Consider the following 69,813-nt stretch of genomic DNA (forward strand, 5'->3'; position numbering starts at 1 on the left):
TCAGGTAAGTCACAAATCACAACCACACGCTTTGCTGTGGGGGAATTTGGGAAGGAGGCATACTGTCTTTCTCTGGAGGAGGGTCAGTAGCCTCCCACCTTGTGAACAGATCCAGTCACCTTCCCTGAGGCCCACATTTCCCACTCCCACTCTGTGGACATGTTGTGAAGTGGCAAAAGGCCCAAGATGTCTTCTGTAATCTTGCACACTCTTGTAATCTTAGTAGTTTGGAGGTGGAGGCTGGAGGATTGTGAGTTTGAAGCCAATCTGGACTACATAGTGAGACCCGGTCTCAAACAAACAAACAAACAAAGATTTCTTAGGCAGTGTGGTGGCACATGACTTTAATCCCAGCACTGAGAAAGCAGAGACAGGCAGATCTCTGTGAAGTCAAGGCCAGCCTGGCCTACATAGAGAGTTCCAAGGCAGCTGGAACTAAAGGGAAATCCTGCCTCGGAAAAAAAAAAAAAAAAAAAAAAAAAAAAATGCCTTGAATCTGGAGAGATGGCTCAGCAGTTAAGAGCACTTGCTGCTTTATCATGGATTGGAGTTCGAATCCCAGCACCCATGTCTGTCTGGTGGCTCACAAATACCTGTAGTTGACCTCTGAGGGTACTTACATAAACATGTGCATACACTCACACAGACAGCCACGTAAATAATAAAAATTAAAATCTGGGGCTGGAGAGATAGCTCAGTGGTTAAGAGCCCTGGCTGCTCTTGCAGAGAGTCCACATGGTAGTTAACAACTGTCTGTAACTCCAGTTCCAGGGTACCCAAAGCTCTCTTCTGGCCTCCTTGGACATTGTACTAACAGGTGTGCTTACACACAAACAGGTAAAACACACATACACATAAGTTCTGAAAAAAAAATCGGGACTGGAGAGATGGCTCAGTGGCTCTTGCAGAGGACCTAGGTTTGATTCCCAGCACCCACATGGCAGCTAACAACCATCTGTAACTCCAGTTCTATGTAATCCAACACCCTCTTCTGACCTCTGTGGGCATTTCACGACATGGGTACACCTACCTACCTCCAGGCAATACACTCATACACAGGAAATAAAATATTTTTAAAAATCTAAAATAAAAATCTTCTCTTTTTGGACAGAGTCTCCCTAGTCCCAGCCTGTCTGGAAGTCACTATGTGGACCAGGACGGCCTTGATCTCATAGAGATCCATGTGCCTCTACCTCCCAAAGGCTGGGATTAAAGGTGCACACCACCACACCTGGCATTAAAATAAAAATCTTACAAAATAAGATGACTGTCTTATCACCCACATTCTACTGGAGACCCAGGACTCTGTAGTCCAGTGGGAGCCCTGAAACTACCTGAGAATGGAGAACAAGGGCAATGTCCTTGCCAGGGCCTGTGGGAGCATACTACCACGAGTCAGTCACCCACTGCCATCTGCCTCCTGAGGTTGACCCTCAGTGATGGGCCAGGGAACAAATGGTACTTTGAGGGCACCAGGGCCTGGCCAGCTTGAGGGTACTGGGAGGTCTCTATGATGACCAGTGACCTCCCAGCTGTATGGAGGGAGGCTTCAGGCAGGAGAAGAGCCTGAAGATGCTGCAGTCACCATCAACACAAGGGTATTGGGGAGTCCCTGATTTCTTCCTCCTATGCACAGCACTATGCCCAGTGAGCTACAGAGACAGCTGTGGGACCTAGGATTCCTTGACCTCTGTCCTGACCCAAAAGGCAAGAGAATTCAGACCTAGTGCCCACCCTGGTACTGAGGGGTCTGGAGGAAACTGTGGAGTAGCTCAGGGAGGAAGATGCAACTTGGCACCTGGGGGCAGTGTCAGGTGGACTCCATTGCTCCCTTATTCAGTGGCCCAGAGTTAGAAAGTTCTAGTGCCACTGGTGACAGACAGACCTTTGAATATTATCCCTCAAAAAGTGGGAGGGTCCTGGGCATGGTGGTGCACACCTTTAATCTTTAATCTCAGCACTTGGGAGGCAGAAGCAGGTGGATCTCTGTTAGTTCCAGGCCAGCCTAACCTATATAGTGGTTTCAGGCCAGTCGGGCTACATAGTGAGACCCTATCTCAAAAAGAAAATTCAAAAATAGATAGAAAATAAAAGGGAATCCTAATCTAAATCCCTTTTCTCTTCTCCTCAACCCCTTAAAAAAAAAAAAAAGTATGTATGTGTGTATCTGTGTGAGGGTTTGTGCACATGAGTGCAGATGCTTGAGGAGACCACAAGAGGGTGTCAGATCCTCTAGATCCAAAATTACAGGCAATTGTGAGCTGCCCAATGTGGGTGCTGGGAACCGAACTCTAGACCTCCAGAAGAACAGTATGAGATCTTAACCACTGAGCCATTTCTCCACCCACCCCCACCCACCCCCTTTATTTAAGTTGTTGGGATTTTTAAAAACTATTCTTTTATTTTATGTATTGCCTGCAGAGATCAGAAGAGGGCATTGGATCCCCTGGAACTGGAGTTAGGATAGTTTTTAACCACCATGTGGGTGCTAGGAATCAAACTTGGGTCCTCTGCAAGAGCCACCAATGCTCTTAACTGCTGAGCCATCTCTCCAGGCCCCTAACACCCTCCCTTTTAAAGATATTGACTCCTATAGCCCAGGCTGGCCTTGTACTCACTATGTGGCTGAGGAGAACCTTAAACTTTTTCTTTTTTAAAAAATGTAATTAGTATATTTGTATTTTATGTGTATGAGTATTTTATCTGCATATATGTAGGTGTACCGTGTGCATCCCTGGCACCCACCCACAGAGGGCAGAAAAGGGCATTGAAATTCCTGGAACTGAAGATACAGATGTTGTGAGCTGCCAACCTGGGTGCTAGGAACTGGACCTGGGTCCTCTTCAAGAACAGCAAGTGCTCTTAACCACTGGACCATCTCTCCACCCTCCACTTTGCTTTGTTGTTCTTTGTTTTGTTTTTTAATCAAGGTTTTTTTGTTTTGTTTTGTTTTGTTTTTTTGAGACAGGGTCTCCTTGTAGCCTCAGCTGGCCTGGAACTCACTATGTAGACCAGGCTGGCCTTGAACTCATGGGTGGTCCTCCTGCCCCTGCTGAAGGCTAGGATTACAGGCATGTGCTAACATACCCAGCTTAATATAATGTTAGGGATTGAACCTGGGGCATACCAACAACCATCCCCATAATTCTTGTGTTCTTGAGTGAAGACATAGAATATGGTGGTAGTTACTGTTTGTGACCCCTGAGACTAGTTCATACAAGGCCTTATAGTGAGTTCAGGATGTAGTCAGTGGTAGAATGCTTGCCTAGCCTGCCCAAGGCCCTGGGGTCCATCCTCAGTAAATAAATATATAACTACCCCTGTGACTTTCTCCTTGTCTTCTTTGGACCATTCACTTGAGGGAGCCAGCTACTCTGCTGTGTGGACAAGCAGACCTATAGAGGAGCCTATGTGGAAAAGAGCTAAGCCTCCTGACAATTAAGCGCTAGTGCCATGTAGGCCCTGAGACCTCATGCCATATGACAGCATTACCTCAAAATGGAGCCCCAGCCCTAGCCAAGCCTTCGGAAGCTCCTCTGGCTTCTCTAAAGCCTCAGGAGACACTCCTGAGCCTTATCCGGTCCCACTGAGCTGCTGCAAAGGCTTTGACCCACCTCTGTTAGTCTCACTGAGGTGAGAAATGCTTGCTGCTTGTTTGTTTGAGACAGAGTCTCATGTAGGTCAGGTTGGCCTTGAACTCCTGATCCTTCTGCCTCTACCTCCCTAGTGCTAGAATTACATGTATGCACCACTACACCTGGCTTTTAGTTTATTTTATTCCATTTTAATTGTGTGTGTGTGTGTACATGTCTGTGTGAGTTTATGTGCATGTACGGGGGTTGGGGGAAGGCACTCTTGTGCATTTGGAGGCCGGAAGGAGGCACTGAACCCTTGGGACTAGAGTTACAGGTGTTTGTAGACACTGGGCTTGTATATGGGTACTTGGATCTGAACTCTGATCTTCATCATTTTACAGCAAGCCCTCTTAACTACTGAGCCATCTCTCCATCCCTTGATTTTTTATTTTATTCTATTTTTTTTGAGACAGGGTCTCCCTGTAGCCCTAGATGGCCTGGAACTTGCTATGTAGACCAGACTGGACTCAATCACACAGAGATCTGCCTGGCACTCCCTCCTGAGTGCTGGAACTAAAGGCGAGGGTAGGCCACCACTGGGCCTGGCCCCTTGATTTGTTTTTTAAGTCACTAAGTCTTGGGTGACTTATTATGTAGCAACAGATAACTGCAGCAGGTGGGGGAGGGACAGGGAAACAGAGGCTGTTTCAGTCTAGGGGGTTCCCGTATCCTGGCCTTGAGAGTTATCCTGCTGTTTCCCTTTATCTCTCTTCTCTTCCTCCCCCCTTTGCCCTGTGGAGACCAGTCTCCCCACCCCCTGTCCCCCACTCACCGAGGACCCCTTGGCAGATGTCTGTGGGAGAGAGACCATTCATGATGAATTGGGGGTTGCTTGAGATCTCCTGTGGTGAAGGAATAGGAGTGTCAGGGGTGAAGGGCTTCTCTCTGAGTTCTGTGGTAGCAGTAGGGGGAGGTTCAGGGAGGGCCAGCTGAATACAGCTTGTGTTGTGATAACCAGGCTTGGGTGATGGATGGCCCAAGGGTAAGCTGGGAGGTTTGGTTGAAGCATTTTCAGCTCTGATGGTGTTGGGACCTAGTGCCAGGATCCTCATTCCCAGTGCCAGGGTCCTCACCCCCCCTTCCAGTGCCTACCTTGGGCCTCTGCCAGCTGAAGTTCTGTACCTGTTTGGAGTTAGGGCCCAGATCCTTGAAACCTAGAGACCTGGGTTCTGCGGGGAACAAGGGGTCCTCAAACAGCACCCCCTTCCTCAGACATACTGCTTGAAGTTCCTCGAAGTTCTGGTTCTTGTAGTGTTGGGCATTGTTGTGTTGGCCCATGCCCTCGGCCTTCAGTCGACTATTGTTTATGCAAGTCGCCATTCCCTTTCCAATATGCATGGGGCCTGTTCAATAATAACAATGACAAACAACCCAATTAAAAATGGTTGAAGGAGCCAAGTGTGGTGGCATACACCTTTAAAAAAATATTTTATTATTTTTATTTTATGTGTATGGGTGTTTTGCCTGCATATATGTCAGTGAGCAACATGCATTGCCCCACAGGGGCCGGAAGATGGTGCTGGACCTCCTGGAACTCTCTCTCTCTCTCTCTCTCTCTCTCTCTCTCTCTCTCTCTCACACACACACACACACACACACACACACACACACACACACCACACTTGTTTTATTTGAGTCTATGTCTATTTGAGTGTATGTGTACATGAGGAGGCATTCCTGTGTGTGTGCAGGCCTGAAGAGGGTGTAGGATCCCAGGAGGTGGAGTTATAGGCGTTTTGGGAGTTCTTGGCTTTTAATGTGGGTGCTGGGATCTGAGTCTGGCCCTCATGATTCTGCAGCAAGTGCTCTTAACTGCTGAGCCATCTCTCCAACCCCAAACAAAGTGCAAATATCAGATTTGAAGAATCTTGGTTACATGAGACCCTGCCTCAACAAACAAACAAAAAATGGTATTGATAGTTTTCAGAAGTTGTACATAGAGATGAAAATCAAGGCCCCCATGTGATGCCTCTCCACACTCACTAAGATGGCTTGAATAACAAGGCAGATGATAATAAATACTGGCAAAGAGGTGAAGGAATTGGAGCTCTCCTGTACCACTAGCAAGAACAAATGATGAGGTCAATTTGGAAACAGTCTGGCAGTTTCTCAAATAATGAAATACAAGGGCTGGAGAAATGGCTCAGTGGCTAAGAGCACTGGCTGCTCTTGCAGAGGATCCAGGTTTGGTTCCCAGCACCCACATGGCAGCTAACAACCGCCTGTATGCCAGTTCCAGGGGATCTGACACCCTTTTCTGGCCTCCTTGGGCATTGCATGACATGAGTACACTTACACACATGCAGGCAATAAAGAAGTCCATATTGTGAATTCTATTTATACAGAATGTTAAAATGGGCAAATCTATTTAGAGACAGTAGTTATAGAGGACAGAAGCTCCAAGTCTCCAATCAGAAAGAGATGATAAGAAGAGGAAAATACTACTTACCCTGACTTGACCAGTGCACATGGTATGCAGGTGTTGGACTAGATCACTGATCCCCAGTAATATACACAATTAACATATAGCAATACAAATAATAGAAAAAAATTAAAATGACAGAAATAAAAAAGTGGCTTAGTGTTTGCTTGTGGCATGAGATTATGGAGGTTTGGAAGCTGACTGCTAATGGACAATCGCTTCTTTGGGGAAATGATAAAAATGACCTAAAATGACGGTGCTGATGGATGTGTGGTAAAGACAGTCATCCCAATGGTAGATCATAGGTACTCCCTTCACCCACTAGTCCTATCCCCCTACAGTGCTGGGGAACCCAGGGCATGGCACATGCTAGGCAAGAGCTCCATTGAGCTATGCCACCTCAGTTCCCCTTTAGATGACTGTCTTCTTGTTAACAGGATAGCCGAAACGAGGCTGCCACCTTCTGGCCCAGTGCCTTGTGCACAGGCTGCCTTTGTCCCTCAGTGACAATGTGTTGTTCCCACAGTTTGTGCCTCTGTCTGGAATCATCTTTGATTCCATGCACATACTGTTCCACTGGGGAGATTCCTGCTCTATGTCATCTCCTCTGGAAAACCTCCATTATTAACACAAGCAGTTTGGGGCTGCTCTACTCTCCAAACTTCCTGCTTCCTTTCCTTTTCCTCCTCCTCTTTTTTTTCAATCTTATTATTTTAAGTGCATGAGTGTATTGCCTATATGTACGTGAGTGCACCTGTGTCGTGCAATGCACATGGAGGTCAGGAGAGGGTGTTGGATCCCCTGGAACTGGAGTTACAGATGGTTGTTAGCTGCAATGTGGGTGGATGGTGGGCATAGAACCTGGTCCTCCTCAAGAGAAGCCAGTGCTCTTAACTGCTGAGCCATCTCTCCAGCCCCACTGCCTCCTCTTTTCTTTTTTCTTTTTCTTTTTGACAAGGTAGCCCAATCTGGTGTCAAACTCCTGATCCTCCTGCCTCCACTCCCCAAATGTTAGGATTGCAGATGTGTGTCATCAACACCTGGCTCACAACTTCTGTTAGGACACCTAGCACTCCCTATTCTCAAGGGTGGAGGTCAGTCGCTGTTTTATACTACTGGATTTCCTCTGTCTTAGACATAGCCTGCTCCCCAAAAAGAGGCTTAAAAGTGGAGCTGGAGAGATGATTAGACTGGAGAGATGGCTTAACAGAGCACTTACTGCTCTAGCAGAGGACCTGTGCTCAGTTCCCAGCACCCGCTTTGAGCAGTTCAACCACCTATATCTCCAGTTCCAAGCTCTGGGAATACCCTGCATGCATGTGGTATATATACATACATGCAGGGAAACACATACACATACATAAATAAAATAGTTCTTTAAAAATAATTTTTAAAAATCATTGAGTTATTAAAAATTTTGTGTGTATGAGTATTTTGCCTGTACGTATGTAAGCATACCACATGTGTGCAATGCCCACGGAGGCATGAAGAGGTCATTGAATCCCCTGGAACTAGAGTTAAGGATAGTTGTTAGCTGTCATGTGGGTGCTGGGAACCAAACCTGGGTCCTCTGCAAGAACAGCCAGTGCTTTTAACTGCTGAACCATCTCTCCAGCACATACACACATATTTCTTTTTTGTCTTTTTGAGATAGGGTCTCCCTGTAGCCCCAGCTGACCTGGAACTCACTATGTAGACCAGGCTGGGCTTGAACTCAGAGATCCGCCTGCCTCTGCCTCCTGAGTGCTGGGATCAAAGGTATGCGTCATCATGCCTGGCAATAAAAAAAATTTTTTTAAAGTGTTTTCAGGGGCTGGAGAGATGGCTCAGCGGTTAAGAACACTGGTTGTTCTTGCAGAAGCCCCGGGTTTAAATCCCAGCACCCACATGGCAGCTAACAACTGTCTGTAACTCCAGTGCCAGGGGATCCAACAGCCTCTTCTGACCTCCTCAGGCATTGCAGTGTTGGGGAACTCTGCTGTTAAGGTTGGCTCCTTTCTCAGCAGAGGCTTCCTGCCTGATTTACCTGGAAAGTGCCGCCAAGCACAGATGCTTCGCCTCATTTAAAACGTGACCTTTGGCATAGTTACCTGGAGTAAAAACTACCCCCAGGTTTTTTCTGTATGATAATCAAGCATTGCCTGGTAGTTGGACGATAGGAGCCCACTGCCACATGTAAATAAAGCACACTATGAGCACCTATCAGCTGAGGCTTTGGCTACTGCCTCCACACTATATTTTCCCCAGTTCTCCCACTGCATAATCGGAGCTGTTTCACTGAGTCTGGAGCTGTTTGCATCATTGAACCTGCCTCCCCAGAAGGGCTTTCTTCTGTCAGTGCTCACTGGCCGTCCCTGACTCCGTTCGTCACTTCTGCTCCCTTTGTCCTCATGGACCGGTGGCCAACGACCCACGAGGAAAGGGAGAGACCCCACGTTGCATGACATGGGTATGCTTACCTACATGCAGGCAATACACACATACACATAAAATAAAAAATAAATAAAATTAAAGTGTTTTCAATGAATGAATGGGCAGGCAGATGGCTCTAGAACCTTTCCTTTCTTTCTTTCTTTTTTTTTTTTTTCCCAGTGCTGTGGATGAAACCCCGGGGCTTATGTATGCACATGCACCCTCCATCCGTCCATCCATTACTAGGTAGAAACACTGGGATGGTCTGTGCTTCTTTGTCTCTGCCTGCCACGATGTCTGAGCCTCTGAGGGTTGTGCCCCACTCATCACAGCCATCCTTTATGGAACATGCAAGCTGAGCTGGCACTGGGGTTCCAGGTGAATGCCCCAGGACATGCACACCTGAGGTCTTGGTTCTGGAAAGATGAGAGTTGGGAAACTAGAAAGGGTGGATGAAAGGCTGGAGAGATGACTCAAAGGGTAAAAGCACGTGCTGCCAAGCCTGATGACCTGAATTCGATTCCTGGAACCCAGCTGGTGAAAGGAGAAACCAACTCCCACAAGCTGGCCTCTGTCTTCCACATGTACACTGTGGCATGGGTTTGCCCACACTCATACATGCAGAAACACACACATAAGATAAGTAAATAAAATTATTTTTTATTAGCTATAAACTACTTAAAAAGATTTTTGTTACATTTATTTATTTATTTATTTAGAGAGAGAGAGAGTGTGTGTATGACACTGCGTGTATATGGAGAGCAGAGGACTACTTAAGGGAGTTGGTTCTCTCCCACCATCTGGGTTCTGGGGCTTGAACTCAGGTTCTCAGACTTGGTGGTAAGCACCTTTACCCACTAAGCCATCTTGCAAGCCCCCTAAGTAAAGTATGTTGTTATTTACAAAAGAAGAGGTGTGCCGAGTGTGGTGACACACACCCTTTAATCCCAGTACTCAGGAGGCAAAGGAGGCTAATCTCTGTGAGTTCAAGCCAGGCTGGTTTATGTAGTGAGTTCCAGGCCAATAAGAGCTTCATAGTGAGACCTTGTCTCAAAAACAAAAAACATCCCCCCTCAAACAATGATAACAATAAAAGAGGTGAATGGAGCTAGAACTGGGAGTCCTCCACTCCTCCTTCTCTTCCATTTCCTTCGAACACTTAGAAATGGTAAAGGAAGCTCCTCTGACTTTGGGGAAATGTGCGTGTGCTTGAATGCACATGTGTTTATGTGTTCACACACGTACTTTCATGCATGTATGTTTGATGCAATGAGTGGGAGGAAAAATGGTTGTTTGTTAAGAGATTGGGGTGGGGTAGAGCCGGGAGGCATGAGCAATAGCCCCCCCGTTTAGAGAAACGGTGCTCACAGGGGAAGGGGGTGGGCATCCCTGGAAAGTGAAAGCTCAACTCCTTCATCCCCTAATCCTTACCTGGGACACCCTGCTCACAGGCATTAGGACAGAGGTTCTCAGCAGGAGTAACCATATTCCCTGGGAATACTTGGCCATGTCTAGAGACATTTCTGGTTGTCACAACTGGAAGGTGGTTGCTGTTGCCATCGAGCAGTCGTCTAGAGTCCACAGATGCTGCTAAATGTCCTACAAATCTTGGGACAGCATCACCTATGCACCTGCAAATAGTTACCCAGCTTGGAATGCTAGCAGCTCTACAGGGGTTGTGAAATCTGGGCAAGGAAAAGGTCCCTGGCCTTCCACACAGGGAAGTAAGCTACTTGGTACCCTTCCACGTTGTGCCACCCTAGGAAGATCCTGGCATGGCTTCCCTGGGGCTGCTTAGGGGGTCTAGGAGTATCACAAAAGATGATGGCACTCAAGATTATTAGAGATCACCAGAGAGAGAGAGCATCACAGTGAGGGGGTCAGTCTCACCCCTCTCATCTTCCTGGAGCCTCTGTCCCTGGCCATCACCCAACCTAGGGAATCATTTCTCATTAGCCTGACTACAAACCCTGCTTAGAACCTCCATCCAAGTCCACGGCATCTGATCTAGTTACTTGGTACTGGCAACAGGGAGATTTATACCCTACTTCACCCCCACAGCCACAGTTATCATGATAAGCATCTCTAGAGACAGCAACGACCCCAAATCCTGTCCTGTGACATGGCATTGCGGGGGGGGCACTGTCCTCTAAGCCTAACAGCCATCGCCATTTTCATCAGAGCAGTCGTGACTACTTGCAAGAGACCTTCAAGACTGTGCCTGTTGACAGTCCCTCATAGAAGGAGGGGATAGGGAGGGTTATTAGACTCTTGCCCATGATCTCAGCCAATCCTTCTGCATCTCCTAGCTAGCTGTACATAATTCTTCCCCAGCTACATGTGGTCTTGGAAGACGTTAGAATGTATGGAGTGTGGAAGGTTAGCTGAAGGAGAGGACTCATCTTTGCAGCGATGGCAAAGCCGTCATCCATGCTGGAGTGAGAGTTTTCAGTGATGCAAAACTATTTTGGGTCGCCCATGCTCCTGTGGGTAACCCCTCACCCATGCTCTGTAAGTAAGCCCAATGTATTCTTTGGTTTGCCGAATTGGACTTTGATGGGTGTGCTGGATAATTTTAGCTGTCAACTTGACACACTGGGTAGAGGGAATCTCACTGAGGAACTGTCTCCATTAGACCGGCCTGTGGCCATGTCTGTGGGGCATTTTCTTGATTGTTGAATGATGTGGGAGGGCCCAGCCCACTGTGGGTGGGTGGTGCCATTCCTGGGCAGGTGTACTGTATAGGAAAGCAGGCTCAGGGCTGGAGAAATTGCTCAGTGGTTAAGAGCTCTGACTGCTCTTGCAGAGGATCCAGGTTTGATTCCCAGCACCCACATGGCTAACAACTATCTGTAACTCCAGTTCCAGGGGATCCTACACCTTCTTCTGACCTCCACAGGCACTGCACCACATGAGTGCACTTACACACATGCAGGCAGTACACTCATACATGTGTAAAAAAAAAAAAAAATATATATATATATATATGTATACACACACACACACACACACACACACACATATATGTGAAAGCATGCTGAACACGGCCAGGGGAACACTCCAGTAAGGTAAGCAACATTCCTCCATGGCCTGTCTTTCAGCTCCTGTCTCCAGATTCCTGCCCTGAGTTCCTTCCTACCTTGGGTTCTCTTGAGTTCCCTCAGTGATAAACTGTGACCCAGGAGATGTAAGCCAAATAAACCCTTTCCTCCCCAAGTTGATATTGATCAGTGTTTTGTCACAGCAATTGAAGGCAAACTACAACAGTGGAATTGGACTTTGGTCCTTGTTGGTGCTGCATCTGGGGTGAGTAGGCGTTTTTTTTCACATCTCCTCAGGGAAAGATCAAGCAACACGTGGGCTGAGGGGTGAGGAGGCAAGCTGAGCTAGATAAGGCTGGCACGGAAGCTCAGGCAGATGACTAGGGGAACATGTTCAGAGGCATGGCTGCATAGGAAACTTTGTGTGCCAAGGGTATCCACCGTTAGACTAGAAGTTAACCCTGAAGGTGGGGATGCAGCCCCATCACACTAGGGACCTGTAAATGTTTGAAAAATGAAACCTAGGAAAGATGTACTGGCACATGCCTATAACCCAGCGTTTGGGTGGCTAAATAAAAGGATCCTGTTTATTATGTTTAATTAGTTAATTAAATGTAAAAAGTTAATTTAGTGTGTGTGTGTGTATGTTGCTCGTCTGGAGATCAGAAGACAACCTGCAGAAGTCACTTCTCTCTCTCCACCATGTGGGCCCTGGGGATCAAACTCAGGTCCTCAGGCTTGGCAGCAAGTACCTTTACCCACTCAGTCATCTGTCTGCTGGGCAAGGATCCTGTTTTTGAGGTTTGTGTCACACAGTGAAACCCAGTCTCCAAAACGAAAGCAAGAACACTGCCCCCCGAACCCCCTAAATCTATTTTTAAATTTTTTTTATTTAAAAAATATTTTATTTTGGAGGTGCTGGAGAGATGGCTCTGTGGTTAAGAACAGTGGCTGTTCTTGCAGAAGACCCAAGTTTGAATCCCAGCACCCACATGGCAGCTAACAACTATAACTCTAGTTCCAGGGGATCTGACCGCCTCTTCTGTCCTCGGTAGGCATTGCACAACACAGGTACACTTACACACGTGCAGGCAATACACCCATACACATTAAAAAATAAAATATAAAATAAATTTTTTTACTTTTTATTTTATATGTATGGGTGTTTTGCCTGCATGTGTGTAAGTATACCATGAGGCCACAAGAGAGCACTGGGTCCCATGGAACTGGAGTTACGGATGGTTGTGAGCTGATATGTGGGTCCTGGGAACCAAATCTGGGCTCTCTGGAAGAATAGCAAGTACTCTTAACCATTAAGCCATCTCTCCAGCCACCCTAAATCTATTTTATTTATTTTAAATGACTCTATTGAGTTAATAAACCTGTAATTCATTATCTCACACACTTTTTGTGGTAAGAATATTGAAAATCTACTGTTGGTGTTCTTCTTTCAGGCAGGGTCTCATGTGGGCCAAGCTAGCCACAAATTCTCTATGTGGCTGAGGAGACCCTGAGCTCCTGGTCCCCCTGCCTCCTCCTGAGTGCTGAAATTACAGGCACATGTTACCATACCAGGTTTTACATGGTTCTAGGATTTCATGCACTGCAAGTCCTCTACCAATTGAACTAGATCCCTGAGTAGAGCTCTCAGTGATTTAAAAAAAATTTATTTTTAACTTCATGTACATGAGTGTTTTGCCTGCATGTATCTGCACTATATGCATGCCTGGTGCATACGGAGACTGCAAGAGGGTATTGGATCCTGTGGAACTGGAGTTATGGACAATTGTTAGCCACCATATGGGTATTAGGATTTCAACCTGAGTCTTTTGCAGGAACAGCCAGTGCTCTTTACTGCTGATCCATCTATCCATCCCCCTCTCAGCGATTTTTAAAACACATTACAGTGCAATCAGGGAACCAGTGGATTTATGGACAGCATAATTTCCAGAGCTGGGAGGAACCTGAGATGCTGCTCTGGACAACTTTAAGGCTTTGGGATTCCTTTGAGGTCTAAACTTCCAGGGAACAGGTAGCTGGCCTGTCTCAGAAGCTGGGATCTAGGTCTAGGGATCTAGGGATCATTGCCCTTAGAGTGAACCAGTTTCCTCCTCTCCTCCAGGCTGAGGGGAGGGGCAGGCCTGAGCCCCACTTCTCTGCTGGTTGAAGCTGGACCTGCCTCTATGGGAACAGCTCAGCTTTGACACCCCTCGATCTACCCCCACACTTGCCCCAGGTTGTCCTGCTCTTGCTGTCCTCTTAGGACCTGGACCTTCTGTATTGAGGGGGCTGCTTCTGTGGGCTTAGGAGAGGTTTTCTCTCTTCCCTAAGGTATACCTTTCTAATGGCTACTGGGGGAATCTCTCACACAAACCCTTTCCCAGGCAGCTGTGCCTGAGGACTGTTGGGCTCCTTCTTTCTACCCTTCAGGGCAATAAAGGAGGAAGGGCTCCTGCCTATTCTTCCCCTAACTGTCCAAGCGACACAGCCTTTGCCTTTAGAGAGTCCATTCTGATAGAGAGGTCCCAGTCTCTCCCCCTCAAGGGGCAGCCTGAGGTCTGAGGAGAACACAGCCCCATTTTTGGGAGAAAGCTCTAGTCTACTGAAGGGACAGGCCCCGAGCGCCTACCTGGAGTGTACTGCATGCTGCAGGCTATCACATGAGTGCCTAGACAACCAGGTAGCACCTAGCACGGTAATTGACAGTTGAAGTTTCTTGTAGGGGAGAGGGGGTACCCCTCCCCCACCCAGAATGTTCCAATGCAGGGGGAGTCTTAGGCCAAGGGCATGGTTTAACTGCTGCCTTCTCTTTCTCTCCTCCTTTCCATATGCCCCCCATAGACTGGCCCTTCTAATCTGCCAGGCCCAAGGCCCATCCCTGTCAAGACAGGAACCAGCACTCCCACTGGGTCTGCCTGCCTCCATTAGAACAAGTCCTGCCTTTCAGCCTGAAGCTTCTGGAAGGGGTGTTCCTGTCACCTCAATCTGAGCTTTTTATGCTGAAAACATCACTTATAAAAAGACCTCATTTATAAAAGCCAAGTTCTACGTGGCGTTTTCCTATGCCATATCCTCATTCCTTTTTTGAGACAGAGTCTTATATAGTCCAGGCTGGCTTCAAACTTGCCGCATAACTAAGGCTGGCCTCCTGGTCCTGTTTTCAGCTCCTAAGGGCTTGAGATTAGTCAGTTCCTTCCACCACGAGGGCTCTTGGGATGAACTCCGGTCCTCAGGCTTGGAAGGCAAAGTGCCTTTACCCATTGAGCCATCTTGTTGGCCCTTTGACCCCTTCCTCCTCCTCCTCTTTTTGAGACAAGTCTCACTATGTAGACCTGGCTTGCCTGGAACTCTCTATGTAGACCAGGCTGGCCTTGATCTAACAGAGATCCTCCTGCCTCTGCCTCCTGAATGCTAGGATTAAAGGCATATACCACCACACCTAACCCTCTCCTTTCTTATAAGGACACCCACCAGTCCTAGGGCTGGGATTATAGCTCAGCTGACGGTACTTACCTAGCATGCATGAGGCCCTGGGCTCCATCCTCAATATCCCATAAACTGGGTATGATGGTGCACACCTGTAATGCCAGTACTCAGGATGTAGAGGTGGAAGTCAGAAGTTCAAGGTCATCCTCAACTACTATAGCAAGTTACAGACCAGCCTGTGCTACATGAGATCAAGGTTTAAAAAAAAGACACCAGTCATGTTGGGACTGGGGGCCCCCCCATTTCAATGTGATCCTGTCTTAAGGAATCACACCTGCAGTGACCCAATTTCTAAACATGGTCACATTCTGGGACCCATGGGCTAGGACTTAATGTTTTGGGCATGCAAATGCAATCCATACCACCTTCCCTGGCTGGTCTTGGTCTGGCTTGTTAAGTCATTAGTCCTAGTGTGGCGCTTCTCTTGTTGGTCAGAGTGCAAGCTCTAAGCTGGAATCTGCTCTAGAGAAAAGACATAATTGTTGGGGGCTGGAGAGATAGCTCAGTGGTTAAGAGCACTGGCTGCTCTTACAAAGGACCTGAGTTCAGTTCCCAGCATCCACATGGTGGCTAACAACTGTCCGTAACTCCAGTTTGAGGGGATCCAATGGTCTCTTCTGGCCTCTGCAGATATTGCATGCACATAGTGCACTTACATACATGCAGCCAAAACACTCATGCACATATAATAAAAAAACTTTTTAAAAAAAGATATGATTGTGGACAGGAACTGTGGAAGTGATTGGCAGCACTGTGCATCCCTCACCACTGGTCCAGCGCAGAGCAGATGCTCAAGCAGCCTCTTGGCATCAGAGTCTGGTTCTGAGAGTCAACTTGGACAAGGCCTTCCCACCCACTTTCTGTGCCTGTTTCCTCATCCAAAGTAGTTACAGTGTGTTAGTTCTTTCGTCTTTGATATAGTCTTATTATTGTGTGTATGTGTGGTGGCACCGCGGCATGCAGGTAGAGGTCAGAGACATTTTTGTGGAGGTCTCTTCTTCCACCTTTACCTGGGTTCCAGGGGTTGAACTCAGTCATCAGACTTTCACATTAAACATTCTTACCCATTGGGCCATCTCTCTGGTCTGCGTATTCTTATGTGCCAAACACTGGGATAAGAACTTTCCACTTGCCAAATCCTTAAAACAACTTGAGAACATGGCATCATTCATTATTCACCCCACTCCTCTGCCCTCCGCCCCCTCCCCTTTTATTTTTGAGACAGGGTCTCACTGTATAGCCCTGGCTGACCTAGAACTTAATCTGCAGACCAGACTAGTATCAAACTCACAGAGATCCACCTGTCTCTGCCTCCATGGTGCTAGGATTAAGGCATGCGCCACCACACTTGCCCCCTACCCTTTTTGATATAGGGTCTCATGTAGCCCAGGCTGGTATCAAACTTGCTTTGTAGTGAAGGATAACCTTAGCTTTCTTTTAAAAATCTTTTTTAAGCCTGGTCCAGGGCAGCACCCCAAATCAGACATGTGATCAAGGCTTTTCTGTTTTTATTTTAAAGGAAAAAAAAAGTGCAAAACCCAATTTTCCAGTGTTTATTTTTATTTTTAATATGCAAGTGAGTCCCAATGCCCTGAGGCCAGAAGCCTGGAGCTAGAGTTACAGGCAGTTGTGAGCCACCCGATGTGGTTGCTGGGAACCGAACTCAGGTCTTTTAGAAAAGCAGTATATGTTCCTAACCACTGAACCATCTCTCTAGTCCCTTGAAAATCTTTAATATTTATTATTGTACATGAATTTGGGGTGCAAACGTGCCAGGGTGTGTGTGTAAAGGTCAGAGGACAACTTTTGGTTGTCAGTTCTTTTCTACTGAGGGTTCCAGAGATCAGACCCAGGTCTTCAGGGCAAGTGCTTTTACCTGCTCAGCCAGCTCCTTGGCCTTTGGCATTCTGACTTTCTTACCTCTGCCTCCTGAGAGTTGGGATTACAAGTGTGCACCACTACACCATTTATACTGTGATGGGGCTTAAATTTGGGCCTTCGTGTATGCTAACACTCTACCAACTGAGCTACATCCCCAGCCCCTATTCCCCATTTTATAGACAAAGTCCAGGGGTGTGATGTTATTTGTTTAAGGTCACCAAGCAGGTTAAGAGGAGGCTGAGGCAGGATTTGAACCTGAAGCCAAAGCCTTTCCTTATCACCTTCTGGCCCCATCTGTGATTCCATCATTGAGTCTCTAAGGTCTCTTGAAGGACCCAGCACAGAGCTGGGCGCTGGGTCCCTGCTTCATAAATATGTCAAATGATCATGATTCTTCCTTCCTGACCTGAGCTCTGTTTGACATGCCAGGAGCAAGGAGTGGGTGGGCTTGGGCCTTCTCCAAGGCAACCTCCCATCCTGGGGAAGGGCTCCCCTCATCACTCTCTACGTGCTGTTTGACTCTTATCTCATTTCTCATCCCTAAACATTTGACCTTGGCTTAGAACTTCAGGCCCTATCAGGAGACTCCCCAAGACGGGGAGGCATACTCAGCAGATGACCAGAGGTCAGGGCTGGGGGGGTCTGTCCAGGCCACATTTGGCAGACAACAGAACTTTCCAGTCAATGATGGTGGTATGCCTGACCACCTATACAAAGATTTCAGGAGCATCGCAGCCTTCCTGCAAGCAAGTTGCTTGTATCAAACTCTATGGTTTCTGTCCATATAGTAACTGGCATCCTGCTCCACAACCCTTAGTCTGGCAGCTCCTTTGGCGCCAGGACTTTGGGGGGACTCCACCTCAGAGTTCATGCTTCATGAAGGTTGAGATCACCAGGACCAAGGCAACTCCCATCATCACCATGGTAACTGGCCTAATCCTGTACCCATAGTCAGTTGGCATGAACACTGGCCCTTTGGGCTGGATTTTCAGTGCAGATGACATTGCCACAGCTGGGGTGGGACCTGGGCACTGTGTGCTCCTGTCCCTGCCTGGCACTGGGACATTCTTCACCAGGGTTCCTGTGCGTGTGCTTTTGCTGGTCTCAAGAACCTCTGCAAGTCTTCTGGTGCCCGTTTTTTCTTTCCCTCTACATGGTCCTCAACTCACTGTTTCATTTTCTGTTTCAGGATCTGAATCTCCAGACAACAGTCCAAACAGCACACAGAGTAAGGATGCTAAGGGATGCCCCTTCCCAGGGTGGGAGGTTGGTGGGTGGCAGGTGGGACTAGCTTTAGAGGCCACTTGGACATACAACTTAATTTCAGTGAGGAAACAGGTCCATAGATGGGTGGGGATGCACAGCAAGCTGGTGACAGAACCAGGAATGGTATTAGGACTTCTGGCCTCCTGTACACAGTGTACCATGTTGAGTACATGCATGGCTGTGGCTGTGACCAGTGGGCCAGAGGCTTTTAAGAAACCCCTTAGAGAAGGTGAGCTGGGGTTGGGGAGAGAATGAAGCTCTTAAGGGAGGGGCTTGAACACCCTGGGGGACCTATGGCAGAGTGGGACAGGCTACTCTGAGATGCCTGGGAGGACCCTCTTCCTGAGCCCACATGAAGCTGTAGCTTTGCAGTCTTTCTCTCTTCACTTTTGTTCTATTTGTCTCCTTGACAGATTCGGGGAGGGGGTGCTCAGAGTGCAGGGCTGGTATGGGGTGACCTGAGCACAGAGGCTCCTCCTGCCTGAGACCCTGAAGTTCTGATGGCCCCTCTTTAATAAAGCTGGGGCTCACTCGAGGACTAGAGTGTGATTAGCCTGGTCCAGGGCAGCACCCCAAATCAGACATGTGCTCAAAGCTTTTCTTTCTGTTTTTATTTTAAAGGAAAAAAAAAAAAAAAAAAAAAATGCAAAACCCCATTTTCCAGTGTCAGCCATGCCCCCCAGGACACCTCCTGGCTTGGGCCTGACTCTTCCTCCCACTCCACACCCCTCCCCTCTCATGCATCCCAGAGGGCTGCAGTTCCATGTCCCTGGAGGGCGAGATCTAGGGTCAGTGAAGAGGAGAAAAGAACTGGGGAGGCAGCCCCTGATCTGCTTGCTCCCCCAGGTCTCCAGCCATGGCACCAGGTATCCCTCTTGACTCTCATTAACCCTTTCCTGGCCACGCTACTGGGTGGGGGGTGCTGATCTGGGGGCATTACCTCCACACCCCTTTTTGCCCCGGGGCCAGCTCGGGGCTGTCCTCACTGAGGTTGGGGGGTTTCTTTCCTCCCTCCATGGTGGGGGAGGGCAGTGAAATCCCCAGGTTTAAATACCTTAATGAAAGCAGGGGATGGGGGAAGAGGGGGGCTTTAGATCTAATAAATTATTAGCGTTTTTTTGTTTTTTTTTTAGTGTCCATGGGGGCAGGGCAGGTGGGTGGGATGTGGCCTCCAGGGCCCCTCCCTCCCCTTACTGGTGAATCTCATTCTCTATGAGGCTGTCCTCGCAGGACTGGAAGTCTGTGTCTGTGAGACCATCCGGCGGCATCAGCAGCTCCTCATCTTGGGAGGAGGAGGATGGGGGCTCATCGCCCGAGCTCCCAGGAGCCCCATCCCCGTCCCCGTCCCCCTCTGAGTCCTGCAGCACCTGAGCGATGTATTTCTGAAGGGAAAAGGAATGGGCTGTAGGTGAGATGAATAGCTGCTACTTGTGGGTGGGTAGGTGGGGGGCAGGCATCTTAGGTAGGCCCAAAGTGCCTTAGGGGACAAATGGGGTGGGTGGGCAGTCTCCAGTGAAGTCAAGTCTCTCCTCAACTGGTCCCCAATGCTCTGAGATCTTGTACAGACTGATTATTGGAGAAGACTAAAGGCCCACCCAGCTTTGGGATCCAGTCTTCAGAAGTCAAAAGCTCCCTTATCACTCAAGGCTATGGAATGGGCTACTCACCGCAGATTTGGGGACAGCAGCAGCAGTGGGGGGCCGTCCGTTACTTCTGGAGCTTACAGCATCTGTCTCTGTGTGTTCAATCTTGAGGGGTCCACAATGAGTCAGGGAGGGGAGAGATATCCCTGCCTTTAGTGCCACCCATACCCTCTTACCCTCTTACCACCTGCTGATGCTGTGCCCCGCCCCCAGCTTCTGCCCTCAGCCACACCCCACCTCCTCTCCCCCCACACCTTGTAGTTGTGGGCACTGAGGTATTTGAAGTGTCCGAAGCAGACGTGGCAGAGACAGATGACGATGGTGATGACCAGAACAACAAAGGTGAACATGGACGTGGGGGCTAGGAACCCTGGGGTTGGGGAGGACAAAGAATGGGGCTATCATCTGCCTTTTCGACCCCCTTCCCAGGGGCTTACCACTGTAGCTTCTGGTATCTTCTGAACACAGTCCCACACGCCCATCTGATACAGCCCCACCAGGGCCTTTCCCATAACCCTTCTTGTGATTCTCTATTGAGGCCCTCCTGTGGCAGGCTCTGTTTTGATGAATCCCTTCCATCTCTGCCACCCCTTTCCCTGAGTGGGACAGCGGCCCTCACCCGTGCGCATGGTGGAGAAGAAGAGCAGCCAGAAGAGGCAAAGGATGGGTGCGGCCACCACCTGGTTCACGGCCCCCGAGTGGATCTTCTTGTCCAGCTTGGCCGGCAGGTAAGCGTAGTAGAGATTGTACCTGTCTACCAGGTGCTTCAGCAGCATGTACATGAGCCCTGAGGAAAGCCAACGGCCCTGACCTCGGAACCAGCGCCCAAGGCCTTGGTGTATTGGCCATCGGCTCTTCTGGCCTTCTGAAATGGCTAAAGGGCTGGCCCTGCTTCCTGTCCCATCCCTTCCCAGCACCCCAATCCAGCACGAGTTCAAAGCTTTGGCTTTCTCCACTCCAGTCTTTTCATTTTGTGACCCCTCCCTAGTAACTAGCCTCACAAAGCCATTCATTTGAATCAACAAGAATCCTCTTGAAACCTATCTCATTGTTTTCTGCCCTGTCCCTAAACAGTTGAGCACAAATTAAGGGCCAGTTCCTACTTGCTCAAGGAGTTTTAAACAAGGACAAGGAGGTTAGTTTGGGAGTCTGGGGCCTTCAACAGTCACAGAGGGGTTAGGATGCTATTGGGGGTAGGCAAAAGTTTCTGGTGGGGTCATGGTCAATGAGAAACTTTGCTAGGTACCTTCAAAAAGAAAGAGACCTGCCCAAGTCACATGGCTCCTCTACAGCAGGAGAAATCATGAGGCACACGGGTCTAGCCCGTTGGGGAATCCCAGGGGCTTTCCTGAGTTTACAGGACTATGTAGAGTATAGATGTTCATGTAGGAATGTGTGTGTTACACATGTAACATCTCAGTGGGAGGCATGTAGACCTGAGGGAAAGCCTTGGGTAAATATGGCCATGGTGGATGGCTTGGCCCAGGGACCCTGGCAAGCCAGGTGAGCCCAGCCTCAGTAGAATTTCTCTTCCCCTCTTCCCCAAGGCCGTGGCCCAGACTGAGCCAGGAACCAGGCGGGAGGCCGAGGAGCCGGTCTCCCAGCCAGGGCCCTGTCCACTCGGGCTGGCCTGCCTTACTAGTGGAGCTGGTGAGGCTCTGGGTTCCCCCCGAGCAGGGCCCAGGTCCCGGCGCGGCGGTGCCTACCGAAGGGCACGATGATGGGGCAGGTGATACTGTAGGTCATGACCACCGTGAAGACGCACATCATCCAAGCGTAGGCTGCGCCAAACTGGAACTCGTAGGCCTGATGCTGGGGGGGACATGGGCAGGAGGGTGGCTCAGGGTGGAGGGGACAGGTTGCAGGAGGACAGGGCAGGGGAAGGAGGCCAGGAACTCCAGGGCTGGGAATGAAGCTGTAGGGTGCAGGGAACTCATGTGAGGGTGGTGCAGGGGAGGCAAAGCAGATGGGAAAGGCTGTGGCTAAGAGGGAGGCCAGGCAGGGGCCAGTGATGGGGCACGGGAAGGGGCCTTCCAGGGGCAAGGGTGGGCAGGTAGGGGCAAAGTTGGGAGGACCTATCCAGCACTCTCTTGTGGAGTGAGGGCAGAGATCCTAGATCAAGGTAGCCAGATATCTTCCAACTCCCAGCACAGAACACTATCCTATCAGAATTCAGGAACTTCCTGGGGTCATCTATGCCCACCCATAGCTATACATGTGGGCAAACTGAGACCTCAGATAGGAACTAAGCTCCCTAAGTCCCAGCACTCTCATGCCCGCCACCCGAGCCTGGCTGCTGCTGTTTCTGGGTGAGCCACCAGAGGGCACTGTGTGTGCCGCTACTGCACCAGGCCGCCATACCCGCTTCACGTTGCGTCTCTCAGCAGCCGAGCGTGCCAGGCATAGTCGGATCATGTACATGAGCAGGCCCGGGATGCGCAGTAGGTCCATGGCGTTACCGATAAAGGCTGAGGCAATGACGTAGTTCACGAAGAAGGCGCCGTTGTCCGGCAGGAACACACACCTGCGGGCAGCAGGTGCTCCAGCACTACACCCTTGGGGGGTGACCTGGTGGCTGCCTGCCCACTGCCAGCATAACGGTACACATATCCTCACCCTTAGTATGCTTCCTCTACACAGACACCCCCAGCTGGGTCCCCAACATCTGTGTCCCTGTCTCTCTGAAGTGTGAACCTCAGGGTGTCAAGATACCTCCAAAGCAGGCCCAGAGATCCTCAGAGTGTGTCTGAAAATGAGCCCAAATATACATCTAGACTTTGTGCCACATAAACACCCAAGGAGAGAGTGTTCAAGACCTCGTAAGGCCACCAGCATGTGAAGCATATAACTTCTGAGATTTCTACAGAAAACCTTGGTGGGACCCTTAGAGACTCCCAGGATATGAGCCCTAGAACATTCAGAAAGTTCTCTGCCTCAGTGGTACTCCCAGAATAGAGATAGCCTCAGACACCTTCACCGATCACCTTGAAAGACCCTCTCTCAGATATCTTCTGTGGTGGGCAGGAATCTTAAGAGTTCTTAAGTTTAAGTCCAAGATGGACACAGATGACTCCAGCAAACCTCTAGGGCCAGTACCCATGAGAACTATGACATGCATCCCAGATGGGCCCTGGTAGGGACTCCCAGAGAAGAAACTCCACAATCACACCTTGATTGAGTATCCCAAACTGCAGAGATGCTCCTAATACTTGTGCTACACAAACATCTTCAGGTATAAATCCCAAGCCCCCAACTCTGAGTTGTGAGTCTGAGACTTCAATAGACATTCAATGGTACAGGGTCTATTGACCCCCAAGGATACCATGGGAGTACAAGTCACTCCCTCAACCAGTATAACCTAGTTCCCACTAGAGACAGCAGCTCCCTATCCTCTCAGGTGAAGTTCAAGGCTCCCACAGTAGTCCTAGAATAAGAATCCAAGTCCCCCCAAAACCCCCTAAATGTGAGCCCTGAAGTCTTAAATCTACCTTGAGCATGCACTCTGCCATCCAGATACACTCCCACACGTGAGCCCTAACACCTGTGGGTACTGTCTTTTGGAAGACCCAGCAAACTCGTGTCAACTCCCCACCCCTTAGGAATGGAAGCCTGGTGACACCCTCCCATGGAGGTTGGCAGTGTCTCTCAGCCATGTCCACCTGTTACTGGTCTTTCTACCCCAAGTGTCCTGGTCACTCACTCAAACCGAATAGCTGCCTCAGCCAGGAATTTCTTGTCAAAGAGCCAGCGGAAGAAGAGGTCTAGGCTGTAGGGAGGAGAGAAAGAAGGGGGCCGGAATGGTGCAGAACTCCAAGGTAGAGGGTCCCCGGTGAGCCTCTGGGGAAGCCTGGGGATGGCTAGGCTTCTGATCCTGTTCCCCTCTCCCTTTCCTGCACTACCACAGCTCCCAATCGGTCTCTAAAACTTACCTGCTCAGCCCTAGAGAGGGCAGGAGCAGAACCATGAAGATGAGGAAGGTGTAGCACTTGTGCATGGTGGTCCTGTTTTCCCCGGAGCTGGGGGGGCAGGCAGGCAGCAGAGCGCAGGCAGAGAGTCAAGAGAAACACATTAGGACAGTGTTCCAGTAGGATCCCTTGGGTGATGAAGGCTTCCCTGAGGTGAGGGTGCAGAGCCCAGGGCAGGGAGCCTTCTAGGTAAAGGGATGCCCAGAGACATGGCAGGTGGGGCATGGGCAGCTCACCGTGTCCAGTGTGCTTCAAAGAAGGCAGAGTAGTAGACGATGGTGGGAAGCAGGGCCGAGAAGCACCACAGCAACAGTGTGGGGAAGAACTGGGTGATGATGGGGTTCTGTGGGGGACACAGAAGATGTCAGACAGGGACAGTTGGGTGGGTCCAGAAGTTCAAAACACCTGGAGGGCTAGGGTGAGGGTTGGGGTCAGGGTCATGGAACCCCAGGGTGAATGATGCTGATGGTAAACAGTTGCTAACACCTACTATGCGCAAAGTGCTCATGCACTTTCCACACGCTAATCCTCACAACTACAACCACAATGGTTCATCTTCCCCATGAGTCAACTGAGGTGACTGAATGGCTTAGCCAGCTAGTGATTAGTGGGGATTTGGACTGGGGTCTGCATCATGCTTTTGAGTACTGTATTTCAAGGAGGCATGCTATGTGTATGGTAAGAGGGATGGAGGCCAGGCAATCTTGGGTCTTCTCTACATCTGAGCAGCTTTTCATCAATGTTGGGTTTGATGGTGATAAAGGGATCTGATTCTACATGTAAACGCCAGGGATTCAGTCTGACTCTTCCATTTTCAGTCAGAGAGAGGAGGACAAGGGGTATCCAAGGTCATGAGCTTCCCTGGGGGTTTCTCCAGGAGGCATAAACTGAAGGGTGGCCTCTGCCATGGGCAATATGTTGGGGAGTCCAAGGGCAGGACACGGAGGGGGCTGCAACACTTGTCCATGGGAGCATCCTGGAAGGGCCAGGCTAAAATACCCAGAACCAGAGCTATGCTGGGGGCTGGGTCAGGCATGAGCCTCACATTGAGGTATTCCACAGGCTTGGTAACGTTGAACTTGTCCATGGTGGTGATGATGATGGCCGGGGTGGTGAGGAAGAAGAGCAGGATGAAGAGGACCACATTGATGACCAGGCAGCGCAACCACCAGATGAAGCCTCGGATGGAAAGGTGCTCCCTGGGAAGGTGGGGGAGGGGTCACTCTGAGGGACCGGGGACTGATTGGTCCCTGGTGACATTTACCCCTTCCCCATTCTCTTCCCACCCTCTCAGTTCTCAGTCCCTGAAAAGCACCCCCACCTCCTATGACTCACCAGTAGATGTTCTGGGGGTCAGGAGCATAGGACACGGTCCAGTTGGAGATATGTAGGGCCTCACTGCAGGAGGACGGACGTGGCTCTCCGCGGCAGGTGCAGCCCTGGCACTTGCAGACGTTGAAGTCCTTCAGGATGCTGGAGGGATGGACATTTGTTATTGCAGCCCCAGCTGGGGTGCCACTAGCCACATCAGTGAGCTGTGCCAGGGAGAGGGCGGGGTGGCAGGCAGGGCTCACATGGCTGTGATGGTCTCATTGTGGAAAGTGACAAAGGCCATGCCAAGAGGCTTCTCGTTCACCTTCTCCTTCTCCCGCCTGTAGTCCTCCTTCAGCTTCTGCTCCAGCTTGGTGTAGTACTCGATGGCCTCCACCTGCCAGTGGGAAGGCCAGGGGCTCTTGTCAGAGCAGACAGGTGCATGCAGCGCCAGCCAGCACTGCCCAGTGCTCCCCAGGCTTTCTCGTATGTGTGGACTCAACTTATCCTCACCATAACCTTGCAAGTTGGGCACAATGAGCCTCGTGAGGAAACTGAGGCATAAGGTAGTTAAGGAACTTGCTAAAGGTCACAGTAGAAGTTCAATCCCTCCCTCTCTTCCTCTCTCTCTTTCCTTCTTCTGTCCCTTCCTTTTTTTTGTGGTGGGGGTGGAGACAGCATCTCCCTGTGGCCTGAGTTGGCCTGGAACTCACTATGTAGACTTGGCTGGCCCCGACCTCACAGAGATCTACCTGCCTCTGTCTCCTGAGTGCTGGGACTAATGGTGTGCCCCACCACACCTGCTCCCTTCCATTTTTTTGAGACCCGAGTTTCTGTTATGTAGCCAAGATTGGCCTAAACTTGAGATCCTCCTGCCTCAGCCTCCCAAGCAGTGGGATAAGAGATATATACAGCTCCACCCAGCTTCTCAACTGACCTTTTTAAAAATTAAAAAAAAAAAACAAGATCTCATGTATCCCAGGCTGGCTTCAAACAAGCAATGTAACTAAGGATGACCCTGAACGTCTGTTCTTCCTGGCTCCTCCTCATGAATGTTGGGATGACAGGTGTGTACCACTACACCCAATTTATGTGGTGATGGGGTTCAAACCCAGGGCCTTATGTGTTCTAGGCAAACAATCTATCCACTGAGCTACATCCCCAGACCTTCACTGATCTCTTCTAATTTATAGTCTGAACCCTTGTCACTGTGTATACGGAACTGGGGCCTTAAGGATAGGTGAGATGGCTCAGTGGGTAAGAGGTGCTTGCTGCCAGGACTGATGAGAGAAAGGGAGCACAGACTCTCACAAGTTGTCCTCTGACCTCCACATGTGTGCTATGCTATGGACCCTCTTCCCCAAATAGAGAGGGAAGGGAGGGGTGAGCACAAAAGAACTGGGGTTTCATGCACTCCAGGGGTAGGTAGAGACCTGCTGGGGATGGGGCCCAGTCTTACCTTCTCTGGGAGTCTGTTTACCTTTGGGTCTTAATATCCTGGGGGGTGGGACAGGTTCTACCCTGTGGGCATCCATGTCTGCTGAGACCTGCCCAGCCCTCCCCAGTCCTGTCAGAGGTCCTGGACACTCAGCATCCAGCCCACACAGTACCTGCTCACAGCCTCGAACCACGCAGCAGCACAAGTGACCGCAGGGCTTGGGGTTGATCATGGTAGGCACATTCTCTTTGCTCTGCAGGTTCGTGAAGTAGAGTTTTCCCCGCTCAGCTTTCTTCCTGTGGGACCCAGGGGCCAGTCACCCACTGTTCAGTGAGGCTGTGGCTGTGGTTGGCTGGGAGGTGGGGTAGGAAGCCAAGCTTAGGGGTCACTAAGAGGCCCATAGCTTCTTTAGCTGTGGGTCATGATATGGGGTCACAGAACTGAATGTGAGGATTGGGGAAAGTCTGGAAATAGCAAAAGGTTTCTGAATGTACGACAACCAGAAATTAATTCAAAATCAGACACATCATGAATCTCAGGTGTTTCTGGCAGCACGAACATAAATGCATCATGCAACTTTTCTGTAGCTAGGTTCTGAACACACATGCACTTTGCATAGCGGATGTCATCACACCAATTAATGCTGCCTGAAACACCCTGGCTTACATTCAAGACCCTGCTATGAACTGTAGTGTTTTTTTAGAAAGCTTTTTACCCTTAAGGAAACATAATGGTTTAATTTTGGAAAACAAAGACTTTAAAAATATTCCTACAGTCACTCTTTTTATCTTATTGTGTTAGTTCATACACCTCATTAGTATGTTTTCAACTTTGTGTGTTGGATGTGCATGTGTGTATGAATGTGCACGTGTGGGTCCATGTGTGTAGGTCCGTGTGTATGTGTATGTATGTGTGTGCATGTGTGTGTGCATGTATGTATGTGTGTGTGTATGTATGTGTGTGTATGTGTGTATGTGTCTGTGTGTGTGTGTGTGTGTGTGTGTGTGTGTAGGCCAGAGGTTTATATCAGTGTCTTTCTCGATTGCTTTACATCTTATTTTTTGAGAAAGGATCTCTCACTGAATCTGGAGTCCAATTTGGTTATAGCCAACGAATTTCAGGAACTGCCTGTCTCTGGCCCCCCAGTACTGGGGTCATAGATGTATGAAAGCCTATCTTGTACATGGGTGGTGGGGATCTGAACTCTGGCCTTTACTCTTGTGTGGCAAGTGAGTTACCCACTGAGTCATCTCCCTGGCCCTTTCATCTTTAAATAATATATAATACTATATGAAGACTAAGGAATTTCTTTTAAATGTGTGTGCATGCGTGCGTGTATGCGTGTGTGTGTGTGTACATGTATGCATGCATGAGGGAGTCAGAGGATAACCTCAGGTGCCATCCTCAGGAATGCCATCTGCCTCCTTTAAGGGTCTCTCATTGGCCTGGAGCTCACCAATTAGCTTAGACTAGCTGGTCAGTGAACCCCAAGGATCTGCCTGTTTCTGTTTCACCAGCTCTAGGACTACAAGCCATGTCACTACACTTGGTATTTTTACCTGGATTCAGGGGATTGAACTCATGTTTATAGCAAGGCAAGTTCTTTACTGACTGAGCCATCCCTTTAGTCCCAGGAATCGTTTTTAAATAAATTTATGATTTATTCTCGGAAAATGTTTGATTTGTATTCCTATTTATTTACTTTTTAAATTTATTTTTAAAATATTTTATTTATTATTATTTTTTAATGTGTATGCATGTATTGCCTGCATGTAGGTAAGTGTATCTGTGTGTGCAATGCCTGTGGAGGACAAAAGAGACTGTCGGATCCCCTGAAATTGGAGTTACAGACAACTGTTAGCTTCCATGTGGGTGCTGGGATTCGAACCTGGGTCTTCTGCAAGAACGGCCAGTGTTCTTAACCACTAAGCCATCTCTCCAGCCCAGAAGAAGCTTTATAATAGCAATGACCTATTCCAAAAAGAGAAAACATGTATAGGCTCTTTCCTGAACCTGCTGAGTTATAGCCATTGGTGGACAGGGCTCCCTCCAAATCCAATCAGATGGTAAGCCTGGGAGAGGGCCTATAAGGTTCACGTTCAGCTGAGCCTTGGTGGAGGTCAGAAGAGGCTGTTGGATCCCCTGGAACTGGAGTTACAGACAGTTGTTAGCTGCCATGTGGGTGCTGGGATTCGAACCCGGGAGTAGAAAAAGTTGAAGGAAAGCCCAGTCCCTGAGGGCAGTGCTGCTCTGCTCTTTGTTTGTTTAGGATGTATGGCTCAGACGTGTCCCCTTCCAAGGTCTCCCTACCCATTTCTTGAGGGCCAATTCTTTTTAATGTCTAGCGTAAATTTCTCATACTGTAGCTGAAGAGGGTAAGTTCTCAGATCAGTGGAGACTATAGGCGCCTTCCCTCTTATGACACACTCTTTCCAGAGCTGAAGTAACAAGCACTCTGGGGGTTTAGCCAAATTCAAAATGTCCAAGGAAACAGCTGGAAAGGGAGCCAGGTTCCCTGGGTGAGGCCAAGACGCCCTCCATGATAAGCAGAGGGCCCTAGATGTCACCCTCCCCCATCCCACCCTGGTACCTCTCAGCATCAAGGAACATAAGACGAGCCACGTTGTAACAGGGGCGGGCTTCCAGAACTGTGCAGTTGGGATACGCCTCCCTGAAATACAGTCCAGTCATCATCTTCTGCAGGTCCCCAACCCCCCTACCTGCTCTTGCTTTCATCCAGGGCTCTGCCACTTCAAGATATATCCCCAGTTTAAACTTCTTCAGTCTACAGAGTTCCCTAAGAACAAAACTTTGAAGTTCTTCCTTGTGTTATATAAGTGGGGAATGGGTGGAAGTATGCATGGGGACTGTGTGAAGGCAGTGAAGGATGATGACCCAGGATGTTTGGGGATACTACTTTGTAGAGCTGGGGAAGCCAAGGCTGTGGTCTGATTCTTGTCCAGGGCTATGAGCTCAAGGTTCAGAGAAATTGTTTCTAGTCACAGACTGTTCTCTTTGCCCTATTCCCAGAAGACCTGGTCCTGGTCCAACACTTGGCCTTGACTTTGGACTTATTCCAACCATCCTTGGCCCAAGACCAACAAAGAAACTGATCCTGAGTCTGACCTCTATCCCTGACCATGATCCAGGTTCAGGGATGACCCCCCTTTCTGACCCGAGATTGTCTGATAGAGTTGAGCTGCTCTGCTCCACTGGCACATGACTCCTGACAGTGTTCACAGGATTCCTGTTGACCCACCAAGCAGTGGCCTTTGCAGTCTGTACACAAACTTTTCCTTGTCCAATCCTTAATCTAGACTGAGTTTCTAACTTCTTATGTCTTATGAACAACTTAATGAAAGACCACCAAGTATTCAAGATGTGTGAATTCAGAAACTTACATCTAAGAAGGAGTCACTGGAAAAGGAACTTCCCAAGTGGCCAGAGATCTTTCCTTGACTGTTGTTGCTTGAACCACTTTGGAAGGGCAAGCTCTCACCCTCCCAGACTAACGGCAAATCCTCTAAACCCACCCACACAGGCTCCCTGATTTTGCACATAGAATGTTGCTTTGTTCTTCTGGGATAGTTCCCTAATCTACATAGACCCCAGACCCTGTAGTCCTAGCTGGCCTAGAATTCACTATATAGACCAGACTGGCCTCACTCTCACAGAGATCCACTTTCCTTTGCCTCCTGAGTACTGGGACTAAAGGCATGTGCCACCATGTCTGGCTTCTCACCCTGTTTTGTAAGTTGTTCAGGGGGCAGGGCTTGCTTCTACTATGTCTATGCAAGCACACAGAAGGTACCTCATAACTGATGAGTATCCACCCATCAGTGCCCAGTCTTTGACTCTGTAACACAGGGCTCTGTCATGTGACTTGTCTAAATAGAGTACCAGATCCTGCCCAGGTACTACTGCTGATCCAGGACAATGAATGAACTTGGACTCAGGCCAACTGACAGCAGACCTGTACCTCAAGAACAAACCCCACTTCTGACTGCAGCCTGAACCCAGATCCAGACCTCAGACTGAGCTGGACCCAGACCACCAACATCTCTCACCATAGCCATTGGCCAGCTCCTACCTGGCTATAGACTAACTTGGACCAATTTCAGCTCAGACCCTGGACCAGCTCCTCCAGCTGATCTCTATGATGTGACCATCAAGTCTGATGTTTCATTCACCTGCCAGGGTAATCTGTGAGTGTAGTGAGTGGATGGAGGAAAGTGTGACAGAAACCCCAGTCCTGAATGCAGACTATCCCTCTATATGCCCATCGACAGGCCTTAACTCTTGACTCTCTACTGCATGGGCTCTGCCCCAAGCAGCACATCCAACCAGGGGGTCTAGTGAGTCCCCTCATGGCCCAGCACCTCCTTTTCTCTGGTGTCCAGGCACCAGAGCTGGAGAAGCTCAGAGAACATACAGCCAAGATCCTCATGTACCCTCAGAAGTCACTGACAGCCTGGGAGATTTTCCCACCATGTGTGCACCCATTCCAAGTGAGTGCTGCTGATAGTTTTAAGGAAGCTGTCACCTCTGGACCCTGGAGCCAACCACCTATGACCCAGTCCAAACCACATGAACTTGGAGTGGTGGAGGAAACAAATGATGCATGCTGCACTCCTCTGGATTCTAATTTTTCTGTTTATTTATTTGGCAGTGTTGGGAATCAAACTCAAGGATTTGCTCAACACCAGCTCTACCACTGAGCCACACCCCCAGCCCTCTCCTGCTCTTGAAGGACCTGTCTGTCACTCAGCACAATGTCTCCTCCTTGATCTGCTCCCCACTGCTGCAAACCTCTTGAGGAAGTTCTTGGGGCTAAAGGCAAGCCCAGGTCTGCAAGCCTGAGGCTGGGACAGCTTACTCACTCAAAATGTTTCTTGATCTTCTCTGACTCTGCATATTTGGAGATTCCGTTGATGAATAGAGTCCGCTTCACCTGTGTAAGAGAGTGCAGGCTTGTGTTCCTGTAGATGGGCTCCAACAAAGAGCCACAAGATGCAGGGGAGGGGTTGGGCAAGGACTTTATCTTAAAGGAGAGAGGTGGGAATGAGCAGATGGTGGGAGGAGGCCTTAGGGAGTTAGGGAGGAGTGTTTCTAATAGAACCCTAATGGAAGAACCATGAGGTGCCTTGCTCTGTGTGTGAGGGGGGAGTCATGGGTGGGGAGGAGCTGTCTCAGGTCCCTGAGGACCTATTATAGTGGCAAAGAGCAGGTGTTCAGTCCCGGCTGGGTGAGTGGCTGTAAAAAGTGAAGGAATGTTCCTCGTATCCGTATCAAACAGGAAGACATTATTACCACATCACTTCCAACCACAGCTACTTTCCAGAAGTATCATCATCCCAGAGGATGATGATAGAGGTCAATGCAGGCCAGACACAGCATGGGGAGCCCAGGCTGAAAGGATATCATCTAACTTGCAGGATGGAGGCTCCTGAGCTAGCTGGGATTCCAACCCCGGTGACCCTACTCTACAATGGCCATGCGGAAGGCTGAGCAGGAGGCTGGCACAGGTGCTACTTCCTGACCAGGTCGTCCTCCTTGTAGCGCATCTTTGAGGTGTGTCTCCGCATGCTGTAGACAGTGAGCAGCAGGTACAGGAAGGCGAAGGAGGTGTGCAGCCATAGCAGGTTATTCCTGCAGGGAGGGAGCAGAGAGACACCGGGTCCCTGGGGTTACCACACTGCCGCCACCTCCCAGTGCCCAGTGCTTAACTCTGATGCAGACAGGACCCTTCAACCACCCTCAAGTCTTCTAACACTGGCCCCCTCGTGGGGTGGGCCCCATATCCTAGACTGTAGGCCCTAGAACTGTTTCATTCCAATGGACATGCCCCTGAAAAATCATCTCTTCACACCCTACTATTGGCTAGAGAGTCCTCCAACCATCCCAGCCAGCCTTTCCTGGCCCCTCACATCCCCTCCTTTTCCCTTTTGCTCCTCCCTCCCTCCCTCCCTTCCGTTCTTTCTTTCTTTCCTTCTTTTTGTCCCTTGAGACAAGATCTTACTATGAAGTCCTGGCTGTCCTGGAACTTACTATGTAGACCAGGCTGACCTTGAATTCACAGAGATCTGCCTCTTTCCTCCTGGGCACTGGAATTAAAGGCTGGTGCCACCTTACCCAGTTCCCTCTTCTTTATGTGGACATCCCTAAGGAGTCTTCACCAAGGTCTACCTCTGCTGTCTCTAACCATCTCTGCAGCCTTGATGCCCTGCCGCAGATCGCATGCTCTCCCATCCCTCACTTCCACTCCAGATCCCACCCCATCTCCCAGCTCCCCAGCCTCACCCTGATTTCAAGTTGGCAATGGTGGTTCTCCCAAAGCTGTAGGCATTGTTCTCTGGAGGGCGGGAAGGAGGAGAGGACGATGATAGAGGTCAGTGCAGGTGCCCTCTGGCTCCCTCATCTTCCACCCTAGCTGTTCTGGCCCTCACTGACCCAGCAAGTCCCCTGAGAAGTTGACAGGCAGCACGATGCCTACGGAAAGGACACCCACAACAACCAGCAGCCCAATGATGTGTCTCTGGAAGGATAGGTAGTGCACAGCGTCGCCCCCACATTTGTCCCGGATCTCATCATCCCTGCAGGCAATGGGAGGTAGAGAGGAAGCCAGTTAGGCACAGCCAAGGGAGGGCTGGAACCTGCCTGCCCTGACCCACCCCAACCTCCACCCTAGCCACCCCTACTGAAGGGGCAGAAATTGGGTTGAAATGGAACTTCTTGGTCCCCAATTTCCTGGAAGGGGAGGAAAGAGAGAGGGAAAGAGAAGGGGAGGGAGAGGAAGAGGAAAGCACAGAGATGGGAGGGGCTAGAAAAAGAAGAAAAGAAGGAAAACTGCGGAGAGAAGAAGGGGAAAGAAAGGTAGGGAAGGGCAGGAAAGGACAGAAAGAGAGATGGAGGAGGCCAAGAGGGATGCTGAGGAGGGAGCAGGAGTAAGAGGAAGGTTGGGAGGTGGCCAGCAGCAGTTCCTTATGGGGCCTTATGGGTGCTGGGCCTGCGCTCCCACGGTGAAGGGCCACACTTGGGGAGGGGCCCAAGCCTGGGTGCCACAGTGCTGACCTGCTGAGTTTCCTGCCTTTCTCAGCGCTCACTGCCTGTCTGTGGACTCTGGCTGGATCTCCTGAGTTCTGTCTGCTGGATGCTGGCTCTTGCCTGTGGCTGGCTGGTTGCTCCCAGCCCGCCTGCTGCCCCTACCCACTGGTTGCACAGAAGCTGAGGTGGGTGCGGGGTTCTGACCCTTGCTCTCAAGTAGTGGCCCGGGCTGGGAGACTGGACTCATTCAGAGTGTCACAGAGGAGATAGGGGGACAAAGTAAGCATTCAAGGGTCAGCTGGGCCCCCATGGCCTGGCCTCTTGGTGTAGGGTACAGGGTGCTGTGCTGGCTGGGAGCTCTAAGGCCCTCAAAGCTGCTGGCCTTGTTTTGTTGGGAGATGACAGATTCTGAAGTTTCTCTGTTTCTCTTTACAGCATGCAGACCATTCACTTACTTTATCCTGAAGATGGCTGTCAGCCAGGAACAGAAACCCTGGGGGCAACAGATGGAGAACAACTGAAGGTCCCACTCCACCAGCTTGACTTCCCTTCCCTCAAGTCCCATCTATGGGTGTCTCACAATCATATCCAGCGTGTGGCTCACCTGGGCATGGCTTCCACACCTACCACTACCCATGAAGAAAACCCTCATGAACACCGAAGATGTAAGCCTGGTAGAGCGCTTGCTTGCTTTTAGCATAAGTGAGGCCCTGGTTTGAATCCCTAGTACTGAAAAAAAAGTATACAAGTAGGGAGGGATGGGGAGATGGCTCAGTGAGTAAAGTGCTTGCCTTTCAAGCAAGAGGACCTGAGTTCAATCCCCAGAATCCACAGAAAAAAATGCTGGGCATGGTGGTACACTCTTTAATCCCAGTGCTGGGGAGGCACAGAAAGGTGGATCCCTGGGGTTTAGCCTAATTGGGAGTCATTAGTCTCAATCAGAGACCCTTTCTCAGAAAAACAAGTTGGGACTGGAGAGATGGCTCATAAAGGCACCTGCTGCCAAGCCTGATGAATCTCTGCAACCTACATGTGGGAAGGAGAGAACTGACGCTCCCAACTTGTCCTCTGATTTCCATACACATACACACATATACCTGTAGACATATGTGCACACAAAGCACACAAGAAAAACCCCACAAATAACTTGGAAGGTCTGTTCTTAAGGAAGAAAAAGGTCCAAGGCTACATGGGATTATCTGTGGACCCTCATGTTCAGAGTTACAGATAACTGCAAAACCCTGGGGTTGTGTGGCTAGAATGGAGATGGGTGTGGAGGTAGTAGGTACCCCTGACCTCTAGTAATAAGAAGAGTCTGCAGCTGGCAAGATGGCCCAGAAGGTTAAAGTGCTTGCCCACCACGCTTGATGACCTGAGTTGGATCCCTGGGATCTACATGGTAGAAGATCTGACTCCTGTAAATTGTCGTTTGACCTCCACAGGTGTGTAGTAGCACATGCAACCACCCCCATAAATAAATTTCATTTAAAAAATAAGAGTTTTAGCTAGGCACTCAGGAGGCAGCACTCGGGAGGCAGAGGCAGGTGGATCTCTGTTGAATTCAAGGCCAGCCTGGTCTACATAATGAGTTCCAGGACGGCTGGGGCTACAGGGAGACCCTGTCTCAAAAAGACCAAAAAAAAAAAAAAAAGTTTGTAACATGGCTACCAAAAGCAGAGGGGTACACCATGCTCCTGAGTTACTGCCTCCATCTTCTAGCCTACCTCAGAAAGAATAAAACCAGGGCCATATGACCTGCATGTGTGTTGCCCTCTCCTTCTTCAAGACCTCAGGTGGGAGCTTCAGGAAGGGCTAGGCAGAGAGGATCCTCCTGCACCTTCTACCAGGAGAATGCCCAGGCCAGGATGAGGATGGTGTACCTTCTGGCCAAGATGCAGGACTGCTCACCATTGCATCACTGAAGGAATATCTGGGCACCTCTGGCTAGCAGAGGTGAGACCTGTGTCTTGCTGACAGTCTCAAAAGGCTGACAGTCATCTTTGCTGGGGCTGTTGTAGGAGCCCCAGCTTAAGATGGACTGACCAGGGTCATTACCATATCTGAGGATTAGCATTCTGTCCATGACCTTCACCATCAAAATGACAGAGGTCCAGGCAGGCAAGAGCTGTGTGCTGAATCTGCTGTGAACAGGGTCTGGGGCTGCTATGAACTGTCATATCTGAAGGGTCTGCTGCCACTGAATGCCAACCCTCAGCGGGTCAGTTGGTCCCTACAGATAGAGCCACCAGCTTGCAACCTCTGTGTAACACAATGGGGGGTCTTATTTTGTTACATGGGCCTGGAAGGCTCATGGTTTTAGAAACCAAGTGCAGGGGAAAAAGGTGGATTAATTAGCAGTAGAGGTGGGTTCTGAATTCTACTTTGGTGAACAAAGTTTGGAATTGACTATTGTTAAGCCTTATCATTTACAGGCTTCAGTCCTGTGATATGTCAGGACTGTGGGCCTGGTGGTATCCTGTGGATCTTAGACAAGCTGTGTCCCTTGCTGAGCAGACAGACACACCAGGGTCCCTGACCTCATAGTGGTGCATGTGAGGGGAAATTCGAGGGAAGACACTCACGTTGTCCCTTTGGTCAAAGTCGACAGAGCTGGAGACAGAGGTAAGACGCTCATACCGGTCATGACTATCTCCGTGCATAGCTGAAGCCACACTGAGGGAGGGGAGACGAGAGAGCAAGAGGCAGGTGAGATGGTAAGCGTGTGCCCCAGAGGCGCAGGTGTGAGCACCCAGAGCTCCAGGGCTATAGAAGGCACAGAAAGCACAGAGGCTGAAGCAGGAGTGACCGTCCCCTACCCTGCCTCCCTCAGACACGCCTACACCCTTAAAGGGGGCACTGGAGATGGACAATCAGTGGGCCTTATGGGGGAGGATTTCTTTCTTCATCATTGTCCAGATGGACGCTGAATCAAAAATGTTAGAAGGCCCTGCTGCAGTTCCAGAGGTGACCAGCAGAGAGAGCAGGGCAACAGAGCCAATAGTATCCAAAGAGCAAAGGGGAGGTGAAGGAAAGCAAGGGCCAGAGAACCTAAAGTGACAGGACTGGAAGGCAGCCCCCTACCCTCCCTGTTCCCTGAACCAGCAGCTACCACAGCTCCAACTCCAGTCCTATAGACAGAGATCACAATGAGACATAAAGGCCACACTGGGGGCTTCTTTAGGCACTGACCCTCCTAAGCCTCCAGGAGTCAGCAGGGAACCCTGGAATATGAAAAACTAGGTGTTAGGGGAAGGAAAGCTGCTGGTGACACCCAATCTTGTCTCTGCTTGATTGTCCTGGGGACTGTCTAGGGAGTGCTCAGACGACAGTCCCTCACTTCCTGCCAGTGAAGGCTATGAATAAAGGGGTATACAGGGAGAGACTTCTCTTAGGCAGCCTAAGATGAAGAACTGAATGGGGGGAGTGGGGCAGAGACAAGCTGGGGAGCCTCCTGCTCTGCAAAGCACACCGCCTGTGTTAATCTGAACCATGAGCCTACAGAAGAGAAAGCTGCAAAAAAGAAAACCAGCAACTTGGCACCAAGAGAAGAAAAGCGTGAAAGAAGAAAAAGGAAAGCTGGTTTAGTGTGGATGAGGGGGCTGGCGCCCCACATACTATTCCTGTTCCACTCGGTCCCTCTCCTGCCGTCGAAGCCTGGGGACAAAGAACAGACAGGATTAGCAAGAGCAAGTGGGAGTCCCTGGGGACTGGTGAGGGACAAAGGCTCAACTAAAGGTCCTCATATCATCCCATATTGGCCCTGGGACTAGTCCCTCTTCATCTCCTAACAGAGGAGGTGAGAAAGGGGTGGCTTTTTCCCACTCCCAAGCAACATGGAACATGGTGTCTGTGTGCAGCATGGAGGGATAGTTGAAAACTTACCTGTCTGCATCTGTCACCAAGGCCAATCGCCCATAGTCCCAGGCCACTTTCCGGAGAATAGAGAATAAGAACAGCAAGGCCTGAGGAGGAGGGGGAGTAGGTGAGTGGAACCACTGTCTGCCTGCTGGACAGCCAGGGCCAGGAACAAATAAGCCAGAACCTTATCTTACAAAGGGAGGACCCTGGATTGGGCAAATGGTCAGAGGTTGGACAGGGGCTGGAAAGTGAGGCTAAGTCTAGGAAGGGAGGACACAGATCAGAGCTGGAGTTGGAGTGTCTGTGGGGGATGTCCTGGGTCTGGATGTTAAGGGTGGAGGACAGTATGAGGACACTCACAAGAAAGCACATGAAGTCCAGAGCCAGCACAGTGGGGACGCCCCCAAAGGGCAGGCCTTGTAGGACAGTGCTGCGGATACGGGCGCTGTAGCAGTAGTCCTTGGGGTTGCTGTTGTTGAGGGCCGTGGTGCCCAGTGTGGCCAGCAGGAAGGGCAGCATGGCTGCTACTGCCGCATGGTCCTCCTGGGCAGAGGGTAGAGTGGTCAGGTGGGTTCATCCCCTACCCCCTCTGGCCTGACAGGGTGGGCATGGGACTGCCTGGATGAGAGGAAGTTCTTCCCACTAGAGATAAGAGCCTAGGGAGGAGAGGGGTAAGGTTACATGGCTTTACCTTCACTGTGCTCTGGCTATGACCCTACCCTGGGTCTGGGGAGCATAGTCTGACCACAATGGGGGGACTGGTTTACAAAGGTGGAAGTGTTTATGAACTCAATATGTACCTTCACGCCCCAATCAGAGAGACTCTTGTCTCAGGCAGGCAGAGAAGATTGGGGGGGTGGGTCTTAGGCTAAGAGGAAAAGTCTAGAGTCAGCTGCCTCATTCTGGTCTTCTCAGAAGAGGCCCTAGGTTCATTCCCCAGGACCACAATAAACAAATGCAGAATGAAAGGAAAATGACTTCTTGGCCTTTTGGCTGAGATCAAGGGAAGAACGAAAAGAAAACCAGTATGATTTTATGTGCTTAGTGTTTTCGACTGTTAACCTCCATATAACCAGTTTCAAAACAAGCTGCCCCTGCAGAGCCCTGAGTGGGAAGGCAGGTAAAAAAGCTGGACTTCTGGGTCTATGTCACCTGCCTGGCCCCAGCCACTCCTGTTCTCCAACTTCTTCCCCTCTCAACTAGCAGCACAGGGTTAACTAAGGGGGTTTGAAGACTACAATTCCCAGAGTGCAGTGCTCCTGCCTCCGGAGCAGAGCAGGCTGGGAATGCTGTGCCCTCCAGCCAGCTTTTCCATTGGCAAAAGAGAGGAAGAGTAGGCGGAGGCTTCTAAGCCAGCCGAGGCCCCCAGAAACCAGGGTACTACCCTTCCGCCTGGCACCTGCCTGGTATCCACCACAGCCCTCGAGGGTCCGGGGGGATGGCGGAGAGCAGAAGAGGAGGGAAGGGGCAGCCAGTTGGACCCCTGGGCTCTGAAAAAAGCTTGGGGACAGAGCTGAGTTGGGCCTTGGGGAGGCTCCCTGGGCGAAGTGTGGCTGCAATGTTGGCAGCTGCACGCACAGCTCCACCCCATCCTACTGGGGGGCCTCTGGGGGCCCCTATGCTGACAACACTGAAGGTCTGCTTGGGAGCCGGGAGTGTCCCCAGGGAAGAAAGGCAACTAAAGAGAGAGAACAACAAACCTAGACTAGGTGACAGGCAACTTGGAAACAAGTGTCCCTCAGCCCTCTGGGGTGATCCACCAGCCCTGTTCCCCCAGCCCCAATCAAACATCCAACCAACGGGCAGGAGCCAGGAGCTCTCGGAGGGGGGAGGGGAGGGGGAGGGGGAGGAGGAGGAAGAGGGTCTGGGTCGGAAAGACGCAGGGAGTAACTGCCCTGTTATACCTCCTCCTTTTCTGGCCCAAGCTACCTTTAAAAACACACAAGTTTAGTAACTGTAGCAAGCACCATTTTTCAAGTGTCCACTGTTTCAAGAATAATACACACACAATTACTTTCAATCTTCAATCATCCTATGTGTTGAGTGGCATTGCCCTTTGAAAATGTGAGTTCAAGGCTCAGAAAGGGTAACTAACATCTTCAAGGTATGACTCCTAATAGAACAATGGAGATGGGATTCAAAACTGAGGCAACTGCTCCCTAAAACTGGAGTACTTTTCATGACACCATGCTTAATGACCTGGGCCTTAGTCTTCCAATCTATAACAACATGATACTAGTATCTGCCTACTAGCAATGGATCTCAGAAGTAAAAATGTACCTACTGCTAGGTGTGGTGATGTAAGCCTTTAATCCCAACACGTGGGAGACAGAGGCAGGTGGATCTTTGTGAGATCAAGGCCAGCCTGATTTACATAGTGAGTTCCAGGAGCTAGGGCTACAGGGAGACCCTATCTCAAAAAAAAAAAAAAAACAAAAACAAAACAAAAATGTATTCACAGTGGGAAGGAGGGGCTTACCGCCCCCCCCCCAAGTCTATGTAGCCAACTCAAGAGCCTCTACAAAGGTATTGGGGCACATGTGTGTTCAGATGTGTAAACATGTACCTGTATGTGTGTATCTGTACGCATGAGGAGCTAGGTGACTTTGTGGCAGTGTGTGGAAGTGAGTGAAAGAGTGTTTGTGGGTATGTCTGGGAGCCTGGGTGTATAAATAAAATACACAGATGCTCGGCCAGCAGGACAGGTTAAAGGTGGGTATAGGTATCTTGGGGAGAGGGGCTCTGATTAGCCTTGTTTTCTTTTTCTTTGAGACAGGGTCTCGTATATCCCAGACCCCCTTCAAACTTGCTATGTAGCCAAGGATAACCTTAAACTTCTGATCCTCCTGCCTCCACTTCCCTAGTGCTGAGATTACAGGTGTTTATCACCATGCCTTGTTTATGCAGTGCTGAGGATCGAACCCAGGGTTTCGTGCTTGTTAAGCAAGCATTCTACGAACTGAGGTACACCTCCAGCCCTAGCCTCTCTCAGCTCCCAATTCCAATGCACTTCTGGACCCATTCCCACCTCTTGTCTGTTCCTCTGTCCAAACTCTAAATGCCACCTCCCTGTCCCTGTCCCTGTCTTCTTCACTCTGAAGGACAATGGCTCATTCTGAGAATTTCTACATTATGTGGCTCCGTTAGGGTAGGTGAGAGTCCCCCAGGATGCTTGGTACCCAAAATCACCAGGTCCCTCCACTGTCAATCTTTTGACTGTCACAGAGCACCCTGCCCTCCCCAACTGCACAATTCTTCCACCTGCACCCAAGACAAGCAGGGCACACCTAGATCATCCATCTCCAGGGAGGAAATAGTGACCAGGGAGGGGATGTGAGCCACACAAGGTCACAGGATAGGTAAGGGGTGGAGTTGGGTTGGCGGCTCTGCCAGTTGACAGGGTGACTTCAAGCTCTTAACTGTAGGGGTGGGGTTGCTGGGCTGTGTCATCTAGAGCAGCTGCTTTCAAAGCCAGCCTAGGGCTGGAAGCTGGGACGAGGGCAGAGTACTTGGGGTAGTAGTAGTGGCAGGTGGCAGGTGGCAGTCCTTCCACTCCACAAATATGCCCAGCCAGCTGTGTGCCTATTCTCTAGTGGGTAACTTAGGCTGGAGCTGGAATTGTACAGGGATGGGGATTTTAGACTACCTAAGACTGCAGTTTTACTATTAAGGAGTGTGTATACGGGGGGTATGGTGTCTTAGGGTTTTTTTTTGTTTTTTGTTTTTCCTTGTAGAGTGACTGGGGAAGACTTAATTTTGGGCTTGTGATTCTTTTTTTAAAAAATGTTTTATTTATAATTTTTTATGTATGAGTGTATTGCTTGCATGTAGGTAGGTGCACCTGTGTCAGGTAATGCCCACAAGGTCAGAAGAGGGCAATAGATATCTTGGAACTGGAATTGAACCTGGGTCCTCCCAAAGAGGAGTCAGTGCTCCTAACTGCTGAGCTATCTCTCCAGCCCCTGGGCTTGTGATTCTTAAAGCAGGTGAAGAGGAAGCAAATTCAGTACTAAAGATTCTGGTAGCTGGGTGTGGTGGCACACGCCTTTAGTCTCAGCACTTGGGAGGCAGAGGCAGGCAGATCTCACTGGTAAGACTTCTCATAAAGAAAAAACCAGAATATCTCCAAATAATTTACAGCTAATCACAGTGTAAAACAAAAAAAAAAAAAAAAAAAAAAAAAAAGAACCTGGTTCTCAGCCTTCCAATCTGTAACAAAGTGATATTAATTAATGACTTTGCCTGCCCCCTATGGAACTCAGAGCAAGGCAAAAATGTATCCATAAGCAAGAGTCAGTCTTAGTGTCTCTCTCCTGTCTTGTTATGTAGCATAGGCTGCCTTCCACATCAATCCTCCTGCCTCAGCCTTCTGAATTGCTAGGGTTACAAGTATGTGACACCATACCTAGCTCAGTTTATTTTTATTTAAGGCACTGTTCTAAGCACTTTGGTTTTTTTATTTTTTATTTTTATTTTTTGGTCTTTTTGAGACAGGGTCTCCCTGTAGCCCCAGCTGTCCTGGAACTCACTCTGTAGACCAGGCTGGCGTTGAACTCACAGAGATCTGCCTACCTCTCCCAAGTGCTGGGATTAAAGGCGTGTGCCACCACGCCCGGCTGGTTTTTCAGTTTTTTTTTGTTTTTTTTTGTTTTTTTTTGTTTTTTTTTGTTTTTTTTTGTTTTTTTTTTTTGGGACAGGATCTCCCTGTAGCCCCCGCTGTCCTGGAACTCACTATGTAGACCAGGCTGGTGTTGAACTCACAGAGATCTGCCTGCCTCTCCCAAGTGCTGGGATTAAAGGCATGTGCCACCACACCTAGCATATTTTTTACTTTTTTTGAGATACAATTTCCCTGTAATCCCAGCTAGCCTGGTACTTGCTATGTAGACCAGGCTGGCCTCTGCCTCCCAAGTGCTGGGATTAAAGGTATGCATCACCACACCCAGCTTCAAGCACTTTGTAAATCTATTTGCAACCCCTAAAGACCATTGAGGCATACAGAGGGCATATAACTTGCCAAGGGTCAGAGAGCCAGTTTGTGGTAGATCCATAGATGGGCCCTGGCACTTTACTGCCCCTATAAATAGGGGGCCCACTTCCAGCAGGGCACTGAGAGCTAAGGACTGCCAGCACTGGCTCTGCGGGATGCCATGCCCTGGGTCTACAGGCTTGCCTTTCCTCTTGTAGTTTCTGATCCTTGACTCAAGCCTGGGGTTTGTAGATTCAAGTTCTGAAGCAGGGGTAGAGGACCAGGGTTCTACAATGAGACACATTTGGCTTCTATCCTGGGCAAGTACCTAACTGGACTGGGTCTCAGTTCTTTCATCTGTAAAATGGGGGACAACAACCCTGCCACGTGGCTTGCTTGAAGAATTAAATAAGTAGCACTTAATTTAAGTTAAAAACTCTAAAAAATGAAACAAAACAAAACAACAACCAAACAAGACAGCTGTTGAAGCCAGGCATGCTGGTGCACACCTGTAATCCCAACATGTGGAAGGTAGAGGCAGGAAGATGAAGGGTTCAAGGCTAGCCTGAGCTAAATGAGATCCTGTTTCAAACAAAAACAAAACCAGCTCACTATTAATAAGGCGTGGAATACAAGGGGGTTGGTTTAGTGGGAAGAGACCAGTAAAGATCAAAGTACAAGAAAACACAGAATTTTATATGACAGGGATAGAACAGAACTCTTGAATCAGGCAGGACAGCTTCCTCTGTGTTAGGGACTCAGCCATGGAGTCCTAGAACATACCCCTACCTGCAGCAGGTTGAGGTGGGGAATTCTAGGTGATTGGTAGGTTGGGTTGGGTCAGAAGTTCAGAGAAGAGAACTCATTATTGATCAACTGTCAGGCAAGGTGCTAGGCTCTTTACCTATGTTACACTGTGGAATCCCAACGACAAACCTTGCAAAGTGGTAGTAACTCATCCCACTTTTTAATGGAAACAATGTTCAAATGGGTTAAGTAACTTGTCAAGGTCACACTGCTCAAGAATAGCAGAGCTAGGATTTGAACCCAGGTTTCTGTCACTCTTGTTGTACTTGCAAGGAACTTGTATGATGCCCAAATCAGGGTTCTCAACTACCACTCACTCATCTTTTGCTCCAGAATGTCCTTATCTGCCTACCCACTCACCCACAGACCAAAACTGCACTGGGTGAACTAACAGAAGGCTCCAGCATGTGCCACCTGGGGCATGCCAGGGCCTGGACCCTCTGGTGCCCTGGAGGACAATAGTGCCCCTAGCATCCCCCCCACCCCCACGTGAAGCTCAGCGCGGCGGCCACTCCCCCTCCTCCCTTCTGGGTACCTGTAAGGCAGAAAGGAGTGCGGGGCTTCTCTTCAGGAGGTGTTGGGCAGTTTCCTTCGACCCCTTACTACAGGAGACCCGCACGAGGCCACTAGGTCAGGAAGTGATACTGGGTAGGGAGCTCCAAGTTCCCCTAAGCAGTGGACATCTCGGGCTTGCCCAAGGCCGCCAGACCTCTCTAACCAGGGGACCCAGGCAGGTGGCAGCACAGAGCCCAAGGGCAGCCAGCCCCTCTGACCTCTCCTCTCCACTTCCCAAGCGTCCTTCTGTTTTTTAGGGAACACAACGACAAGCTTTGGGACAGTCCGCGCCAGGCGGTCAAGACAGCCAGGAGGGACAAAGCGCGCCCCCTCCCCCTCAAAAGGGCCTTTGCCCACTCCGGATTCGCGTTTCAATCTTCTCCCCACCGCACCCTCCAACGCAGGCCCGTGCGGCTCATGAATGAACTGCACTGTGTGGGGCGTAAGGAGAGGACACATTCCCGGGGCCAGTCCTCTCCAGCCCGCCGACCAGTCCCCACAAGAGCCGGGGAGGCGGCCGGTCTCGTGCCAGCACCCTGGAGCCCTGCCCTTGCTGGCGCTTGAACCCCTTCCCTGTCCGAGGCTAGCTTCGTCCCCAGGAACAAGAGGAAGAATCAAAAGACACCGAGGGCGTCCGACTTGGCGACCCCAGAATCCAAAACTCGGGGGCGGGGGCGGTGGTTCCCTCCAGCAGCGCTGGCGACTGGGGCGCACGCAGCTGGGACCCGGGAGGGACACCCAGGGGCCGCGCACCTGGACCGGGCAGGTGGGATGAGTGGTACTCGAGGGCTGGGACAGGAGGGGGGGGTCCCACCCCTTAGGATCTCCCGAGGGGGGGCAGAGGACGGCGCACATCTGGAGCCCCGGCAGGGGTGGGAGGACTCACATCTGGCCAGGGATGGTACGGGTTTGGGGACAACGCGCGCCTCCGTTGGGTCCCGCGGGGCCGGGGCACCTCTGGGTCCCGCAGGAGGTGGAAGGGAGGGGACGCGCAGCTGAGTTTTTTTTTCTTCTTCTTCTTCCTATGGGTGGTGGTGGGGATCCTGTGAGCAAAGCGAGGAGTGCTGGGGAGGGGTCCGCGTACTCACCCCCAGGCGCAGACTCGGCTCCGGCTCGGGAGCCCCGGCTCCGGGCGGGGCGGGGCTGGGGGAGGGGGAGGGGGAGTCGCGGGGCGGCTCGAGCTCCGGGCTCCTGCGGCGGCCGCGGCACTGCGTGGGGGAGGGGGAGCGGGAGGAGGGAGGGGGGCAGAGGGGGCGGGGCTACCATCGGGCCCACCTCCCACGCCGGCATACGTAAAGGCTGCGCGCGCACTCGTAGATCTCCGCCAGCACGCAGGCGCAGGCCGCGGGGCGGGGTTTAGACAGCGGGGCCCTCCGCGGGAGATTCCCGGGCCGCGAGTGCGGGTATGATGGGGCGTAGGGGGCACCTCGCTGCTGGTCCTCTTCTCTTCCTTTCTCTGCTGCAGCTGGGGAGGCGTGCTCTCCGGGGGGCGGTGGATGAGGACAGGTCAGAGGGGTCCCCACAGGACGTGAGGCCTCGGATCTGGACCCTCCCGTCTTCCCTTCCCCTTGGTCTGCGGGGTGTCCTCGAGGTTTCTGCCCCCACCCCGCCGCCGCGTCCTGGTGCACTCACCTGCCCAAGTCGGGATGCGTACGTGGAACCTGGGGTGGCGGGGGTGGGGTGTGTGGGCGCTGCGGTCACGCCTTGGCGCGGTGGCTTTAGTGGCCGGGCGCTCTGGAGTCCTCTCCTGGAGTTTATCTGCTCCTCCCACCTCTTTCCTACTGAGCCTAGAGATGAGTTTGCTGGACGCTTCTGTGTTGTGAGAAGGGAGCCCTTGCTTTCATTTCTGTCACGCTGCAGATTGACTCCTCTGGTCCAGGGGATTCCCTGGTTTCTCAATCCACAGAAAGAGCACCTTGCATTAAGACTGGGAAGACAGAGAGGGAACGGCAGATCGACTCTTTGTATACAACCTCAAATACAGGACCAACACCACCTTGTTTAATTTTGGGTTCCTCGAGGGGATAAAGAGGAAGATTTTTTTTTTTTTTACACTGGGCAATAAGTAAACTTTGCCACATTAAGAAGTTAAGGGGCCGAATTTGTCGGGTTCCCAGAGCAGGGATAGAGTCACCTTGGGTTACTTGGGAAATGCTGGCACCCAGGGCTTTGCAGTCATGGCTGCAGAAACACAACGTCAGTGTGTCTGTTGTTTGTGAACTTTGCAGTTGTTCATTTGTGTTGGAGGAACTTAACTGTAAGATTTGGTCTGTCCCAGTGTCTTTCAAACTGTGAGTACCATGAGTGACTAAATCAGTTTGGTAGGATCATGGCCATTTCAAAAAAGAAACAAAATATCTAATGGTGTTGCACTTACAGTAAGTAGTGTGTCTTGGCACGTGCTCCAGGTACACACACGGGAATGTATTAGGTGCTGTACACTGTTTCTGTGGGTCACAGAAAAAGTTTGGAAAAGTGTTGATCTCCTAGATACCTCTTGGCTTCCTCAGCTTGAGTTTGTAGTCAGTTCAGATGGTGAAGACGCAGTTGGTAATACTAGTAATTGCCAGTGATGCACCCTGACAGGAGGTTGGCATCTGGGTGCAATGAGGCTTGCTTGTCATCCTAGCATCTGGGAAGTGTAGGCAGGAGTTAAGACCATCCCTAACTGCTTTGGAAGTTTGAGGCCAATTTGGGATTACTAGAGACCCTGTCTCAAACAAAAACAGACATACAAAAAAGCCAACCCCCTCCTAAACACAGATTTTGTTAGAGGTAAGAAGGTGGGGGTGTAGCTGTGTCTGTAGGCTGCCTAGTGGTATGGGTTCTGGGAAGTTGCATTGGGTAGGATGGAAAGGGGTCTGTTGTAATGTTTTTAGGGTTCTCTCTTTTACCCCTAGAGCTTCTTACATGTGTATTTCCTGTGAAACTTTTACAGAGTGTCTTCGTTTCATAGTTATAAAACTAGTGTGACCCACCATATGGCATAATAAAATTCACTTTGTGGCCAAACAGCATTGGTAATGGGTATCTGGAAGATGGAAACGGAGGGCATGGTAATGTGATTGTGGGACCCTGGAGGATTACTGGAAGGCCTTTCTGAATTATTATTAAATTAAAAGGTAACACAGGGGGCTGGAGAGATGACTCAGTGGTTAAGAGCCTGGCTGCTCTTGCAGATGACTCAAGCTTGGTTCCCAGCAACCTAACAACTGACGCTATATCCAGTTCCAGGAGATCTAACACCCTCCTCTGGTCTCTGTGGGCATTGCATGAATGGGCACGCTTACATACATACACTCATACATATAAATTTTTTAAAATTAGTTAATTGATTTTAAAAAGTAACACAGCTGTGACTCTGAGCATGTGGGTTCCTGAGCAGTTTCCACCTGTGCCTCATGGTCACCGCCTGTGTTAACCATCAGTGTTAACGTTGATAACCAGTGTGCAAGAGAGGCCCGGACTTGGGGCTTTCAGTGTGTTCTGGGTCAGGAAAGATGCTGACCCAGCAGGAGATGCAAGGAGCTTATTATTCACTAGGGAAATAAAGAGGAGGAAAGTCCCCCGTTGAAAACTTTTAAAAGTCAATTATGTCCTTGAAATGAGAGGAAGCACTTTTCTGTGTCTAAGCTAAGATCATGAAGAGGATCTTGGGACACAGTGGAGCTGCTCTGAGATGGAGGAGCGAGGCTGCCTTTCCTGGCCTCATGAAAACAAGCTGTCCCTGTTGGGACAATGCAGAGGGATTCCCCAGTGGAAACGATCCCTTATTTGAGTGAAGCACTTCATTTCCATGTAGCCTTGCTCTTCTCAATGACCCCTGCATAATGCAGTCACTGAGACCTGGAGAAGTGATTTAAAGGTCACAAACTTATTGGAGTCTGGCAGAGAGATGCATTCTACCCAGTAGCATTTCCTCTTTGGTTCTAACCCCATCACCCCCAAAATCCTCTGCACACTGACAGCTCCTTGACCCTGGCTCCTTGCCACTAGCTCAGTTAAGTCCTATAGGAAGGGAATATGAACATGGCTATGTCAACTTTGTCTGGGGAGGTTTGTCCTGAGTTTTACCATGTCAAGACTCTTACTAACTCATTTCTGGGTTATAGGTATTTTCCCATCTGTGATGGAAGAGGGACAAAGCTACAAAAATAGACACTTTAGGTGGGTGTGGTGGGACACACCCATAATCCCAGGACTTGGTCTTGATTTTATCCTCCTGCCTCACCTCCCAAGCACTGGGATTGCGATGCGCCATGGGCCAGCCCCAGCACCTGGACCTTTGAGAGCTTGTGTGGAGAATCTAGCATGGTCCTTCTGTTGGGAGCAGTCATCCTCTTTAACTTAGCTCAAAGCTTAGGGAGGGACACGCATGGAGTGGTGAGGGAAGAAGGGGACACCCCCCTAGTCAGATCAGCCATATCAACCCTGACAACGTATGGGGCAACAGACACCACAGCCAGGTAGCCCTCGAATCCAATCCCAGCATTTAGAAAGTGGAGACAGGAAGACCTACATGAGACCCTGTCTCCAAAAAAAAAAAAAAAAGAACTGTGAATTATCAAATCTAAGAACCAATGCTTGAACAAGGCACACTTTAAACATATTTGATTAAAAACCATGGGTATATTCTTTGTGGACCAAATTGAGATACAAGTTTCTCAGTGGCAGCTGTGGTAGAAATTGTTCCTCAGAGTATTGAGGGATAGTCCTGCTCGTTGGTAGTAAGGCTATGAAAACTCACACCAGAACTGTGAATTATCAAATCTAAGAACCAATGCTTGAACAAGGCACACTTTAAACATATTTGATTAAAAACCATGGGTATATTCTTTGTGGACCAAATTGAGATACAAGTTTCTCAGTGGCAGCTGTGGTAGAAATTGTTCCTCAGAGTATTGAGGGATAGTCCTGCTCGTTGGTAGTAAGGCTATGAAAACTCACACCTGGGTAGGTGAGTCAGCATCATTGTTAGCTCTGTCCTGGGCAATGCTGGGTATAGTCTAGATGATTACTCTGCACTGGTTTTGTTATTTTGTTTTATTTGCTTGATTTTTCTTGTTTTTGGTTTTTTGAGCGTCTCAGGTAGCCCAGTCTGGCCTTGAACTTCTACGTAGCTGAGGATGTCCTTTAATGCCTGATTCTCCTGCCTCAGTTTCCCCAGTGCAGAGATCACTGGTGTGCTTCACCATGACAGACTGAGGCAGCTTTTTATTTCTTGTATTTTTAAAGATTGTGTGACAACCTTGATGAGAAGGGGATGGGGAGAGAAGAACACCTCTGTGTTGAATTTGTTTTATTAGTTGGTAAACAGCTGCTGAGTTGTACCTCTGCCCCTCTGTACTGGTAGGATCAAGCTTGGCCCTGGCCTGGACTTGAGTGCCTTCTAACCCGGGGTGGAGTAGCTGAGTAGTTGTAGCATTTCTGACTTCATTCCTCATCTACAAAATGATGCAAGTCCTTAGCTTGTCCTACTTTTTTCAGACTGTTGCCTTTTCTTATTTGTTTTTCTGTTTCCATTGAGTGCTTAGGAACACCACCAAGGAAAGTCATCTCTGTGAGGATACTTTGAGAATTGCAACATACTCTGTAAAATTAAAGTATACACACAAGAGCTGGAGAGATGACTTAGTGTTAAGAGCACTGGCTGCTCTTGCAGAAGACCCAGGTTCAGTTCCCAGCACCCACATAGAGGGCTAACAACTGTCTGTAACTCCAGTTCCAGGGAATTTGATGCCTCTGTAGGCATTGCATGACACAGGTGCACTTACATACATGCAGGCAAAAGTTGCTCATACACATAAAATATAAAAATAAACCATGAAAGAGAATGGTCCTGGAGGAAAACAGTAATGAATCTTTAAACAACAAACAGAAGTATTGGTTGGTCCAGAATGAAGAAGCTGGTTGGTTGTGTCTCTGTGGGAGGGTGGAAGTCTTTTTTGTGACTCTCCAGAGCTGCCAGCCCTTTGCTTTTCCCTGCTTAACGGTTGGTTGATTGATTGTTTTTGGAGACAGGATTTCATTCTGTAGGGCAAGCTGGTCTGGAATTTTCAGGCTGGCCTTGAATTCATGGCAATCCTCCTGTCTCAGTTTTTGAGTGCTAGAGTTACATCTCTCTCCCACCCCCTGGTGCTGGAGCTCAAACCCTGGATATCATGCATTGTGGGCAAGGGCTCTGCTGCGGAACTGCAATCCCAGTCCAGCATTTGATTTCTTCGTTCTATCCTCTATTCTGTTACATCCTAGCAGAGTCACCTTTAAACACTCATTTATGATTGTGCTTGCCTTTCCCCCCTCTCTTTTCTCTTGAGCCAGTTCCACTGGGAAGGACTTTAAAATGTGTATAACAGGGGCTGGAGAGATAGCTCAGTTAGTAAAGTGCTTACTGTACAAGTATAAGGGATGTGCGACCAATACCCACCACCCATGGAAAAAGTCAGGCATGATGGAGCAAGTTTGTAAGTCCAGTGCTGGGAGGTGGAGACAGGAGGATCCCTGGGGCTCACCAGCCAGCCTAGCCTAATTTGCCAGCACTGGATCTTAGTGACTTTGTCTCAAAACTAAGCTGAATGGCTCCTGAGGAATGACACCTGAAATTGATCTCTGCCAACACACATATTCAAATGCCCCCCCCCACAAAATTAAATTTGAAAAAAATGTATATAACATATCACACCCCTGAAGATTGAAATTTAGATGGAGATAAAATCTAGATTTGTGATACTAAGTCTAATTATGCAGAGAGACCATCTACTGATTACATTGTATTGATATTTAAAACTCAAGTAAACAGGGCTGGCAAGGTGGCTCAGCAGGTAAAGGCCCTGCCAATCAGAAGATCTGAGCACCCACCTGAAGGTGGAAGGGGAGACCTGACTCCACAGAGTTGTCCTTTGGCTTCCACTTGTGCACCATGACATGTGCGTGCGCGCGCGCATGCACACACACACACACACACACACACACACACACAAACAAAATAAAAACCTTCAAGTGATGGTACTTTCTAGCTTTCCACAAAGCATATCACATGTAAGTTCTTCCTTGTTCGTTCTTCTAACTCAGCCTTTGTATATGAAAACTTGCTAAATGAACTCTCCAGCCAGAGTCAAGGACCTGAGTGTGCACATACACACACACACCCCAGCATAGAAATGTTGAACTGCAGGTTGAATTGCAGTTCAGTTCTGTTACACAGTTATGATTCCTGGAGCACTGAATGGGGCTGGTACTGGCCCCTGCCCCCCGCAGAGCGTGCGTTCCAGTGGGACCTGCAGGCGCTGAGCCTGGTGGGACAGCTCACCTGTGTGTCTCTGCAATCCCTTGTCTTTGCAACCCAAAGGAGACCTTACAGTTTAAAGGAGATGGGAAAAGGGCATTCCTCTTAAATGGTATTATTCCCACCTTGCCCCTTAAAGGAGAGGATTTGATTCATACACATGGGAGGATAACGCTTGGTCTTGAACAGGAAGTGACACGAAGGGCAGTCTGTGGCACTGGAATTTTCCAGAGAACCTTAGAATCTACTCTGAGAGTGTTGTAAAGAAGGAAATGCTGAGGTGACTCTCCTGGACAATCTCAAGGTTCTAAATGAAACCCAGCATTTCATGTAGCCCAGGTCTGCTGAGCCCCAGGCCCCGAGGCCGCTGGATAACACCAAGACCCATCAGACTTTCTTTAAAGTCCATTGCTGTCCCGTTGCTCTTCCCTTGTCAGAAGCTGTTATTCAGTAGTAGGTGAAATGCTTTCCAAGGCGGGCAGTATCCACACCAGACTGGGAGATGGTTCCAGGGAGCTGCAGACAAAGCCTGGCCTCCACCCACCTCCAGCACCATCCTGGCATGTGGGGGCTCCTAGAGCAGTTGGCCTGGGAGGTCCTGGTCTCAGTCTCATCCCATACTGGGGGGACTGTTCTGCACTTTTCTGGAGCCTTGAGTGTCAGTGAGAGTCTGCCTCATTTAGTTCCTTCAACAAATATTTATTGCATTCCTACTGTTTTCAGGACCTGAGGCCTTTTACTGGCTTTGAAGAACAGTTGTGTTTTGAGGGACACACGATGTGAGTCTTGCGCTACATGACTCTTGTGCTTTAAGCCCACAGGAATGTCTTTTGTTGTCATTTGGGGCCTGAAGTTGCTATCAGTATCAGATCCATTAAAGCCAGTGAAAGTCATTGAATTGGGCCTTTTCTTGTGAAAATGGAAGTACTCCCTGGAGGCATGACTCCTGTGTTTGAGGGCCACCGAAGTGGAGCTCCTTGTGTGACTCATTCAGATGCCCTACTGCTGTGGGTTACTTTTTGTTTGTGAGTTTAGGGTACTAAGTAGCAGGGAGGAGAATGGGATGGGACAGCCAGAATTCCCTGCATGCTGGACCTGGTAACTTGGTGCCACATGCTTGTGAACCCAGCTACTCTGGAGGCTGAAGCAGAAGGATCTTGAGTTCAAGTGCTGTGTGGGCAACTTTGTGAGATGCTGTCTCGAAAAGTGAAGAGAGGGCTGGGGCTTCAGTTCAGTGGTAGAGGGCTTACCTAGTGTTTGTGAGGCCCTGAATTCAATCCTCGGTACAATAAAATCAATCCAGGGCTGGGATGTGGCTCTGTTAGAGTGCCTCCAGGGCCCTAGGTTGGATGCTTCCAGCACCAAAAAGGAAGTACCCAAGCTTACTCCATGCCTGTGTCTACAGAGTGAATGTTGACTCAGAGACATTTCCACCATCACAAGGGTGTGTCCCCCTTGTGTAGGAGGGTCTGCAGCATCAGTGTAGGATATAGGTGTACCCCTGTGTAGGACAGGCTGCCGCACAGGATACAGAGGTGTCCCCCTGTGTAGGAGGGGCTGCAGCTTTGGAGTCAGGTCAGACTTGAGTGGGCAGAGAGGGGTGTGGGCCTCAGGGGTCACTTGTGAGCAAGGTGCTGGGGAGGCCTTAGTGGACTCCCCTGCAGAATTAGAAGGGGCCTTGTGTGCTGGGGTTTATGATGGTACCCCATCAGGAGGTGTGCTGTGACCTCGGGAGTGGGAATGTGGGCTGTGCCCAACTTATCTTTGACTACCTAAGGAACCCCTGTCCTCTGGGAGTGAGACTGGAGGCCTGCCAGCATCAGATGGCACAGCTTGGCTGGGGTTTGAGGGAGCAGACTGGCTGCTTGTAGAGCCATGGTGGTTTTGTGCCCATTTTTAGTTCTTGCTTAGAGCATGGAGCTCCTCTACCACATCACAGATTGTCTCCAGAATTTAGATTGGCCGTTGGGAGTGTAGCTTGGCTCTGGAGTGCCTGCCAAGTGTGTTCAAGTCCCCGGGTTCAATCCCTGGCACCACAAAACAAACCAAAATCTCTTAGATAGGTTAAAGTGAATCCTCACCAGGTATTGATGTACATTTCAGGGGATTCAGCAGGCACCAAATTGGCTAGAAACAAAATGTACATGTAATGTCAGTATTCTTTTAAAAAACTTTTTTGGATTTTATGTATATGAATGTTTTGTCTGCATGTATGTAAGTGCACCACATGCACGAAATACCTGCAGAGTCCAGAAGAGGGCGTTGGATTTTTGTGGAACTGGAGTTATGGATGGTTGTGAGCTGCCATGTGGGTGCTGTGAACTGAACCTGAGTCTTCTGTAAGAGCAGCCAGTGCTCTTAGCTGCTGAGCCAGCTCTCTGGCCCCCACCCCACAAATTTTCCAGAGGGAAAGTCCGTAATGGGGTAGGTGGTATGGCAGGAGGTGGCTGGACCAGAAAGCTGAGAGCTCACGTCTCATGCAAGGAGCAGAGCTGTGCCAGTATTCTTGATGGAAGAGTGAGTTAACAGTTGGAGAAACATTAATGTTTAAAGCTGCCATGTTTACTCCTGTTTGAGTAAGTGCGAGCGTTCAGGAAGCCAATGACTGTGGCCCCAGTTTCAGCCTTGTCCCTTCTCACTGTGCTGCCTCAGCCAAGTGATTTAACCTCTCAGGGCCTCATTTCCTTTCACAGAACAATGGGGCCAGTAATAATAAGCACTACACAGAATCTTCGTGAGCCTTCAACAGATGACAGTGTGAAGCATTTAGCCTCGTATGCGATGTGTTTTGTAACCACTCTGACAAATGTTCATAAAGAAAATGGAGGGACCAGATAACTCAAAGCCTGAGGGCAGCTGTGTAGGGCAGAGCAAGACGGCAGGATTCAAGGGAATGACCTCAGGCTGGGACTCATCTGCCTTCTGTTTCTGCCCTTGACTGATGGTGAGGCCCTACAAAAACCCCCAAATGTCTCTGTATCTTAGTTTCCTGACAGGCACTGGATACCCAGCCCTGTGCTAGATGCTCTCTATAGCTCATCCCTGGGCCAAACAGTTGGATGACTTGCCCACTAGTTAGTTCTAGTTAGTAAAACTGACCTCTTCACGTGGGAATAAACTGGGATTTGAGGCCAGGTGCTAGTTGACAGGTATTTATGGAATGCCCAGGTATTCCTGTGGAAGCCAATAGGGGATCCCTCCCACCTTTATTAAATAAAGTCTTATCTGAGGTGTTTTGAAGCCTCCCTAAGCAAAACTGTGTGCAAATACTCCAGTGCACAGGTGTGGCTCTCCAGCAGTGGCGCCCTCTGCAGCCAGGCATCTAGGTGCAAGAGCCTGGGTGCAGGCTGTTGGGAGCCCCTGCTGGCTTTTCCTCACCATGCCTAGTGGTGCTCAGGTGACTTCAGTGTTTGTGGGTGCTAGGGAGCAGCGGGCTGAGGTTCTGTAAACTGGTGTCCTGCCTGCAGGAGTTTTTCCATGCTACAGTGCTGTTGGGGAGACTAACCCAAATATAGACTTTGGTCAGTATCTTGGCAAGGGTGGCCTTGGCTCTTCGTTGCCAACCTTGGGCTCTACAGGTGTTCTGGCATTTACATTTGGGGGAAAGGTGATGTAGTGGCAGGCAACTTGGGAAGATGCTTTGGTAATCTACTTTTGTTTTCTCTCCCTTTGGTATTGGGATTTGAACCTAGGGTCTATGTAAGTACCCTGCCCTAAACTATATTCCAAACCCTTTTTGTGTTTTTAAACAATTTTTGGTTTTGGGGCTGGAGAGATGATGGCTCAATGGTTAAGTGCACTGGCTGTTCTTGCAGAGGACCAGGGTTCAAATCCCAGCACCCACATGGTGACTGACAACCATTCATTAACTCCAGTTCCAGGGGATCTGATGGTCTCTTCTGTCCTCAGATGGCACTGCATGACACAAGTACATTTGCATACATGCACACCCTTACACATAAAAATACAGCATTAAAAAAATTTTTTTTGGTTTTGATGTATTTGTTTTTACTTTGTGTGTATGAGTGTTTTGCCTACATATATGTAAGTACACCACATATGTGCAGTGCCCATGCAGACCAGAAGAGGGTGTCAGGTACCCTGGAACTGGAATTCGGGATGGTTGTTAGCTGTCACGTGGATGTTGGAAACTGAACCCAGGTTCTCTGCAAGAGCAGCTACTAAACCATCACTCCAGTCCCATGTTTGTTTTTAAATGTAATTCCTTTTTTAAAAAAAATTTAATTTTTTTATGTGTATGCGTGTATTGCCTGCATGTAAGTAAGTGCACCTGTGTTGCATGCAATGCCTGCAGAGGTCAGAAGAGGCTGTTGGATTCCCTGGGACTGGAGTTATGGACAGTTGTTAGCTGCCATGTGGGTGCTTGGATTCGAACCCGGGTCTTCTGCAAGAACAACCAGTGTTCTTAACCGCTGAGCCATCTCTCCTGCCCCTAAATGTAATTCCTTTTTAAAAACTTTTTTGAGGCAGGGTCCTATGTGGCTCAGGCTGGCCTGGAGCTCTCTGTGTAGCACAAGTCTTGAACTCCTCATCCTGCCTCAACCTTCCAACTGCTAGGATTATAGGTTTGAGCTACCATACCTGGTCTTAAAGTTTTTAATAAAAAGGACTTGGTAAGTTGCCCAGGCCAGCCTACAACTTACTCTGTAGCCTAGCCTAGCCTGGTGTTGAACTTGGAAATTCTCCTGCCTCAGCCTCCTGAGTAGTTAATGATTACAGGCCTGTGCCACCAGGCTTGGCTCATCCTCCTCCTTTTAGGAACTTAAAGTGGGTTTCAGAAGGCACCCAAGCGTCAACAAAGGGAAATGGCAGTTTAGTGGCCCTCTTAGGAAGTAGTGGCCACTCAGGAGCACCAGAGGACTGGTGTTTTCTGCTGCCTGTGGAAGTGAGGAGCCCTTGCTCTGTGCTGGTTTGTAACAGCAGAGCTGCTGAGGGCTGGCCCAGTGTCCTCACCCTAGTGAAAAGGTGACTCAGCAGAACTGGGAGCTAGAGTTCTATCTAATCATCATCGGTGTATCTTTTAACCACTAAGATTTATATTTGGTGACTAATGATCTTGTGGTACACCATCTCCCCCCCAAATCCCCAAAGAAAACTGACTGTGAGTAAGGACTGTGCTTGACAATCCATCTTTGTTTCCCTTTTCCTGCAGGTTTGCCATCTTGGGATCCCATGATTGTCCCACCTGGGCTCTGGGGCCCCTTGGCCCATGCCAGCAGAGTGCTCACCCAGCGTGGCTTCAGGTAGCTTTGCAGGTTGAGTTCTTAAGAAGTGTCCCCTTGTGCAGGCCTCCATTGGGCTGAATCCTGTGCTGACTAGAACAGGAGAGAAACTCAGAGAGGTGCCATGGGTTTAGGGAAAGCTAAAGGAATCAGCTGAGCTGGGTTTTGGTCAGGGTGGGGGAGGGGAGATGGGCCAATAGGTGAGGATTCCATCTGGGGTGCCATAGGGAGTGGCCTGTGGGGGAACTCCTGCTCTCAGTCCCTGCCAAATTCTTAGAGTGACAACTCTTGGTCCTGTCATTCCCCAAGGCTTTAAAATCCCCTTTAAAAAAATTGTTGGTTAGCCCAGTGTGGTGACCCACACCTTTAGTCCCAGCATTTGGGAGGCAGAGGCAGGTCTCTCTTTCTGAGTTCAAGGCCAGCCTGGAATAGTGAGTTCCAGGCCAGCTGAAGCAACAGGGAGACCCTGTCTCAAAAAGACAAAAAAAAAAAAATTGTTACTTATTTAGAGTGTGTGTGTGTGTAGGCACATGTGCCAATTTCAGGAATTGGTCTTCTTCTACTCTGTAGAGCCCGAGGACCAAATTCTGGTGGTTGGGCTTGGTGGCAGGCACCTTACCCACTAACCCTACTGATTAACCAGTTCACTAACCTGAAACCCATTTTTTCTTTTTTTGTCTGTTTTGAAACAGGGTCTCCCTGTAGCCCCAGATAGCTTGGAACTTACTATGTAAGGCAGGGCGTGGTGATGCACGCCTTTAATCCTAGTACTTTGGAGGCTAATCTGTATTGAGTTCAAGGCCAGCCTGGTCTCCATAGTGAGTTCCAGATCAGCCACGGCTACATAGTGAAATTGTTTTGGAGACTGAACCAACAGTCTCCAGCCCTTTCTTTACATTTTATTTATTTATTTATTTTTATTTTTTAGACAGAATCTTATTATATAGCCCTGGCAGGCCCAGAACTGGTGATGTAGACCAGGCTGGCTTCAAACCTGTGGTGATCTTCCTTCTGCTTCCTGGGTGCTGGGATTGCAGGTGTATACCATGACATCCCTACATTACTTTTATTTTGAGACATACTCTCACCAAGTTTCCCAGGCTGACCTTGAACTCACTCTGTTGTCCAGGCTGGCTTTGAACTTGCTGTCCTCCTGCCTCAGCCTCCCAAGTAGCCAGGATTACATTCTTATACTACCAAGACCAGCAAAACTTCCTTTTAATTAGAAAAACAGTCCATGCTTGTTAGCAAAAACCTGAAGCATGGCAGAAGTATGCACCCTCTCTTTTCCTTTTAGACATCCAGCCAGCATGGGCCCCATCCGACCTGTAGTACCCTGCCATTGAACCCACATGCCACTCACCTTTACTGAGCTCTGCCTAGGGCTGATCATGCATAGATGAGTAAGAATTGCTTCTAGTGTGAAAGAGTTCTCATGGTAGGCGGTAGACATGACCTTGAAGCAACCAACACTAAGAAAATATGATGAGAGCTGGTAATATGGCTCAGTGGGTAAAGGCACTTGCAGCTAAGCCTGATTACTGATCCCCAAGACCCACATAATAGGAATGAACCAACTCCTGCCAAGTTGTCCTCTGACTCCACATGTGCACTGTGGCAATTGTGCACTCACCCACATGCAATCAATAAATGTAATTTTAAGAAAGTTTTAAGAGGAGAAATATGGTAAACAATAATACTAGAGCAAATAGAGGTTTGCTGAGTGCTTTGTCAGGTCTGGTGCTGGAGCTGCTAAGGGGGGAGAAAGGGAAGGGAGGGTGCAGGGTACAGGGAGAGAGTCTTTGGAAAAGCCATTCCCTGGGTAGGAACAGCAGTTGCAGTGGACGGGGGTGACTTGCAGGTCGTGGGACCTCTTGAGGGTACAGTGTATATAGGACTGTTGGGTGGAGCTCTGGAGAAGAAAATACAGGACTAGAGCAAAGGAGAGACATGAACCTGGAGATGGAATTTACTAATTGACTGTGACGGGAATGTAGAAAGAAGAGGTGCTGGGAGGTCCTGGGATTGTACTGGAGAACACCAACATTGGGTGGGGGTGTTGAATGTCAGGCACTCTAAAAACAAAACCCTTTTTCAATGGCATGGTGGTGTGGGTGCCACAAGCTCTAGCCACATCTTCCCATCTTTGGAGGCTGGGGCAGGAGGATGACTTGAGTTCAGGACTTTGAGACCTGTTTGGGCAAGATAGAACATGCCATTTCAAAAAAAAAGCAAGACCCCCTTGCTAGTATCAAAAGGCTGTTATCTTGGCTGTTTCCAGTTTCCCTGGACATTGTGTCAGGAGACTCCCTGACAGAGTCCTCAGGCTCCCAGACACGCAGGTGAGAAGAGTCTGGAAGGAGTGCCCCTGGGAAGCAGGTTCTGCCGGATCGGCAGGGCGGAGGCTTGCCCACAGAGATTCGTTTAGCCCTCCATAGGCTATAAGCAAAGGCTGCCACAAAGTTTGTTGTCACAGAAAAAATGCATTCTTGACACACAGTACCAGCTCTTGGTTTATGAGAGAGGGTCTCACTGTTGCAGACTGGCCACAGGCTTGTGATCTTCCTGCCTCCAGCCTCTTGAGTGCTAGGCTTGCAAGTGTGCATCAGCATGCCTGTCGTAGAGGCTCTTAATTACAAGGAAATGGGTACAGTTTAGTTTTCATAAACCCTGACTTTGTGTTGCAGTGTGTGTCTGTATGTGTGGCTGACTGACCTTCTCTGAGGCCTGTGCCTGAGACCCAGAGACATGCAGGTCTTAGACTGTCTTTTCTTTCTCACCAGTACCTCTGGGAGCCTTGGCGCAATCCAGAAGATGACTCGGGTGCGCGTGGTGGACAACAGTGCCCTGGGGAACACTCCATACCATCGTCCTCCTCGGTGCATCCACGTCTATAACAAGAATGGGGTGGGCAAGGTGGGAGATCAGATCCTGCTGGCTATCAAGGGTCAGAAGAAGAAGGCTCTCATCGTGGGGCATCGCATGCCTGGCCCCCAGATGACCCCCAGGTTTGACTCCAACAACGTGGTCCTCATTGAGGACAATGGGAACCCTATAGGGACCCGAATTAAAATACCTATCCCCAGCAGCCTGCGCCGGAGGGAAGGCGAGTACTCCAAGGTGCTGGCTATTGCTCAGAACTTTGTGTGAACACAGCTACACTTGGGCCACAGGGACTCAGTGAGCCAAGCAGCTCCAACAACAAGACCTGGTGGGAGGGATCGGGGCCACACAGCCATTCCCTCCCTGTGTAACAGTGTCCTGGAACAGAATAAATGTCTTAGTGCATGTTTTCTTCTGTGCTTTCTGGGATGTGGTCATTAGATAAGTGATTTTGAAGCAGTTGAACACTGGACTCCAGCAGTGACCTGGGCAGCTAACAACACTGGGCCTATGTGGTGACTCAATGACAGTTTATTTTCTCTGGCTGGCCTCCTTGGGGGATGGAGGGCACCCTCAGTGTCTTTAATAGAATCTCATAGACTCACAAATTCATTGGTTTAAGATACTGTGGGCACTTTTTAAACTGTCTTGATAGCCTCTGAGAGGCCAAGGAGAGTGACAATCTTGGGCTTGGAGGTCAGACTGCCTGGGTCTGAATCCCAGGGCCACCACTTACCACCTTGTAATGTTGGGCAGGTTAGTTTCCTTCTCTTTGCCTCAGTGTCCCCAGCTGTCAAATGGTGATATGATAATGGTGGTTACTTGATGTGATTGATGTGAAGGTTAAAAGCTGGTGGCTGAGCATTTGGAGCAGTTCCTGGCAGCAGGAAGCACTCTAGATATTAGCTGTTTCCTCTATCGTGACTGCATGTACCAGCTCTGGAGGAACAAAGGTGAGAGAAGGCAGGTGTGGCTGTCCTGGAGCTCACAGTGTCACAGGATATCCACACAAGTCTAGTAATTCCTCCAACAAATGCTCTAGCAGAGTGTAACAAGGGTTTCTGATAAAGGGTTAGACTTGCAGTGGGGTATAAGGTACCCCAGAGAAAGCTGCCTCCACCAGTCTAAATGGGTATGTGCTAGAAGCCAAAATGAGGCTTATCTGGGGGGCTGGGTGGAGTGGGGACTGGGAACGGGGAGGAGACATTCTCTGGACATGGAATGCACACCCTCTGGACCGCATGGGGGTGTACACAGCTGTGAATAATTAGTGAACGGGTACATTTTCATGGATCTCGTACTCTAAAGGAGTGGGCATTAGCTTTGTGTGTAGGGGGGTGTTGCAGGTTGAGGGAAGAAAGAGTGCACAGGCCCTGGGGTTAGTACAAGGGCCTGGAGGGAAAAGCCAGTGTAAATGGCAGAGGAAGAGGAGTGTGGTGAGGGATGAGACTGTATCTGTCAACTTTACTGTAACAAATGCCAGATCAGCCTATAATGAGAAAAGGTTGACTTTGGACACCTCTGGAAGTCCCAGCCCTGGATGGACTGACCTATTGCTTTGGGGCCTGTGGTGAGGCAGTCCATGGTGGCAGGGGAACGGATGGGGCCAGGGGGGGTCAGCAAAGCTGCTTACCTCATGGCCTGGAAGTGAGAAAAGGAAGAGACTGAAGTCCCTCCATGCTTTTGATGTTCACACCTCCAGTAGCTAGACTGTGGCTCAGTAGGCCCACCTTTTAAAGGTTCCCAATAGTACTTCAGGCTGGAGACAAAGCCTTTAACATGTGAGCCTTTGGGGGACAGTCTGGATCTAAGCCACAGCCAGTCAGGAGAGGAGACTTTCCAGGGCTAAGCCCTGGGAAGTAGGCTTTTCTTTTTTCTTTCTTTCTTTTTTTTTTTTTTATAACCCCAGCTGGCCTGGAACTCACTATGTAGACCAGGTTGGCCTGGAACTCACAGAGATCCACCTGCCTCTGCCTCCCCAGTGCTGGAATTAAAGGCATGCGCTACCATGCCTGGCTACAAGCAGGCTTTTCTTATCCAAAGGCATTGGAATGTACTTGCAGGATATTTAGCAAAGAGCCAAGGTGGAGAGGAGGTTGGTTTTACTCAAGGTGGTCTGGAGGAGGCCAGAATGTGCAGTTCTTGTGCAAGATGCTACTGTGGACTAGGGTTGAGTTGGAAGTAGATGCCTTGAGGGGCAGGTGACTGGACTTGGCAGTGGGCTAATATGGTGGGGAAGATCAAAGATGGGTCCAGGATTTCTAGGTTCTACTTCTAGCATGGCTGATCAGGCTAAACACTGAGCTAGGATGCTATTGGAGAGGTCTGAGGGTCTGGGGGGGATGTGGTAGTGGGTAGGTGAGTGGTTGTGGTTTTGAGATGCTAAGCAGGTATCTGGGTATAAATAGTCTTATAGTCGCAGTGTACTTTTGAAGACATTCAGGTGTGTGCATATTCTTGATGATTCACAGGATTTGTGAAATGCCTAGTAGTCTTATTTTTCAGGCCAGGACAGAGTTTCAGAAGTCACATGGGAAAGCCAGATCCAATGATTTCCAATTCAGGATCTTCCCATGGTATCCCTGGCTTTCATTGTTGCTATTGATGAGTGTTGACTCCTACCAGCTGTGACTACAGGCTGCATTCTGGTTCTCTCAGCACATCTCAGGAGGCTTCAGCCTTCCTGGATGTGGAGGCAGAGGCTCACATAGCTAGTGTCTTCTAGCCCCAGGGTGCTTAGCTCCTAGGGCTAACTTAAGCTTGCTTCAAGGGACTCTGGGTATTTGGGGAGTTCACTCCTTACCCCCATCTGGCCTTCGGAGGGGCTGGTGCAGTGTGGATGCCATTCTGGGCTGCAGGGGTGGACCAGCTGTAGAGGAGCACTCAGCAGCACCATCCTGTTCTGCCAGTATGAATTTGCAGCCTCGGCAGCTGGGATTTAGTGTGCTGTCTGCTACCTCGGGAAGGCCACCTGGCTGGGGAGGCAGAGACCCTGGCCTGGGGCAAAGAAAAGGAGGAATTATCTTCAGCCTGACACAGCCTGCTCCTCTCTCTGCTTAGACCTTTGCTCCTCCAGGGCAGCTGGGCCTGGACTACCTTACAGTCTTCTCTGGTCACTTGCTTTCTTGGAGTTGAGCCCTCCCCTTCCTCTGCCCTTAGCCATGTGCTTTCAGGATGCTGGCTGCTCTCCTGCACCCCCTCACCTGCCTCCTTGCAGTGAGGTTCATCAGAGTCCTTTGAGTGACTGTCCTTGCTGTCCCCTCTGTGTCCCTGTGGACTTAAGCACTCCTCCCAAGGTGTTCTGTGCTGACCACTGGAAACCTGTGGTTTCAACACAGCCGAGTGGCCAGGGCCCGTGACGAAGGCTCTTGGAACACACTGCCCAGAATAGCCCAAACCTTGCTGCCCTTCCAACTGTCCTATCACTTTGCAAACGGAGATCTCATTTGCTGCCTCCCCCTGCACACACCCGCAGTCACTACAGCTTTCTTTGCTCATGAAATATTTATAATCACAGATTATGTTTCCCTGGGAGTATAAACTTGCTTTTGTTTTTTTCCCCTCCTGTGCCCTTAAGAAGCTGCCCCTGACAGGCTGAAGGGCCTCTCACGTTCGTGGATCTCCCCAGAGTCAATGACTTTGCTGATGTCGGGTTCACCCACGGTCGGACTCTGCCACATCACTGTGGAAGAACAGTGTTGGAAAGGGGCTCCTAGATTGGCAGCTGCAGATGGGAACCTATCACTACTGAGCTGTGTGTCTCTGGGCAAGCCACAGCCTTGGGCTCAGGGAGCTGGAGCTTATAGTATGATGACTTGGTGCTCAGGAGGCTGGTTAGGGTTAGGGTAGTAGTTGAGGCTGACACTGACTACAACCCTCACCCCAGCCACCCTGAAAGGTGTGCCTATAGTAGCAGATGGGGACCTTGCTAAGCGCACAAGCAGAGGCCATCTTGCTACTAATGCTCCTGAAGCCATCTGTCTCTGGTGGGGGTGGTAGTCTCTCCTGACACCCAAAATTCCATCAGCCCTACCCCTGTACTGATACAGGGTCTTACTCTGTAGTCTAGGCTGACCTGAAACTCCCTATATAGACCAGGCTAGCCTTGAACTCCTGGTAAGCCACCTACCTCGGCCTCCTGAGTGCTGGGATTACAGGTGTGTGCTGCCACACCCAGCTCAGGCTGAGAACTCCTTTTGGTGAATAGCTCACTGTACTAGAGTCGAAGCTTAACTGATACTCTATATCTGTACCTGCATTCTTTTCCTTCCATTTTGTAATTCAACCTTTAAAAAAAGAAAAAAACGGTGGGATTTTGTTTTATTCTTTCCCATCTTCATGGTTATGGATCATGATTTAGTTCCCAGCCTTTTGGACACATTTTTGCTAAACTGTGTCACTAAATCTGAGTGATTTCCCAGTGTATCCGGCCTTCTTGGGATGAAAAGGAATGATAAGTTTGCTTAACATGTTCGGGGGCAGGGATGACCTCCTGTCATCTGCTTGACAGTATTGACAAGCTGTCTATCTCCTAAGATGTACCACAGGCTTTTTGAAAAAGAAAAACTTAGTTTAAGAATTTCACAAGAGTTCTTGCATAATTGGGATACCCTTGGATATTATGAAACCTGAGTGGGTGAGTGATTTGAGGCCCAATATTTACATGTCAAATACAGGTAACCCTCAGTCAATCAGGACTGAGGGTCTGGCTGGTGATCACAGCTGCCCTGCCCACTTGTGCCATGGGCTTCGTGTTGATTTTGCCTTACTGCCCAGGAGCCGCCTGGGATAGGAAGAGAAGGGAAGAGCTTCTCACCCAGGTGTCAGCCTTATCAAGAGCTGCCATACTTAGCTTCCAGTGGATTTGCAGGCCTGGGAGTGGGCTGTGCTGCCCTTTTTCTGACTAACTCAGCTGATGCCTTCCTGGCTAGTCACATCTGGTGTCCAGAAAGGGGAGGACACACAGGAGCCAGGGGCGGGGGAGCATTTCTATGTCTATATGCCTCACTGTGCAGCATTCTTAAACAACTACATCAACTCAGTTTGCTGCCAGCAGTGGTGTAAGGGTTTCTGGGGAAACAGAATGAAGCCCTTGCTTGAATTAAGTTTTCAGGGTTCTTTTTGGAGCTTGTTTCTCCAGACTGGGTCCCCATACCTGAGGATAGTGATATGTTTTCCAGTTAATCCAAACAAGTTTTGCTGCAGACCTCCCAGACCACAGGCCTCCTTTGTACTTGAATTGTTTGCAGAAAGCTCGTGTTTTGTTTTTAAATATTTTATTACTTTTATTTTATGTGTATGAGTATATTTCCTGCATGTATGTAAGTGTACCCTTGTGCAATGCCCACAGACATCAGAAGAGGGCATTACAGACATGTGATGTCTCTATGTGGGTGCTAGGAATTGAACCTGGGTCCTCTGTAAGAACAGCCAGTGCTCTTAACCACTGAGCCATCACTCCAGCCCCAAATGCTTGTGTTTTTATGTTTTTAAATTTTTATTTATTTATTTATTTTTATGTGTGTGTTTGCCTGAATGTGTGTGTATGCACTATGTACATGCCTGGTGCCCGAGGAGACCAGAAGAGAGCATTAAATCCCTGGAACTGGAGTTATAGACAGTTGTGAGCCTCCATGTGGGTGCTGGGAGCTGAACCTGGGTCCTCTGCAGAAGCGTCATCTCTCTATCCTCACATATATGTATTTAAAAAGTCATACTGGGAGCCAGGCATGATGGTACAGGCCTTTAATCCCCGCACTCAGGAGGCAGAGGCAGGCAGATCTCTGTGAGATCCAGGCCAGCCTGGTCTCCATAGGGAGTTCCAGGCCAGCTGGGGCTACAGAGAAACCCTGTCTCAAAAAAGACCCCCCCTCAAAAAAGTCATGCTGGGCCAGCCAGGTGGCTCAGTGGGTAAAGGCTCCTGATGCTAAGTCTGATGACTTGAGTTCAATCCTTGGGGCCTACGTGTTGGAAGGAGAAAACTGACTCCTACTGGTTGTCCTTTAACCTCTACATGCTCACTGTAGCACTCCAGTTCAAACACAGACATACACATGTAATTTTTAAAAGTCATGCTGAGATACTTAGGGGGAAAAATGGTATGATGTCTTAAAAAGTCATCTGTGGCCGAGCGTGGTGGTGCATGCTTTTAATCCCAGCACTTGGGAGGCAGAGGCTGGTGGGTCTCTGTGAGTTCAAGGCCAGCCTGGTCTACATAGTGAGTTCCAGGACATCTGGGGCTACAGGGAGACCCTGTCTCAAAAAGACCCAAAAAAAAAAAAAATACTGAGAATGGAACCAAACCTGCACTTGAAATGTGCACCCGCCAGGCATCCCCAGATAGGCCTGAACGTGCAGACGGCACTGGCTGATGGGAACAAACAGTGCCGACAGGAGCCAGAAGCCCACATCACCCTAGCTTCCATCTCTACCTCATCTCCCCATCCCTCTCACATGACCTGGGCTTGAGCTATTCCTTCTTCCTGTTCAGGGATGTGAGGCTACTATTCTGTAAACATTTCTGTTCACATTTAAGGTGAGGTTTTTTTTTTTAATTTATTTTTTTATGTGTATGCATGTATTGCCTGCATGTAGGTAAGTGCACCTGTGTCGTGCAATGCCCACGGAGGTCAGAAGAGGCTGTTGGATCCCCTGGGACTGGAGTTACAGACAGTTGTTAACTGCCATGTGGGTGCTGGGATTCGAACCTGGTCTTCTGCAAGAACAACCAGTGTCCTTAACTGCCAAGCCATCTCTCTAGCCCCAAGGTGAAGTTTTTTAAAAAAATTAAAAAAATATTATTTTTATTTAATGTGTAGGTATGTTTTGCCAGCATGTAGTTAAGTGCACCACGTGTGAAATGCCCTGAGGAGGCCAGAAGAGGGCGTTGGATCCTCTGGTCTTATATAGCCCAGGCTAGCCTCAAACTTCCTATATAGCCCAGGGTGACCTTGACTTTCTGATCTTCCTGCTTTCGACACCCAAGGGCTGGGATTACAGGTGTGTACCTCTACACCCAGTTCTTTGACTCTCAATTTAGGAACCCAGCGTAGGGTTGGCATTCAGGCATTTGCAGAGTGTTAAGTGCTTGTGCTACCCATTTCCAAAGAGATTGTTACCCCGTGGACTTCGCCCCACTGGCTGAGTGCCTGGGGCTTCCTACTCCTGAGGTGTCTTCCCATGCCAAGTCTAGACTGATAGCCCAGCTAAACTGGAGTCTGCATTTATGTGTAAAGAATCGATGTGTTTCTTGGTGAGAACCTTTGATGTAGTGTGGTATTTTGGTTTTAACTTTGATGTGTCTCCCATGACTAGATGAGGAAGAAAAGGGAACTTTTAACTGAAAGCTAACTACTTTCTTTTTTTCTTCTCTTTCTCCCTCCTCTCCTTCCCTCTGTCCCTTCCTTCCTTCTTTCCTTACTTTGCCTTCATTTATTTATTTATTTATTTATTTATTTTTGGTCTTTTTGAGACAGGGTCTCCCGTAGCCCCAGCTGTCCTGGAACTCACTATGTAGGCCAGGCTGGCCTTGAACTCACAGAGATCTGCCTGCCTCTGCCTCCTGAGTGCTGGGATCAAAGGCATGCGCCACCACACCTGGCTTACTTTGCCTTTTTTATTTTTAGTACATCCATTTATTTTTGTGTGTACATGTATGGGCTTGTGAGTGTCACTATACGTATATGGAGGTCAGAGGACAACTTGCAGGAGTTGGCTCTCTCTTTCTGCCATAGGAGTCTTAGGGACTGAACTCAGGTCATCAAACTTTGTGACCAGTACTTTTATCCCCTGATCCATCTCTCCAGCTCTGCTTTGATCTTTTTATTTATTTTTATTTTTATTTTATTTTATGTATGCATGTATTGCCTGCATGTAGGTAAGTGCACCCGTGTCGTGCAATGCCCGCAGAGGACAGAAGAGGCTGTCGGATCCCCTGGAACTGGAGTTAGGACAGTTGTTAGCTGCCATTTGGGTGCTGGGATTCGAACCCAGGTCTTCTGCAAGAACAACCAGTGTTCTTAACCGCTGAGCCATCTCTCCAGCCCCTCTGCTTTGATCTTTTAAGACAGAGTCTCATGTAACTCATGCCAGCTTTGAACTTGTTATATAGCAATAATAACCTTTAGCTCGTGATCCTTCTGCCTCCATCTCCCAAGGCATACACCACCACAACTTGCTAAAACTGACTACTTTCTTTTCTAAATTTAAATACTGTATCCTATCCTAAACTTGGTTTCAGTTACAGAGAAATTGCTATGATCAAATGATCTGGCAGTGATAGGCAAGATGTTACAAGATGGTCTGTGAGGTACTTGTTTCTTTCTGTGACGGTTCGAAGGGGAACCTCAGGCTGTGTGTCAGATGAATGGGAGGGCAGAAGGGAACTAAAACAGCTCCATCCTCAGCTCAAGTCAACTGGGTTTACATGGTGTCTTTGGAAGCTAATCAGCAGTCCTCAGGCTCAGGCAGGGGACAGACAGAAAGCAGAAAAGAAAAAGGAAGCATTGTCCCAGAAGGGACATGACATGGTGTCACCACAAGTTGGGTTCAGTGTTCTTCAGTTTTCCAGTGTTTTGCCTCCATGTATGTATATGGACCAGGTGCATGCAGTGTCTATGGAGTTCAGAAGAGGGCATCAGATCCCCTAGAACTATAGTTTAAAATGGGTTGTGAGGCACCATGTAGGTGCCGGGAACTGAACCTGGGTTCTCTGCAAGAGCAGCAAGTGCTCTGAACTACTGAGCCGTCTCCCTAAGGACCCTCCCAGGATTATTTATTTGTTTGTTTGTGTTTTAGAGGGGACAGGGTCTTTTAAAAACTTTTATTTATTGTTTTTATTTTGTGTGTATGAGTATATTGTCTGTATGTATGTAAGTACACCCATGTTGTGCAATGCCCATGGACATCAGAAGAGGGTGTTGAATTCCCCTGGAACTAGAGTTATGGACAGGGTCCTTAGGGTACACTATCAGGGACAGAGAGAAGAGAGCAGTCTATTGGACGCCTTGTGCCTGTTTTATGCCTGGAATTTTACATCTCTTCCAAGCAGTCTTCACATCAGCACTCTGCTTCCTGTGCCTTACTTAGGAGAGAAAACCAGGCTGACCGGAGTTCAGGGGCTGATAGGCAAGTGACAGGCTGGGATTGCAAATTGGAATCATCCGACCTCATAGCTCCTGTTCTTTGAGTTAAACTGACCCATGGTGAAAATATTTCTTGGTAATATACCCTCCCCCAGAGATTAAAGTTGTTTTTCCGGAGCATCCCTTGGATGACCACCAAGATATTTGCAGTTGCTTCTGGTTGCGTCTTAGGTCAGCTCCTCCCAGCCTAAGTGGAGGGCTGAGCCTCCTGCTGGTGCTACCTGCCTGCCGTGCTTACCAGTATGGCTGTTTATCACTCTACAACTTGGCCATCCACTTTGCCAAGGGAACTCTCTGCTTCCTGGGGCCCATGTTTTGTGTGTGCTCAGCAGCGCTCTCTCTGCCCACAGTAATAAGTAGGCTGTCCATGTTTGCTGGGTGAATAGTCAATGAAAAGTGTGAATCCTCCCCCATGCCAGGTTTCTGTCTGTTTCTCTAAGTCCCATTCCTCTTCTGGAAATCCCAGGCCAAGGAGGCTATTCAGACGTTCAGACACTGGGTGAGCTGTCCTGCTTGCTGGTCCCTGTCACATAGAGGTGGGACTTTATCCTGTTCAGAGACCTCTCATTGACTCCTTTTTAAAAAATATTTTATTTGGCCAGGTGTGGTAGTACATGCCTTTAATCCCACCACTCGGGAGGCAGAGGCAGGCGGATCTATGAGTTCAAGGCCAGCCTGGTCTACATAGCGAGTTCCAGGCCAGCTAAGGCTATAGAGAGACCCTGTCTCAAAAAGACAAAAAAAAATAATATTTTCATTTTATGTGTATGAATGTATTGCCTGCATGTATGTAAGTGCACTCATGTCATGCAATGCTCTTGGAGGTCAGAAAGGGATGTCAGATTCCCCTGGAACTGGAGTTATGGACTGTTGTTAGCCGCCATGTGGGTGCTGGGAATTGAACCCGGGTTCTCTGCAAGAGTAGCCAGTGCTCTTAACTGATGACCCATCTCTCCAACCTCTCATTGACTTCTGCTTTGTCCTACTCCATCCCTGGGATTTCTGCCTTTAACCTTCAGCAAATCCCTGAAGAGCTCCCAGGTACCCCTGTGGCTAGGAGTGTCCTTTGCTCCCTGGGGAGGTGACTGGTCATCCTGTGGCCTCCTGCTCAGACATCTTTTTAATAAAGGCCTGTTCAATTGACATTTATGGAACTCAGGCTTGGCATCTGTTTTTTTGTTTTCTTATTTTTTGTTTTTGATGTGGTTTATTGTATCTTTTTGAGACAGGGTCTCCTTGTAGTCCCAGCTAGCCTGGAACTTGATATATAGACCAGGCTGGCCTCAATCTCACAGAGATTCGCCTGCCTCTGTCTCCCAAGTGTGATTAAAGGCATGTACCACCATGCCTGACCTTTCTTTAAGATTTATTTTCATTTTATATATGTGAATGTTTTACTTGTATGAATAGGTGTGTACCACATGTGTTTCATCAGAAGAGAGCACTGGATCACCAGTAATTGGAATTATAAGTGGTTGTGAGCTGCCCAACATAGGTGCTGGGAACTGAACCTGGGTTCTCTGCAG

The 69,813-nt window shown here is 49.3% G+C and overlaps 3 protein-coding genes across 6 annotated transcripts in view; 1 reads left to right on the forward strand and 2 right to left on the reverse strand.

Annotated features, from left to right (window-relative positions):
- Capn11 (calpain 11) overlaps positions 1 to 4,955 on the reverse strand; it is a 16,616-nt gene extending 11,661 nt beyond the window's left edge. The window contains exons 1-2 of the mRNA XM_008829048.1: positions 4,728 to 4,955; positions 4,408 to 4,477 (exon numbers count right to left, since the gene is read on the reverse strand). Coding sequence (XP_008827270.1) covers positions 4,408 to 4,477; positions 4,728 to 4,955 — 298 coding nt within the window. The remainder of the gene's footprint in view (positions 1 to 4,407; positions 4,478 to 4,727) is intronic.
- Positions 4,956 to 18,732: 13,777 nt separating this feature from the next.
- Tmem63b (transmembrane protein 63B) lies at positions 18,733 to 44,943 on the reverse strand. 3 transcript variants are annotated; one of them, XM_008829049.3, is made up of 24 exons: positions 44,822 to 44,943; positions 37,763 to 37,945; positions 37,427 to 37,506; positions 37,160 to 37,198; positions 36,127 to 36,217; positions 34,000 to 34,037; positions 32,951 to 33,093; positions 32,801 to 32,852; positions 32,041 to 32,149; positions 31,381 to 31,451; positions 29,091 to 29,171; positions 26,673 to 26,796; positions 25,326 to 25,459; positions 25,087 to 25,224; positions 24,797 to 24,950; positions 23,988 to 24,094; positions 23,716 to 23,802; positions 23,487 to 23,552; positions 22,148 to 22,310; positions 21,493 to 21,598; positions 20,406 to 20,573; positions 20,041 to 20,156; positions 19,811 to 19,891; positions 18,733 to 19,525 (listed from the first exon to the last, which is right to left on the reverse strand). In XM_008829049.3, the coding sequence occupies exons 2-24, from the start codon at positions 37,919 to 37,921 to the stop codon at positions 19,334 to 19,336; spliced, it is 2,499 nt and encodes an 832-aa protein (XP_008827271.1). In that variant the 5' UTR covers positions 37,922 to 37,945; positions 44,822 to 44,943; the 3' UTR covers positions 18,733 to 19,333. The 3 variants fall into 3 exon arrangements, with proteins under 3 accessions (XP_008827271.1, XP_008827272.1, XP_029417458.1); XM_008829050.3 differs by lacking the exon at positions 44,822 to 44,943 and adding an exon at positions 44,620 to 44,814; XM_029561598.1 differs by lacking the exon at positions 37,160 to 37,198.
- Positions 44,944 to 45,010: 67 nt separating this feature from the next.
- On the forward strand, positions 45,011 to 59,555 carry Mrpl14 (mitochondrial ribosomal protein L14). 2 transcript variants are annotated; one of them, XM_008829053.3, is made up of 3 exons: positions 45,011 to 45,136; positions 56,192 to 56,282; positions 59,045 to 59,555. In XM_008829053.3, exons 2-3 carry the CDS (start codon positions 56,212 to 56,214, stop codon positions 59,409 to 59,411), a joined length of 438 nt encoding a protein of 145 aa, XP_008827275.1. In that variant the 5' UTR covers positions 45,011 to 45,136; positions 56,192 to 56,211; the 3' UTR covers positions 59,412 to 59,555. The 2 variants fall into 2 exon arrangements, with proteins under 2 accessions (XP_008827275.1, XP_029417459.1); XM_029561599.1 differs by lacking the exon at positions 45,011 to 45,136 and adding an exon at positions 45,202 to 45,239.
- The last annotated feature ends 10,258 nt before the right edge of the window (positions 59,556 to 69,813 follow it).

The sequence above is a fragment of the Nannospalax galili genome, unplaced genomic scaffold (genome assembly GCF_000622305.1).
Source record: "Nannospalax galili isolate Female #2095 unplaced genomic scaffold, S.galili_v1.0 scaffold653, whole genome shotgun sequence".
Taxonomy (NCBI): Eukaryota; Metazoa; Chordata; class Mammalia; order Rodentia; family Spalacidae; genus Nannospalax; species Nannospalax galili.

Excerpts from the sequence above, each read along its gene's own strand:
- Tmem63b (XM_008829049.3), bottom strand. The coding sequence starts at position 37,921 with ATGCTGCCCTTCCTGCTGGCCACACTGGGCACCACGGCCCTCAACAAC. Across the intron at positions 32,853-32,950 it reads CTTCTCAGGGGACTTGCTGG|AGAACAATGCCTACAGCTTT; the intron begins GTCAGTGAGGGC and ends CCCGCCCTCCAG. Across the intron at positions 31,452-32,040 it reads GCTACAAGGAGGACGACCTG|GTGAAGCGGACTCTATTCAT; the intron begins GTCAGGAAGTAG and ends TCTCTTACACAG.
- Mrpl14 (XM_029561599.1), top strand. Across the intron at positions 56,283-59,044 it reads CTCACCCAGCGTGGCTTCAG|TACCTCTGGGAGCCTTGGCG; the intron begins GTAGCTTTGCAG and ends CTTTCTCACCAG.